Genomic DNA, 60948 nt, shown 5'->3' on the forward strand with positions numbered 1-60948 from the left:
AATTTACATTAATATTTCATTCTTTTGAAAATTGCCAACTAAGGAGGTACCCTGCAGTCACATTTAAAAAATTATCAAAAAGCTAAAAGGACAATGAGTAAATGAATCACCTGGCCAAGAAGCAAAGGAGAATAGGACACAACACATTAAGAGTAATTCTGCCTTAAGGCATTATCAAACACCAAAAGATAGCTTGAGACAGCTGCTCTTTTGACAAAATATGGATGGTCTAAAACCTTCCAACAATGGTGACCCTGGTAAACCATGTTTTTAGGCTGGTGCTTAGAAGTAAAGGCAAACCAAAATAAGTCAAGATAAAAGCCAAGGCTGACAAAGTTGCCAATGAATTAGATACTATAGAAATAAACCTTAATATTTTTTAAAAAAAAACATTTTTAGTCATAGATGGACACAATTCCTTTATTTTATTTGTTTATTATTTTATTTTACGGGACTGAGGATCGAACCCAGTGCCTCACACGTGCTAGGCAAGCGCTCTACCACTGAGCCACAATTAAAAAACAAAAAACAAAAAACAGAAATTCTAGAACCTAAAGTTACAAAAATAATTGCAAAATTAATATCTCAATAGGTAAAACATTAACATCACAGAAGAGAGAACCAGTAATCTAGCAAACATATCAAAATGCAGGCTACCAAAAAGAAGCATAGGGAGACAAAGGAATGGGGCAGGTTAGAAAATAGCCAATCATAATAACTAGTGTTTATGGTCTCAGTACTCAGGAGGCTGAGTGGAGGAGCATTTGACCAAGAAGGGCAACATATCCAGGCTCTGTGCCCCCAACCCCCACAAAAAAAGAAAAAAAAAAAAAAGGATTAGAGAAACAGGAAAAAAAAACAATATTTAATTAGATTTATAGAAAGGGAGGGCAGAAACAATATTTGAAGAGGTAATAACTGAGAATTTTCTTTTTTTTTTTGTTTTACACAGCATCATATACATATTATTTGTTTTGCAGAATATAGTTACTCTCATACTCTTTTGTTCCATGACATGAAAGGGAAATTTCTTCAGTGGTTCCATAACGTCTAATTCTAGTTAACATTAAATTAACATTACAGCTTTTTCTTCTAGAAACTAAAGTGATTCCTTTATTATTTTTTTTAATATTTATTTTTAAGTTGTAGTTGGACACAATACCTTTATTTCACTTATTTATTTTTGTGTGGCGCTGAGGATGGAACCTAGGGCCTCGCACATGTGAGTGCTCTACCAGTAAGTCACAACCCCAGCCCCTGATTCCTTTATTTTAAGAGGATAAAATTAGAAAAGATGGCCAAGATTTTTCCAAAACTCTTGAATTATGTCAATCCATATATTCAAAATCTTTGGTGAATCCAAAGCATCATAAAAAACACAATTAACTTTCAAACACAATTGTGAAAGAGTAGAAAACCGAAGTCTAAGAGAAAAAAAATCTTAAAAGCATCCAGAAAAAAAGGACTAACTGCCTTTCAAGAAACAGTAGACCCACTGACAGCTGAGCTTTCATAGGCAACAATGGAAGCCAGAAACTTGGAATGATTTTTGTGTACTGAAGGAACATAAACTGCTTCTATTGCCACATTTCCTCTTATTCTATTGTTTTCCTCTTTCACTAATAAAGGACTCCTGTGATCACTTTGTTCTCACCAGGCAATCAAGGATAATCTCTCTGTCTCAGAATCCTTAACTTAATCATATCTGTAAAGTCTCTTTTGCCTTGTAAGGTAACATGTACACAGGTTCTAGGGATCAGGACATGAACCTCTACGGTGGGCCATTATTCTGCCTATAACACACCAATCTAAAAAAATTGCTGTCATTCAGTGACTCTTTTCTTCTCTAATGCCCCATGGAGGAAAGCAAATTAGTATTTCCAATAAGCAGAGGAGGGATACTTTGCATAGTATCTCATTTAATCTACCATCAACCTTAGACTTCAGTGAGGTAGACATTACCCAATATTAAAGATTCTGAGATAGAAGATAAAAGTAATTTGCTTGAGGTCATCTAGCTGGTTAAATGTCTGATTAGAAATTTGTACTCTGATTACCAGATTGGTTTCCATGACAGCAACCAAGCTTTTCCCACTATAGCAAATACAGATGTTGCTTGGCTTATTGTAGAATTTCTGATCAGTCTGTCTCTGAGGAAACACTCAAATGTGTGGGGTGCTGATTTGGTACCAGGAATTGAACCCAGGGGCACTTTACCATTGAGTCAAATTCCCAGCCCTTTTTATTTTTTTATTTTGAGACAGGATCTCACTAAGTTGCTTTGGGCCTCGCTAAATTGCTGAGACTGGCCTTCAATTTGCAATCCTTTTGTCTCAACCTCCCTGGCATTTAGCACTAGAGCTACCCTCCACCCCCATGTGTGGGGTTTTAAAAGACTGAATAATAAAGAAAAAATGTTTGGGATGATAGGTGGAGGTTCCAACTGGAGAGAGATCTTTGAATAAAATACTGGTGGCAAAAAGCTCTTACCTTGGGCTGGGATCATGACTCTTTGGTAGAGGGCTTGCCTAGCAGGTGTGAGACTCTGGGTTTGATCCTAAGTACCACATAAAATAAATGAATAAATAAAAGGTATAGTATCCATCTACTAAATATAGTAGATGGATTTTATATATATATATATATATATATATATATATATATATATGTATTTTTTTTTCTTTTTTAAAGGGATGGGGATATAGCTAAATTGGTAGAGTGCTGACCTTGCATATACGAGGCCCTAGGCTCAATCCCCAGCACCACAAACAAAACAAAACAAAACAAAGCAAAACAACAACAACAACAAAAAAAACTCTTTATTTCTTCTGTGACCCTGGTCTAATCAGTTAGGTTCCCTTAGGCCTCAGTCCTCGCAAACGGTAAGTTTGGACCTAAAGGTTCTCCTTTGACTTGGATATTCCATGAGTCTAAGAAAAAAAGCCCTTGGCCTCAAGATAACCTCTACCTTGTGTAGGCTCTAAAATGAAGTTAGAAGCATCTGAACTATGCCAGAGAAGACCTACTGCAGATCTAAGGAGGAAAAAAATGAAAGTAATTGGAGGTGGGGGTGGGGGAGAAGAGATGGAAGATGCTGATGACTATGACAGACGGTAAGAGAAGGAAACATAAAAAGTATGCAAATAACTCAAAATAACCACCAACGGGTATCTAGCGCTTATGATGCAAATAAAACTGCTGTTCTGAAGATGCAGGAATAAGGCATTGTTCTTGGTCTCGAGGCTCTCACAGAATGCCGGGGATTGCTCTTTCTATTTAACCGTGGACATATAACCCTCATCTCTAGAACCTTTGGTTGTGAGAAATGTAAGAAAATGTGAAAACGAAAATATTTTTGTAAATGTTTATGTGCTAGAGGCAACGTGACCAGTCTCTAGAAACAAACGGGACCCACTGGTAAGCTGGATGCGCTGGATGCGCTAGTAGGACAAGGAAATTGCCCCCCGCTGCTCCGCCCACCGGCTTAGACCAGACACAAAAGAAACCGGCTCGGAGCTCGGAGGCTCAGCCCTCCCCATCAGCCTCGGAGCAGCAGGGCTGCAGAGCCCCGGCTGCCCGGGCTCCCGCCCCCGCCCCCGTCCCTCGGGCCTCGGAAGTGACGCAGCGCGCCCCGCCCCCGCCGCTAGATCCGCTGCTGCTGCCGCGGCGGGCGGACCTGCAGGAGGCGGCGGCAGCGGCGGCGGCCGAGGCCGAGGGGAAGATGGCGGACGGTGTGGACCACATAGACATTTACGCGGATGTGGGCGAAGAATTCAACCAGGTACGTGAGGCCCTGGGTCCCCGCCGCCGCCGCGGGCGGCACTGCGGCCTGGACGCCGGCTTGGGCCCGCCGCGGACCGCGAGCCGGTGCGGCTGCAGACCGTGCGCCCTTGCCGCCTCTGGGCCGCGCCGCTCGACCCCGGCGCGGCGCCCCTCGCCCTCCGTTCTACCGCGTCGTTTCGCGGGCTGCGGGGCCTGGAGCGCGGATGCGGGCCGCGGTGCAGCCGCCGCCGGCCCCTCCCTCGCCGCCGCCTCACTCCCCATTGTTGGTGGCGGCCGGCGAGCGCTTCCCGCCGCGCTAGGCCGCGTGTGCGGGGCGGGGAGAACGGGCCGCCGCGCCCCCTCCCCCGCCGCGGCTTGTGAAGAAACCCCGGTGGGGCGCGCGCCCGCTGCCGCCTCTAGCCCTGCCCTGCCGCCCGGGCTCCGATTTCTCCCGTCGCTCCATTTTGTCTGCCTGTCCGCGCACGGTCGCCTCATGGAAGGCCGCGTTCACAGCCCTTTGTATCCCGCGCGCCCAGTCCCCGGGGCTCCTGCTCGCGTTTGCGACAGGTTTCGGCGTGGCGCCTTCTTCCTTCTCACCTCTCCCTGTGTGAAGGCGGCTTTAGGGGTGGGCACTTCTGCAACAAGTCGTCTGACTTAGGGCGCAGAGATGATATTTAAAAGTCAGTATGCAGGCCTTGCTCATCAATCGAAAGCTTTGCAGTGCCTTGAAGGCCCTGTCGTTCTTGGCTTTTGACATGAAAATACCTGTGAAGATAACTGGCTTGGGCCAAAAGGAAGACTCGGAAGCGCGGTGGTTGGATAGAACAAAAAGATGGTAGCCCATCTACAGATCAGAGTGATTAAAACGAAGAACGAACGTCCATCCGAAATTTCTTACGGTGTATTTGAAAAATAGAGTTGTGACCTTATATTTGAAAGCAAAGTGTTTCACCCCCGAGGGTTCAGCTTAACGTTTTTGAAAGTCTGGAGAAAGTGAGAATGCAAGGTTTTCTCGTTGTCTCAGGCCATGGTTTGCCTAGAATTAGCTGTGGAGCTGAGATGTCTGAGGATGTGCATCCTTGCAAAAGCTTGTTACTGGAGTGGTGACGTTTTAGCCCTTTTACCTGCTGTTAACATCTTTACCGCATTTTATGTAGTAACATTTTAGAAAATCAAATCGTGCCTAACCGCAGTGCACTTAAAAGCTTTTATTTTATTTTATTTTATTTTATTTTATTTTCCAGGTCCGTGGGAGAAGCTTAATACAATTCCGTTGGTTTATGTGCCTCCCCCCCCCCCCCGCAATAAGTCCTATTTGTAATTAGGGGCTCAAGATTTTTTAAAATATGAAAACTCAGAAATCCTTACTGTTGTATTTTTTAGGAGTGACTTTGTGCCTCTGGTTTAAATATTAAAAAAGCAATTACCATAAGTTTTAAATATTTACTACTACTCAGTTAAAGACTGGATATGTTTAAATGTAAACCATTGTAATAAAATGTTAAGCTTGAAAATCTGTTTCTGTGCTTGTATTTTGAATACCCAATATTGTGTCAAAATTGGAAAGTTTCCTTGATGCTACACAGATTTTAATGCTTTTAAGATCACAGACCTCTAGGAAATTTCCTTTATTTGTGAGTATTAACATTACATCCTAAAGATGACCTTAACTTCAAGGAAAGGAAGAATTAAGTGTTCAGGACTGTCTGCATTAGCCTTTCTTACAAGAGTACAGTGCTTCACCTTTCAATGCACCCAATTTTAGTAGTTGAGCCTTGTTTAGTACCTCTTCATGGAATATTTTTAGGCTTTTGCATACTTAATTTGGGAGGGACATTTCCCATTCAGATAAAACTTGAAGAATGATACTCTCTTATCTCTGTGCAGTAACTAGTGCTAGACAAGAGGTTAAAAAAGATGAAGATTTGTGGACCCAATGAAGAACTACTATGTAGGCTTTTTAAAATGTAATTTTTCATTGATTTGTACCTACAGCATTATATTTAACACATAGTTATAACTTGACTAGTGAACTCTTTATGTGTTTGAATAGATTAATGGGGAGATTAAATAGAAGTGTGTTGTTATTTTGCATATAATTGACTTAAGTAATCTGCTTGCTCCACTAATTCCTGAACCAAAAATGTCTACAAGAGGATTGATTGCTGGTCTTTTTCAAGATTACTATCATTGAGATATTTTTTGAAGTCCTATCAGAATTAGAGGCAACCACAAAATTATTTTATTTAGTCTGTACTCTTATTAGCTGATCACCTTTTTTCTCCTAGCTGCTGTAGTAACCTGTGACTTGTATTTGAGCTGAGTAAAATCTTTTATAGTACCATTAGCCAGTCTTTACTTGTTTTGGCTTCTAAACTGCTTTAAATTTTTTTTTTTTTTTTTTTTTTTTTTAAATCTTTGGTTTCCAGTGTGAGCTACAGTTTTAGTTGGATTTGTATACTTGGAAATTCTGTGAGGTCATGTATTTTCCATTTTGCACTATTTTAAGTGGTCATGTTTTTGTTTTTTGTTTTGGTATTTCACTCATTTCAAAAAGACATTCAACAGTCTTTAGAAGAAACTAATTTGGAGATGGAGTGAGAAAAAGTCAGTGAAACTATACAGTAGAATTCTTTTCTTAATTTAAGAATGGAGAATCAAGGGGACAAGACACAGGAACTGACTATTATTCATGGGTGCCCTTTAATTCTTAAATCGAAAGGTTTTGGATGCCATCAAATTGGGAATAGTTGCATTAATGGAAGAAGAATTTGAATCACTTCTGACTCTATCTACATTACTTGAATTTAGAATTGAGCAGAAAAATGTTTTGTTCTATATTCTATCAGTTTACTTTGAACTGGGATTTGTATTACAGTGTAATAACTAGTCTAATATTTAGTAATTTCAGGTGTTTTTTTGCTAAAGCTAAATAATAATTTTAAATATTCAGTTGTTCAGAATAACATTTCTTTCTTTGTTTCTTTTGGGTACCTGGGATTAAACTCATGGGCACTTGACCACTGAGCCACATCCTCCGCCCTATTTTTTCTTTCTTTCCCTGAGTTGCTTAGTGCCTAGCTTTTGCTGAAGCTGTCTTTGAACTGGGAACCTCCTGCCTCAGCCCTATTATATGTGTCAACAAAGGTTACAAAGTTTAGATAGTCTCTGCACTCCCAGTGGATGGAGTAAAATAATTACATAATTACAATATAGGTCCTATATTGTAGTTACCCCTTTTTTTATGTAAGTACCTATAGAATTTTCAGCTATGAGGAGGAATCAAGAAAAAGTCTATGAACTTTGAGGAAAATTAAGACAAGTTGTATGTCCCCTACCTAAATGCTAAAGAAGCATTTCAGTTTGGAGTTTTTCAGGTTTAATAGTTGAGCATCATTAATCTGAAATTGGAAATGCTCCAAAATCTAAAATTTCTTGAGGCATGTGTTGGTGCTCAATTTGGTTTTAAATTTGGGGATTAGGGATATTCAACTTTGTGCCTTGATGTAGTATGTATTTTTCTTGTTTAGGACGTCAAAAGATCTTAATGTAGAATATAATTTCTCATCTGTCAGGCTGTGGGTCACTGATAGCAATACTAATTTAGTAATCTGACCTCCCAACTGTAAGATAAAAGTATACAGACTTGGTGGTTTTTTAAAAAATACACACACACACACACACACACACACATTCTTTAGGCGTTAAGGACCTAGACATCCTCACAAGCTACTTTTAGTTCATGAGTGATTTTGCTTTGTATTTAGTTATGTTTTTACCCTAGCCAGTAATGGGAAATACTTTTATTGGGCAAATATCAGTGAAACATTTCTGATAAATTTACTTATGTTTAATAGAAAATGGTTTTAAGATAAGTCTATAATGTCCAGAATGAGGTATATTAGAGATTGATTCAGAAACATGAATAGAAATGTTTACGGGAGTTAGAACTCTACTTTGGTTTTACTATGATCATGCTTAATTCAACTGTCTGTGAATTGCACACTTTTTGGGTTATATGGCATATTTTTAGTATCAAGTTGGCTTCCTTAGTATTAGTTGAGCTTTTCACAGGGGTTACAAACTAATTTTAATATTAGAACATAATCCAAAAGTGATAATTTTTTAAAAAATATAGCCCTCTAGTGGGTTCCACATTCATGGATTCAACCAACCATAGATCTAAAATATTTTGGATAAAATTTGCATCTGTACTGAATATGTACAGACATTTTTCTTGATATTATTCCCTGAATAGTATGTCAACTATTTACATAGTGTTTACATTTTATTAGATATCAGAAGTAAACCTAGAGAAGATTTAAAATGTGAAAGCATGTGTATAATTTATATGCAAAAAAACCCCATATATACATGGGACTTAAGCCTCTGCAAAGTTTGGTATTTCCAAGTGGGTTGGTTGCAGGGTTGGGGGCGATACGTTGGAAACAATCACCTGCTGATAATGGGCATGACTGTTATTTACTACTGGATTTTGTGTGCAAGTAGTTTTCTTCCGTGGTGTAGAATACATTTTGTAATTCTCCTCCTTTTATAGTTTCCTAAATGGAAATGACTTTAAAAGTCCATTACTTTTTTTATTTCATAGTAGAAGGACTTTAAATTAAAACAAGTGGCCCTTGCTGTGTGTTACTGATTAGTGTCCTATAATTCACAAAAGATATTAACCATGATTTTAGGACCCCTAAAACCATTGTTAAAACCCATCAGGGAGAATGAAGAATACTTTGATAGCCCAAGATAATCCCAATAATGGAATACAGTATATATATAATTTAAAATTTTATAGGGAATAACTAGGGAAAAACTGCCAAAATACAGCTCTTTGAAGGGAGGGAGAATGGGGCTAATGAAAAAACAATTGTGAAATATTATTTTAAGGAAATTAGTAGGATGTTGGTCATTCTTCTATCTACCATATATTTGTTTTTTCTGACATGGAAACAGCAATTTTGTATCATGTAGGACAAAATCTTGAGAGGATACCTTGCCTTTAGAATGATTGTAGTAATTTAGATTGGTAGAGAATGAAAAAAATTACTTATTGAAAATTTTCAACAAGTCCTAAGTACTGTTGCTTACTAGGAGTTATATACCCCTTTACTAGTGATTTGCTTGCTCCTATGAAAAGTGGATAAGATTGGGGAACTTTGGGTATTTAAAATAATTAGAGGGATTATATTGAAATTTTCTCGTATTTGAATGCCATTAAAATTAAAATAATTGAAAAGACCCTTCACATAGAACTTGACACTGTTGAGTACTTAGAAACATTTGTTTTTTAGTTTGTTCAGTATATTTCAGAGTTTGCTTTCTTTATAGATGACCAGTGATATTTTGCATAATTTCAGAGTATGCATATTTTCTCACTTGATTGAATTGGGAGTAAAGTGGATGTGCTATATATTTTATAATGTAAAAGATAAGTATGATATAATGAAGCTGAAAAGATTATTGATACAACAAAAGAATATTGCTTTGAGTTGAATTTTTAGAGATGTTGGCAAATGTATTCAGTTTCATTAATATTTTTTTCACCAAGTCGAAGTGTATACCATTGGGGTTAGGAGTACAGGCTGTGGCCCTGGAACAGAGGTGAAGCTAACTAGTCAACATGGAGATTAAATCCCAGGACCATGGTCTCATTTAGAATCATACTTCAACCATTTGGAAGCAGTCCAACTACCAGACAAAGTGCCTAATTCTATATTGGTAGAATCATATCAATATGGAAAATTGGTTGATGTCAACATAGGAATTCATGGACTTGCAGAAAATAGTAAGTGATTATAATGTACCAGGTTAGTGTAGCTGCAATCAATGTTGTAAATTAATATCTATTTGTGTAAACATTTTCATAGATTTCCAACTAATGAAAAATACAATGTCTTTTTGTGTAAGTGGAAGTATAAATTTAAATATTAGTCTTATTATTAATAACATTGCATTCTTTTTTACTCTCCCTCAGACCATATATTGTGATTAGTCTCTGCTGAGGAGGATGGAAACACAGCTCCCTTTGAATAATAAAAATAACTCTACTTGATGTACAGAACTGGATTGCAAGAGAGTTTAAAGTGCCCACTGTCTCTTGTGGGAAGCTTTTTAGTATTTTTAAGTGTATGGAACCACTGCTGCAGCCACACCACCTGAATGAAGCTTCAGCAACACTGAAACTTCATAACAAAACACTCCTTTTTTTCTAGTTTTAACTGTCACTGCACTTTGAATATGTTAAATTAACAAAAACTAATTTCTTAGAGATATTTTGGTATTGCTGTGTAATAAAGTAATGGCATCATTTAGTGATTTGTGGTCTTAGTTTCTGCCTGTTGCTAAAGATGGCTTTAGTCACTTAATATTTTGAACCCCTTATTAAATAAGTCTTAAACTCTAGCTCATAACAAATAAAATTGGTATGTAAAAGATTCTCTAGTAAACTGGATAGCTCATTATTTATGAAGATTACCTGAAGATGACATTAGAAATTTGAGGTCCCTTGGGTTATGGTATTTACGCTTCTGGGGTTTTTGGTTTTGTTTTTCTTTTTCTTTTTCTTTGTTTTTAAAGAAAACTTATTCTAACTCAGAACAAAACAATAGCCATGTTCCCTTGTGGTCCACAGTAATATCTAACTATTCTGTTTGCCATCATGTAACAAATGCTTTCTCTAGGTCATTTATTCATGTAGTTATCCCTAAAACTATTAGTTCTTCCTTATATGCCATTTGTATGACAATTCCTTAATAAATTGTATAAATGGGTAGATTATACGAATGATGTCCGAACTTTTAGTTGTCTTATATTTGTCTTTTCTTTTTACTTCAAATGTTCTATCTCATAAGAATAAAATAGTTTATACTGATTTTAAATACGTAGTCTTGGAAAGGGAGGAAGATAAAAATGGAGATTTTTCTCTGCTACAGGGTTAGTGAAGGTTGTGGCCCAGTAATCATTACTAACAGCAATTAAATGGTGTTGCGTGTTCTGCTGAATCCTACACTGCATTTTCTTTTTGTGCTTATTTACAAATTAAGTATTTTCTTACATTTTTCTCTGGGTTGCATATCTATTTCTTTTTTGTTTTTCTTCTTCCTTGCTTATCATTGACACCCCTAGCATTGCTTTAGTTCTGCTGGTGACAATCATTGTCAGAGTTTTACTAAATCTTTATTCTAGTAAATATTTTTCTCTTGCTAATTTACTTGACTAGATATTTAAAAAGTCAGGTAAGCACTAGCTCTTTGTTGACTTAAAATAAGATACTAATTTGAATTGTTTGACCTATATTTCATTGTTTTTCTAGATAATTTATTATGGCATTTTAAATCATGTACCTACCCACATTTCTATGACCTTTTCCTATCAACTGACTGTTCTTTTTCTAAAACTCTTAGTAACTTTCTCAGGGTTGGGAAACAAGGTCTGAATGCTATAGAAAATTAGTTATGTTCTTCTGTGTTCAAATATTAAGAACTTAAAATAGCTTTGGGTTTTGTTATAGTCTTATGCCAAATATTCTTTTAAAACTTGTCTACTAATATTCGTGTATTGTTATTTAAGAAACACTTCATCCAAGGAAGGTTTTTAGTTATAGTCACCATTCAAGAATACATGTGTTGCATAAAGTAAGAAAAGACTTGTGGTGATCTTTGGGACTTTTTTTTAACTTCCATCATGTTTTTAAAATAAAAAGAGTTGAATGAATTTGTGTTCAAGTCTGTTTAGTATTCTGACCATTGTATAATCTGGAGCATTATTTCTATACTCAGGAAGCGGAATATGGTGGGCATGATCAGATAGATTTATATGATGATGTCATCTCTCCATCTGCAAATAATGGAGATGCCCCAGAAGACCGGGATTACATGGATACTCTCCCTCCAACTGTTGGTGATGATGTTGGCAAAGGAGCAGCACCAAATGTTGTCTATACCTATACTGGAAAGAGAATTGCATTGTATATTGGAAATCTAACATGGGTAAGTAAAGTTAACATATGAACTGAGTTATTAGTCATTAATTGTAAACTGCTCTAATGGTTAGTTTTTGTCCCAGAATTTTTCCCCCCCTTTGGTACCAGGGATTAAACCCTGTGGTGCCCCCTTCCCAGCCCTTTTTATTTTTAATTTTGAGACAGGTCCCACTAAGTTGCTGAGGCTGGTTTTGAACTTGTATCTCCCTGCCTCGGCCTCCTGAGTTGCTATGGTTACAGGCGTGCACCATTGAGCCCATTTTGTTTCTTTATGTTTGCTTATGCAATAAGAAGGGTAAAAACACTTATCTTTAAAAAGTCATTGATTTAATTCTTCCTAGTTTTGAATTTTTTAGTCCTTCATTTTGTCTTGGGTGGACATACCAATTAATTATAGTTAAATTTTTTTTGTCTTTAATTATGCTTTATATGTTACTACTCCTACCTGACTTAGGGTGTTCCAATTAAAAAAAATGTTTGCATAGGGTCTCAAACCTAGGATTCATCAATGTAGAAAGAGACATATATTACCACTCCTGATTTTAAAATATTGTTAATTTCCCAATTCATATTACAGACTGTTGATTTGAAATCTGAATGTCCAATGTCTCTATTTGTTTATTTATTGGTGTTAAACCTGAAATACCCATAAAAGTAATCCAGGTAGAATTTTTCCACTTAAGCTATTATATAAATTTGAAAGTTTAAAAATAATGTACTATAAGTCAAATTGAAACACTGCACTCTTCAACTTCCTTAATAAAAATGTTTTATTAATATTTACTACTTCTTTAATAAAAATATATTTTTAGTAAGAATGTCTTTAATTTTTACTGAACAGTCTTTTCAAACTAAGTGACTGATTTTGCACCACTTAGTTTGCCAGTCCAAGCAATCTTTGCAGGGTTGAAAATAACAGCATAGTTAAGAGCGTGGTTGCTAAGTAAAAATTTGAATCTTGGTTCCACCGTCTTGATTTTGTGACTTTGGGCAAGCTTTTTACCTTTTCTATTGCGTCAAATGTAAAAAAATGGAAATGATGGGATTTACCTGTGTTTTAAGAGTTAACCACCTGTCTATTTCCTTTATTTTTTCTCTACTATAAAACATTTTATTTGTTTATTATCTTTTCCCACTAGATTGTTACCTCTATGAGAGCAGAAATTTTGTTTCGTATCCAGCCCTAGAATGGTGCTGGCATATAGGTGGTACATAGATACGTAGAAGGTACTCATACATATTAGTTTATTTTCGGGAGGTTTTTTTTTAATATTTATTTTTTAGTTATAGTTGGTCACAATACCTTTTTCACTTATTTATTTTTATGTGGTGCTGAGGATTGAACCCAGGGCCTCATGTGTGCAAGGCAAGCGCTCTACCGCTGAGCCACAACTCCAGCCCACTTTTCTCCAGTTTATATTCAAACACAAGATGAAATTTATTTCACAAAATATTTTCCTTTAAGGGAGGAAGTGACAAGTGAAATTGGTTTTATTGAAAACTTAAAATCAGAATAGTTTAAAGCTGAAAGAGGTTAGGTTTCCAGATTCTTTTGTGGAGCTGAAATCTAGTAATTAGATTTCTATTGAGTGTGAATTTTCTCTTGTTTAACTTGAGTTTACCTTTAAAACCTAAATTCAAGAAATAAAAATCCTGGGTATGTCTTAATAGTTAATAAGTGGAAAATATCTTGCAGTGGACAACAGATGAAGACTTAACGGAAGCAGTTCATTCTTTGGGAGTAAATGATATTTTGGAGATAAAATTTTTTGAAAATCGAGCAAATGGCCAATCGAAGGGGTAAGAATTTTGTGTTGTTTTTATAATAAAATTTAAGTTAGCTTTTGATTGCAATGTTTGTTAGTTTTCCTTAAGGTTAATGCTAATTACATGTGCATAAGACACATGATTACATTGGAAGGAGGATCTTTGATAAAGATTCATACTCATTTCATATACCTTGTTATTTAGCAAACTAAAAAAATGGGCAAGATAAGGCTTACTTTCAAATATTCCTGAGTTTTCTTCATCTATGGTTGAAATAACAATTTTAAGAAGCATTGCTCTTCCTGTGGATTAAGAGATGAAAGCCTGGTGCAGTGGCGCATGTTTATAATCTTGGTGACTCAGGAAGCTGTGACAGGAGGATTGTTAAATTCCGGGGCAAGCTCAGCAATTTAGTTATAGTTGGTCACAATACCTTTATTTCACTTATTTATTTTTATGTGGTGCTGAGGATTGAACCCAGGGTCTCATGCATGCAAGGCAAGCGTAGTCCTTATTTTTTAGATCATCTAAAAAATAAGGACTACAGATGTAGCTAAGAAGTAAAGCACCCTTGGGATTCATTCCCCAAAACTACTAAAAGAGAGAGAGGGCTGGAGTTGTGGCTCAGCGGTAGAGCGCTCACCTAGCATGTGTGGGGCCCTGGGTTCAATCCTCAGCACCATATAAAAATAAATAAATAAAATAAAGGTGTTGTGTCCAACTACAACTAAAAAATAAATATTTAAAAAAAGAGATGAGATGAAAACGAACAATTAGAAAATGATCTAATCTGGATATTTTGCTTTCTTTTCTTTTCGGAGGAGGTACTGGGGATTGAACTCAGGGGCACTTGACCACCGAGCCACACCTCCAGCCCTGTTTTGTATTTTATTTAGAAACAGGGTCTCACTGATTATATTAGTGCCTCGCCTTTACCAGGGCTGGCTTTGAACTTGCAGTCCTCCTGCCACAGCCTCCCAAGCCACTGGGATTATAGGCATGCGCCACTGCGCCCAGCTATTAATACCAAACTGTACAAATGATATAGGATCATTGTAGGAATATTGGAAACGCCAAGCATCCAAAAGTAAGAAAACACTGCAATCTCACCATATACAGATAATTGTATTTTAGTGAATATACTTTCAGGTTTTTTCCTAAAGCAACAGTTTCTAAATTCACGTATTTTATAACTTGTTTGATGTAAAGAGTAGAACAAATATTTAGCAATAAATACACATCTTGACATTCTTATTCTTAGTTACTTTGGATTTTGGATTTTTTTTTTTTTTTTAAGGATAAATTTTTAGACACAGAATGATAAAGAATATGCTGGGGTTTTTGTTGTTGTTTAGTTCTCTAAAAAGGTTGTACTAGTTTATAATAAATTAAGAATATCTTCAAAATTTGCAGTCTGATCACCATCCTTATCTCCTGTTCCAAGGCACTATCATCTCTCTCTTGAACTTTTGCAGTTGTTTCCAAACTGGTGTCCCTGCTATCACTCTATGTCCTATACTGCAGATGATAAAAGTTTTTTAGCTTTAAATAATGTTAGACCGACATCAATATTTTTCTACTCAGAATCCAGACGGCTTCCTGTCTCATACTTGTTACCTTGCTATATCTATAGTGCTCTGTGATCTATTGCTGTTTTCCTACATGTCAGTCTTGTGTTTCTTGGCCATAAGAACTCTCTACATAACTCTCTACATAAGACCCTTAGCTGTTCACCCCACCCCACTGGTCCCCCCACTTTTTTGTGGTGCTAGGGTTTGAACCCAGAGCCTTGGGCATACAAGGCAATCACTCTACCAAGTGAGCTATTTATCCCCAGTCCTGTTTACTTTTCTTGACCTGGGTTTCCCCCCAAATACCACATGGCTCACTCTTTTATTTCATTCTAGACTCAGACTTTTTAGTAAGAATTCTCTTTCTTGGCCACCCTGTACAAAACAGTAACTTTCTTAACCTGTCTCTATCTCCTTTATTTTTTCTCTACTATAAAACATTTTATTTACTTGTTTATTAACTTGTCTTTTCCCACTAGATTGTAAGCTCCATGAGAACAGAAATTTTGTTTTATTCACTGTTGTGTATCCAGCTAGAATGGTGCTGGCATATAGAAGATGGTGCTCAATGTGTAATTGTTAAATGAATTATTTTGCTTTTGTTTTTAATTTTTAATGGTGGGGATTGAACCCAGGATCTGGCACATGTTAAGCCCATACTCTGCTACTGGACTGTACCCTCAGTCCCAATTAAGTTGTTTCTAAATATTGTGACCCAAGATAATATTAGATCAGCAACAGAATTTTTTGGCTAGAATAAGGGATCTCGTTAAGAATAAGAACCATGGGGCTGAGTATGTGGCTCAAGCGGTAGCGCGCTCCCCTGGCATGCGTGCGGCCCGGGTTCGATCCTCAGCACCACATACAAAACAAAGATGTTGTATCCGCCGATAACTAAAAAATAAAATTAAAAAATTCTCTCTCTCTCTCTCTCTCTCTCCTCTCTCACTCTCTCTTTAAAAAAAAAAAAAAAAAAAAAGAATAAGAACCATATTGAAAATTAGGGCTGTAAGCTCCTAAAATCCTTACCCCAGTAATCTCGAATTTCTATATTTGAAATTGCTAATCATTTAGGGTTTTAAAAATTATTTTTATTGTTGAAATATAATTTACACAACATAAAATATATTTCTATAAGGTGTATAATTCAGTGGCTTTTTGTTTTTGTTTTGTGTTTTTAGCATATTTACAAAATTGAGCAATCATGGCTACTATCTAATTTCAGAAACCCTATGCCTATTGTTAGTCACTCCCTAATTTCTTTCCCCCTCTTTGCTTACAACCGCTAATGTACTTTCTATATCTGGATTTGCCTGTCTTGGCTATTTCATGTAAGTTAAATCATAAAATATGCAGTTTTGTGTATCTAGCTTTTTTTCACTTAGAATGATGTTTTCAAGATTTATCCATGTCATTGCAGGTATTAGCTTTTCTTTTTATGGCCGAATAATGTCCCATTATGTGGATGTAGCACTTTTTTAAAATTTGTTTTTAATATATTGATAATGGGAATTGAACCCAGGGGTGCTTTTGTCACTGAGCTCCATCCCCAGCCCTTTTTTTTTTGGAGACAGGTCTTGCTAAGTTGCTGAGAGCCTCAGCCTCCCAAGTCTCTGGGATTATGGGTTTATACCACTGCAATATAGCACTTAAAAAAACAACAATAAAACTCCTTGATGAACAATTGGGTTGTTTCCACTTTGTGTTCTTACTGAAAACATCCCTTTGAATATTTGTTTACCAGTTTTGTGTAAATATATCTTTTCATTCTGTTGGATTTATATCTAGGAGTAGCAATGTTGGGTTATATGGCAGCTCTATATTTAATGATTTGAGTAGCCACTAGATTGTTTGCCAAAGTGGTTGCATGATTTTATATGCCATCATCAATGCACAAGGATTCTAGTTTCTTCATATTCTCACTAGCATTTGTTAAACATCTTTTTATTATATTCATACTAGTGAGTATGAAATGGTATTTCATCATTGTTTGATTTGCTGAACATATTTCATGGCAGTAAAAAGTGAAAATAACATAAATGCCTATGAACTGATATGGATTTTTTTTAAAAAGTTATATGTCTATAATATATTAGTCATAAAAAATGAAGTGCTCATACTACAACATAGATGAACCTTGAAAATATTAAGGTTGGGGCTGGGGCTGTAGCTCTGTGACAGTGCTTGCCTAGCACTTGCAAGACACTGGGTTCGATCCTTAGCACCACATAAAAAAAGGAAATAAAATAAAGGCATTCTGCCATCTACAATTACAAAACAATTTTTGAAAAAAAAAGTATTAATGCTAAATAAAAGAAGCTGGTCATAAAAGAAGACACATTGTATAATATCATTTATATGAAATTTCAGAATATGTAAATTCACACATACAGAAAGTGGAATTGTGGTTCCCTAGAATTGAGGGATGGGAGGAAATGAGAGTGATGGCTAATGGGGTATGGAGTTTCATTTGGAGGGTAATGAAAATAGTCCACAATTGACTATGATGATGGTGGTAAAACTCAAACTGAAAGCCACTGAAATGTACATTTTAAGTGAGTGAGTTCTGTATTAAATAGGTATGAAAGTGTAGTGTAAACTTGTGTAACTTTAAGAAATATTCTCAGGATTGTGTTTTGGTTTTACATAAAAGTAAGTTCAGACCACTTTCTTTTTAATAACATTATCATTATTTATTCCTCCTTACTTTTATACCTCTACCCCTTTAAACATCTTTTAGATTTGCCCTCGTTGGTGTTGGATCTGAGGCATCTTCAAAAAAGTTAATGGATCTGTTGCCTAAGAGAGAACTTCATGGTCAGAATCCTGTTGTAACTCCCTGCAATAAACAGTTCCTGAGTCAATTTGAAATGCAGTCCAGGAAAAGTAAGCAATCTCTTAGGTCTTTTTTTAAAGATGTGTATTTTAACCATTGTTTCTACCATTTGTTAGGTGTTATATACTTAGTCTTAATATTTAGTTCTTTGAAGACTTGTTTTTATAAAGTTCATGCTTTGAATTGATTTAATTACTGGTTTTGACTGTGTATCCACATACTGGACCCCTACTTACATTCCATTTTTCGCCTGATGTCAGACTCAATACTACATGATAGTGTGTAAGAAGTTTTTTGTTTTTTTTTTGTCCCATGTGGTGCTGGGGATTGAACCTAGTGCCTCACGCATGCTAGGCAAGCACTGTACCACTGAGCCACAACCCCAGCCCTAGTGTGTAAGTTCTATAGGGCTGCCATGCCTGTCCTGTCATTCTCGTGTTAGAGAAAGGAAGAAACTATATCCTAATCCTTAGACTCAAGAAAAGATACATATATATATATATATATATATATATATATATATATATATGTATGTTATGGTTATATGTTATGTTAGGATTGGTGAGAGACCACTTATTACCAGAAAGTATTTATCAAGTTTGCTTTTTGGCACCAAGACCTTTTTTCATCAAAGTGAATATAGAAAAGATTTGTCATTTACACACTTAGCTAATGTTAACATTTAAATAGATAACACGTATGAACATGTAATTAACAGAAATTCAAGTGGTTGTTTCTCTTTTAATGTTTTAGCACTTATCTGAAGAATACATTATCAAATTTAAATGAATCTGTGCTACTGAAATTAAGATTTCTGTTGAAGAATTTCGGTCTTGGCTGCTGCAGAGTACTGGTATTTTGAAAGAAACTCATTTACTCAGTGAAAATAACATTTAAATATGGACATTTCAAGACTTCAAAAGAACTTAAATAGATGTGAATGTTTCTCTAACCAATACTTCTCAAGTAACTTGCACAGGCCTAAGACATCTGCAAGTTAATATGTAGTATAGTATAAGTGAACTTTGAAATAGAATAGTTTGTAATGTAAATGGTTACATTTCAGAGAAATGTATAATAAGTGCTATTTATGAGTATTTGGATGTTTGCAGCTACACAATCGGGACAGATGTCTGGGGAAGGTAAAGCTGGTCCTCCAGGAGGCAGTTCACGAGCAGCATTTCCACAAGGTGGTAGAGGACGGGGCCGTTTTCCAGGGGCTGTTCCCGGTGGGGACAGATTTCCTGGGCCAGCAGGACCAGGAGGGCCACCCCCACCTTTTCCAGGTAAAACTTTTATTAAATTACCATGGATAAAACGTATCTACCTTAATACCTCTTTTCCTTTTCTCTCTTTTTCAAGTAATGCATTATTAATGTGACTTACTCTCCTTGTTATGCTATTTTTGGAATCCAGGAAATTTGATCAAGCATCTTGTTAAAGGAACTCGGCCTTTGTTCCTGGAAACTAGGATTCCATGGCATATGGGGCACAGCATAGAGGAAATACCCATTTTTGGCCTAAAAGGTCTTTATTTTTCTCCAAACTTGCTTGACTTATATATAGAATATTTACATCCGTCTTATTTTCTTACCTCTTAAAAAATCCTTTCAAGACCATTTTTCCTTGTTTCACTTTCTAGCTTGGCATCAGAGTAGAATATAAGGTGGGTGATTTCACTGTAAGAAGTGTATATACACTGAAAGATGGAAAATAACTCTAAGCACTGTAATCTTTTTAAAGCTTTTGTTTTAGTAATTTTTCTTAAGCATAAAGTAAGCTAGTTATAAATGTAAGAATATTCTTCATCTTTGTAGTTATTAGTGTAGTGTTTATGATATGGGTTTTATTTAAAAAGAAAGAATCTTGGTTTATAAGTTGTACTTTAAAAGTAAATTTTGTCATATAAAAGTTAAAATGCCTTTATTATTGAAATGTTTTTTTCTCTCTCCTTTATTCTATAGCTGGACAGACTCCACCACGTCCGCCCTTAGGTCCTCCAGGCCCACCTGGCCCACCTGGCCCTCCACCTCCTGGTCAGGTTCTGCCTCCTCCTCTAGCTGGGCCTCCTAATCGAGGAGATCGCCCTCCTCCACCAGTTCTTTTTCCTGGACAACCTTTTGGTCAGCCTCCATTGGGTCCACTTCCTCCTGGGCCTCCACCTCCAGTTCCAGGTTATGGCCCCCCTCCTGGGCCACCACCTCCACAACAGGGACCACCTCCACCTCCAGGCCCCTTTCCACCTCGCCCACCTGGTCCACTTGGGCCACCCCTTACACTTGCTCCTCCTCCGCATCTTCCGGGACCACCTCCAGGTGCCCCGCCGCCAGCTCCACATGTGAATCCGGCTTTCTTTCCTCCACCAACTAACAGTGGCATGCCTACATCAGATAGTAGAGGTCCACCACCAACAGACCCATATGGCCGACCTCCACCATATGATAGGGGTGACTATGGCCCTCCTGGAAGGTAAGTTTGTATATAGCAGTTAAAGTATTTGATTAATGATAAGAACAGTGATTCTGTGAAATCTATTCTATTATATAAAATGTAAATATATCATTTTTGCCCTCCAGAGAGATGAGGATTCTAAGTCCTTTATTTCACCTGAAAGACACTAGTATAAGATAATTTTGCTTAGACTTGTTCTTTGTGTAGGAAAAATAACATCTTCCATATGGACAAGTGACTATTATCTTTCACGCACATGTTAAAAACTGCTAATGTGAATTGGCTTACACTGTTTTGACTAACTAGAATCTATTAAATAGCAATTTATGATTTTTTTTTTCTTTTATAGGGAAATGGATACTGCAAGAACACCATTGAGTGAAGCTGAGTTTGAAGAAATCATGAATAGAAATAGGGCAATCTCAAGCAGTGCTATTTCAAGAGCTGTGTCTGATGCCAGTGCTGGTTTGTATATTTCTCCCAGTATTCGTATTTCTTATTTATGTTATTAAGAATTATCTAAAAATTTAAGTGCAGTCTTAAAAATTTATAGTCTTTTTATATTCTGATGTCGTTAGCTATCTATTTTAAAAGCATTGAAAGAAGCTGTATGTCACAATGTAGTGGAAAGACCCCTAATTTTATTAGATTTAGATATAAATTCTAACCTTCACTGTTAATGTTTTAGGGACCTATGACAACTCATTTTTTTCTCATATTTGCAAAATAACTTGTTTCACAGAGCTGTAACAATAAATTGTGTTGATTTCATGAACGTAAAAGCCTGTTGCAAATTTTGAAGCACACAGAAAAAGATATTATCGTTTAAAAGCACTTAATTTGGTAAAATGCTTTATCACTTTTATCCCCAAGTGCTTTAATGGCATTTTGAAAACAAAATTTGTTTGACATCAATTGTTTTCCTTTCCCTTATAGGTGATTATGGGAGTGCTATTGAGACATTGGTAACTGCAATTTCCTTAATTAAACAATCCAAAGTATCTGCGGATGATCGTTGCAAAGTTCTTATTAGCTCTTTGCAAGATTGCCTTCATGGAATTGAATCCAAGTCATATGGTTCTGGATCAAGGTAAAACTTTCCTGTCCCATGTCTTTTTAAAGTTGCTAGTTAGCAAAAGGAGAAAGTACTACTGTGTTTGGGACTTTAAAGTATGACTTGGATTTTACTTACTTTTTACTCAGCCAGAGTGAATTTTTTAACTATATCAAATCAGGTATTTGCTTAAAATCCTTTAGAAGGCTTTTATTTAAAATAAATTTGTAAGCATTGAAGCACTATATGGCTCCTGTTCACTCTGTAAAAATTGAGGCGCTATATGATGTAGTCTCTTTTTAGCCTTGTTTTGTACCTCTCCCCTTAGTGACTATTCTCTAGCCAAATTGGAATCCCTTCTTTGGGACACATCAAATATTTGACCATCTCTCTGATTGTGTATTTGATATTCCTTCTGTTGAGAACCCTTTTCCCGTCTATATCTTTGGGTCCGTATTCCTTCACATCTCAACTTAAGGGGAGGCCTTTTATCCCAGGTTAGTCCGTCATATCGTTCTGTTTCTTTCATTGTACTTACTGTAACCTTTTCTTGTTTGTTATTCCCCCTTTTTTCTGACTACAACACATAATGAATGAAGAGAAGGGCCTTAGCTATTCTGTTTACTATAGTATAGTGTTTCTCATGTCTGAACATTGCCTGGTATGGAATAAATGTTTTTGAATGAGGGAGTTATGATTAATCTTTTCTTTAATAGACAATAGTTCCTTTTGAATTAGGCAATCTTGAATACTGTAAATTTTTGACAAGTGGACTTTATCTGGAGATAGTCTTCGTTAAGGAAAGGAATTTGTCTTTGGCATGGCCTCCAAATTTATTATTATCTTTCTGACTCAGTGTAAGGATCTTTATATCCAAACAGAAATTTCATAACTAAAGGCCATATCATGCATTTTCTTTGTTTTAATACAAAGTAAGAACTTGCACTTTGATCAAGGCTTAGCACCTAATAATGTTTAAATCTAGCTGTTTGTTTCAGAAATGCATGATAAAAAGTATTCTTATTCAAACTAATAGATGGTGGTTATTTATTTTTTTAGCAGTATTGGGAGTTGAACCCAGGGTGCTCTACCACTGAGCTGTCTTCTCCCTTTTTTATTTATTTTGCAATAGGGCTTCTCGCTAAGTTGCCCAGGCTGGCCCTGCACTTGAGACCCCCCTGTGTCAGTCTCCCAATAATTAGCTGGGATTACAGGCATGTACCAACCTGCTCAGCCAACAATTATTATTTTCTTATTTTAAATTTTGAAGATCTAATGGTCTTTTTAGGCTTTATACTCTGGTTAAAAGTCTGGGTTTTTTGTGGACTTTTTTTGTCATTGTTTTTAAAGGCAGCTCATGAAAGTATTTCTACTTACAATATACAGTGTAAATAGTATACCAATTCTTTCTACAAGTCCTTATTGTGAGCTTCTCCTCTGCCTTCCCTCCTCCTCCAGATAAACACAGGAAAGTTTCTTGCTGGGCGTGGTCACGCACGCTATAATCCCAGCAGTTTGGGAGGCTGAGGCAGGAGGATTGTGAGTTCAAACCCAGCCTCAGCAAAAGTGAGGTGCTAACCTAAGTGAGACCCTTTCTCTAAATAAAATACAAAATAGGGCTGGGGATGTGGCTCAGTGGTCAGGTGCCCCTGAGTTCAATTCCTGGTACCAAAAAAACTAAAGTTTCTTAATGAGGTATAGTACTCCTGCTAAGTCATATTTTGGCTAGCTAAAAATGTAAAATTGTTATTTATATACATTGATCTCTTGGCATCTGTGGGAGGTTGTGTCAGGACCCCTGAAAATACCAGAATCTGTAGTTGCTTGGATTCCTTACATAAAATGGAATATTTATATATGCCCCACACTCATCCTTTCTTGTACTTTTTTCCCCTCTCTCCTACCGTTTACTCCTGTGTACTTTAAAAAACATCCTTACTTTACTTCCAATATACAATACAGTGTAAATCCTGGGGAAATAGTTGTGTTATATTGTATTGTTTAGGGGATAGTGACAAGAAAAAGTCTGTGTTCAATACAGCTGCAATTTTTTTATTGGATATGGAAAACCAACTATATAGGTTTAAGAATGTGTTCGTAGGTGGTATTCTTTATGTTTTTAAGCCCCACCGTATATTAAGTCATTTTGTAAATTTTTTATCTAAATAATTATATTCAAGATGTTCTTTAACTTGAAACATAAGTGCTTTGGTATTTTCTGTCCTTTACCAGTTTGCTTATTCCGTAATTGCTGTGTGTTTTAAGCTACTAATACAGGTGTGATATATTCTGTAATTTGGCTTCACAATTTTTTGGTGAATAGTTTTAGAAATTAAATTTTGGTTCATATTTATTCATGAGTTAGTAAATTATTGACAGGTCAGTATAGTAAGTCTAAACTATGTTTACAAAGAATTTTTTGCCTTAGAATTTTTTTTAAACACCAAATATAGTAGTTCCCCACTTACCCACAAAGAATATTTTTCAAGACCCCAGTGTATGACTGAAACTCCAGATTGTAATGAACTCTATGATAATGTCTTTTCTGTCTTTTTTAATTAATTTTTTAATTTATGTATGACAGTGGAATACATTACAATTCATGTCACATATATAGAGCACAAGTTTTTCATATCTTGTTGTATACAAAGTATATTCACATCAATTCATGTCTTCATACATGTACTTTGGATAATGACGACCATCACATTCCACCATCATTTCTAACACCGTAGCCCCTCCTTTCCCTTCCCACCCCTCTTCCCTATCTAGACTTTGTCTATTCCTCTCATGCTCCCACTCCCTACCCCACTTTGAATCAGCCTCCTTATATCAGATAAAACATTCGGCATTTGGGTTTTTGGGATTGGTTAACTTAGCATTATCTTCTCTAACTCCATTCACCTGCAGGATGCCATGATTTTATTCTCTCTTATTGCTGAGTAATATTTCATCATGTTTCTTTTCTGTCTTAATTAAGCACACACCAAACACTGTGTGTGTGTGTGTGTGTAACTTTTGCATTTTGAGATGTGATACTAAAACACAAATACCTTCACAATTTCACAGGCTCTTACTGTGGAGCTTAGCAATCTCAGCATAATTTTTCTTTCCTTATTAAGTCAGTAACTTCCACCTTTTCACTTAACCATATCTGAATTTCACTTGGAGCTATTATTAAATAAAATAAAAGTTGCTTAATTAACTCAGTGCTGTAATACCATGACACTTGGTGTGATAACTTAAGATAGCTACTAAATGGACAGGTAGTATGTACAGTCTTCATGTTCTGCAGAAGGGGATGATTCACATCCCAGGTAGGATTTAGCAGGACAATGTGAGATTTCATCATACACTTCAGAATGGTGTGCAGTTTAAAACTGTAATCCTGACTGTGGTTGACTGTGGGTAACTAAAACCACAGAAAGTGGAACCACATATAAGGGTTGGGGGAGGACAACTGTACTATATTTTTCAGTTACGGAGAGCATTAATCCAGTAATTTCTTTTAGAAGACGTGAACGATCAAGAGAGAGGGACCACAGTAGATCACGAGAAAAGAGTCGGCGTCATAAATCCCGTAGTAGAGATCGCCATGATGATTATTATAGAGAGAGAAGCAGAGAACGAGAGAGACACCGGGATCGTGATCGAGACCGAGACCGAGAACGTGACCGAGAGCGAGAGTATCGTCATCGTTAGAAGGTGGGTATTCCTTGTTCCCGTTACATTTAGCATGTGCATTATTAACAGTCATTATAACTCCAAGGCTATTGTTTATACAGTATATATCTACATATAAATGGTCCAAGTACTTGTTCTGAATTTAAAATTCTGGAAACATCTGAGAAAACAGGTAAGTGATCACAGGTAAAAATTTTGACTTTTGTCCTTGAATGTTGTATTAATTGTTTTTAGATTTCAGATCACTAATGGTATTAAAGCAAGAAAAATAATCAAGAGGACTCATTGTGTACTTCTAAAATCTAAAAATCGGGATTTTTGTAATCACATACATAGTTTGCATGTGATTTAAAGTATTAAAAATATCTACCAGGGAGTCATTTCAGATATAAATATTATGTGCTTGGATTTTTAAAAATAAGATTTCTGTACTTCCTTGAACTAACTTCATTTGTCCCTAAAACTTTTAAAGAAAATCTAACACTATAATAATTTATAAAAGGATGTTTTCTCGTCATGGAAAGAGCTTTTTTCTTTAATATTTTTTTTTTAAAGACACTTTTCCTGGCATCTGGTTTTTGTTTTTAAAAGAAAAACATTATCCTTTAATTTGCAAAGAAGATAAAAAAGTTATTTAATTAAAATGGGGTTTAGGGTACATACACCAAAGTTTTTAATTGTGTCATGCCATACATCCCAGGTTAGAATAATCTTATAATAATTTCCTTTGATGTTTCATTCATAAACCATAATCATTGTCTTTTTTTCTGTATTTTAAACTATTTCTTGTACATTTTTCATAAAGTGAGAATTGTCTGTTTATGCTTCATTTTCACATGTAATTTTATTTTTATATTTGTGAATAGCATTTTATCCATGTGAAGAGTGTGGGGAGGTCACTATAAGTCTTGTGCTTAAGACATGAAGGTTATTCTGTAAACAAGATATTTTTTCTTCATATGTTGGTGGCATATACAAATTAAATTAGGCTTAAAACAAACCCCTTATAAGTAAACAAGTGCAATTCATGGGAAACTTATTGAAAATTCAGCAATGGTAATTGTTAGTATTTAAATTGTAATAGGCATATATCAGAGATTTTTATCAAGTGTATGTAATTCTGTAACAGAAGAGAAATTTCTTTAACACATATATTAGCAAACAGATCATTTTTGAATAATACTTATAGGAAATAAGTATTTAAAATATTTTTATGGAACACAGATAAGCTATTACACTGTTTGCAAATTTAGGGACTTTTAAAATGAGAAGGCCCATTTTAATACTTTTTTTCCTTGCATTTTGAATATGCAGCTTGGATATTTTGCAAAATTTTATTTTTTTATATAGTTCTATGTATTGTATTACAAAATTTAACATGCCATTCTCAAAGCATTTCTTTAATATGAAACAAAACATCTTTTATTTTTAAACTAAGTTTATTGAAATTGATGTTTGTTTTGGATGTGAAAATTGAATGTTGTGCCTTGTAAATCTAAATAATAAATTTGAAAGATGTAGCTCCCCCCCCCCACACACACAAGTTGAATACCTCTTATCCTGTCCTATGAAAAATTCTTATTGTCTAGCAGTTGATTAAGGTGAATTGTTGCCAGGGTATAATTTGTAATGTTTAACTGTATTATCCTTTTCACTTATAGAAAGGTTTAAATTCTACAACTTGAATCTTTTTTTTTTTTTTTTTTTCCATAAGACTTTATAAGTTGCCACCAGTTTTCTGGTTACCAAAGGCATGATAATGAAACTTGAGAACATTTTCAAAACTGGATGTGCCCATCAAAGGGGTCTCTAAACCAGTTTATACCCAAAGTTAATTAGGGATAGTTTTCATACTGGTTTTAGTAAAGCTAGTGAAGTCAAGCAAGTAAATTCCTCCTGAAAAGTCCATTGATTTTTAAATACTTTAAATTTATATTTCAGTAATGAGTGCACCAAAACAGATCATGATTTGAGTTTCATAACATTCAAACATTAACTATGAATTCCTAACGTGAAAACTATTGTTGACATTTTTCTTAATCCCTGATGTACCATGCCAGAATTCCCATGTTGTTTGTACATTAATCAGAATTGAGTTGTAATATTGTAATGCTTCAGTTGCTTCATCCAAGCAAAACTTTACATAAGCATTTCCATTGCAAAAAATAATTCTGTTATTCTGGATTATTGTACCTTTGCTATACCAAACATTATTTATTATGGAAGTAGACATGAATAAAGGGAATGGGGACTGAGATTATATTCAAGTGAAAAACTTCTTTAAAAAAGATTTACAAATTTCGTTACTATTATAAGGTCTATTGTGACCTGTTTAGAAGTTTTTAAATATGAGTCCTTTTGAGCTTTCATGTAAATCTTAAATGGAATAAAATGAATAAAGTGACTTGAAAGCTAAAGTGAATGTCAGTAGTAAGTCTGTATACAAATAAGTAATAATGTAATCTATTATTAAAGAGATGATGAATGGCTAAATGGGCAAGTTCTTAATTTGACTGGAAACAGTGATGTTGGCAAGCTGTTAATGTCTGTCCCATCTTGGTTTTTTTGTGTTTGAACTGTTGGGTAATGTTAATTACATTCTCATTTTTAAAATGTATTAGTTTTTCTAAAAGCATTTAATATTAAGTTTGAGTAGATAATATTTCAATGAGGAAAATATCAATATTGTAAATTTCAGTATGTAAATTGTGTTTCATATTCTGTAATTTTTGCCTCTATTCTCAGACCACTCTGAGCAAAATAAAAGTGATTTAAGATTGTACACTTATTACAAAAATAACTTTACATTCATTAGTTACTTTATTTTAGGTTTTATTCCTTATTACTTGTTTGAAACAGGCCTACTCATCAAATTTCTGTTTGTAATTCAGTTTTTGCATGCTGAGGAGTAATGAAAGCAAATTGTATTTTTAAATTTTCTTTATTTCACTTTCCTGCTCTCTAAGTTATGAGGTTTTATATATTCTCAAATAATTATCCATTTCCTTGATAAGAGTTTTTAACATTTGTGTATCAGGTCTAGATTAGTAACTATACTTTTCCTTGACTATGAGATTACTTCTACCACAAATAACATGTCTTTAGATTTTATTACTGCACAGGAAGTAGGGTGCTTTGCATTGCTTATTCTGCTTATTATAGTTTTGTTGATAATTGGGGGAAAAAGAAAAAGCCAAAAGAATAAAAAGTTCTTATGTTAAGGTGTTTTAATCTGCTTAGAAATTAGTGTTAAATTGAGCCATTTGTGAAAATTACATTCTCTTGGTTGCCTGATGAATGATAACTGGTTGTAATAAGATGTAAAAATTATTTCTGAAATTCTTAGGTCATCTGAGATCTGCCTAAATATTTCCCAGCCCTGTGTTTCCTTGTGCCTTCTCAAATAGCTTAACTGCTCTGCTTCATTTGGATATGCTAGCTATAATTTCGTTAGTTCTAATTTCTCTTGCTTTTAGTGTTATTTGAAAAACCTGTCTGACTACACAGCTATCTTACTCAAAGTGACAAGAGAGGCCAGGAAGTGATCCCTTTTATGGATGTATAGTGTGTTTTGCTCACTGTGGTTTAAGAATTTACTTTTGTTTATAAATGAATAATGTTCCTTGTTAAAAAAAAAAAATTCAATGCCAATGTGAGTCACCTTGCTCTCACCCTCATCTTAGTGTGAAATTTACTACCATTGTTTTAGTTTGTAAATTAGATTGTTTTGAATAAATAATGTGTTGAATGACTAGTTAGCATTGTTTTAAAGAAAACTGATAACCAATTGGGGTAAGGATGCCACTGATGCTATCCAAATTTATGAATTTGCCGTCCGTGGTAGCATGTTTTAACTCACAGTGAATTCTAAATAACAACCAGCTTGTTTGGAAATGTCTATTTTGTGAATCTTTGGAACAAAGCTGATTTTTCTTTGTGATGGGGTTTATTTCTAATATTCAGTAAGTTACCTAGAGCATATGTGTTGTATATGTGTTTAATTATAGAGTAGTAAATATGTTATAGTTGAAATGAGGTAAGTACCATGTCCAGAGGTAGAAAGGTAAAAATAGGAGAAGTGGTAGCAAGGAACTTTTTGTAAACATCTACAATAAACAGAATGGTTTTTGTATGATGTTCTAGTCACTATAAGAAGAAACTAAGTATCTGTTAACACGTATTTAAACACTTTTCTTGCCCACCTCAGATCTTTTTAATTAAATATATTAACATGGAAACCTGTAAAAGTGCTCTAACAAATATACCTTAGAGCATTTTACTTAACAGTTGAATTTACCGTGAGTTTAATATACTAATGCTAACAAATTTGCTTAGATAAGTTTCTAACAGAAACACTCATAATTTGAGTTGTTAATAATGGGTTGATTTTATATTATCTGAAAATGCAGGTACTTCTCTGTGTATTAAGATTTTACTTAGTGGTCACTTTAGTCTGTAGAGTGGTAGATTACATTTGTCTTTTTTAGCTAAAGCAATTAATTGTGTGGCTTTGACAATGCAGATTTGACCAGATACTATTCTGAAAACATGGGCATTGAATGTATTTTTCACTTTGAAGCTTCTTTTTGATATCTTTGTTTATGTAGATGTTTACTTAGATATTTGAGACTATAATATGAAATTGGATTATTGGAAATGGGTTATGTTGCCTTCAAATTTGCCTCCTTTTGAGATTGTAAAATTTGTATTTCCAAGTGGATAAATGTAAAAGTGTTTAGGAATAGAAACAAATACTTAAATTATCCCCCAAATTTTATGTGCATATGGTGAAAATTAGAAATTTATTAATAGTAAAGACTTAAAGTATAATCATGCAAAAGATGAGTGCATTAATTTTGGATAAAAATGTGTATTGTAACTTAAACGGATTCTCTATATTAAAAGTAATAAAATTTCCATTTGGAGTAATACTGATTGATATAAAATTGCAGTACATGCCTCCTCCTCCCACTTCTGAGTGAATCTAGAGGTACTCTACCACTGAGCTACATCCCCTTCCCTTTTTATTTTTCACTCTTGAGATAGGGTTTCACCAAGTTGCCCAGGCTGGCCTTATACTACACCTATCATAGAAGGGTTGAATATTTTTGTTTTGCTCACTATGATTTCAAAATATTTTTTCCTGTTAATGACCTGCTGTGGGCTTATTTTTATTGTTGTTTTTCTTCTTCATCCTTTTCAGCAAAATTAAAAAAAAAAAAATAGGGAGGCTGGGTTTGTGGCTCAGTGGCAAAGCACTTGCTTAGCCTGTGTGAGGCACTGGGTTCAATTCTCAGTACTGCATATAAATAAATAAAATAAAGGTCCATTGACAACTAAAAAAAATTAAAATAGGGAGATTGTATACTTTTGCAGTAAGATTTATGAATTTCCTAATAATACTTTTTTTTTTTAATATACTTTGCAGGGCTGGGGGTGTTGCTCATTGGTAAGGTGCATGCTTAGCATGCATGAGGTCTTGGGTTCAATCTCCACCCCATCCCGCGCCCCCAATACTTTACAAGTAATAAAAATAAAACTTTTGATAGTAGACATTATATATTTTTTTCTATGAAATAATTCCACTAAATAAGCTTCATCAGCATAAGATGAAGGAACATTAAAATGGTAACATTGGAAATGACTTACATGTATATAAAAAAATATAGGCATATAGACACTATTTAGGAGAAAAAGACCACAGTTACAACATCTGGTTTTTCCTTTAGTTTTAAAATAAGTTGTTATTGCTGGGCAGTATGAATACATACATATGTGTGTTGATGTTCTTAAGATACTTCCTAGTTAGGGGGAGAAAGAACATAAAAGATAAAGACATAAAGATAAATTTATAGTTGTGACAGAAATTAATTGTAGAGCAAAAGTATTTTAAAATTACTTAGTACTGAACATTGTGCCCTTTGAACGCTTAAATCACTTAAAAACTTCGTTGTTTCTGGGAACACTTCCAAATTAAATGAATGTTTCTTTTGTGAACTCTACATGCAGTTTGCTTACATATGTATTCTTGAGACTTTGGTTTATCAATTTTATTGTTTTTTTTTTTTTTCTTTATGTGGGTTTACAATGAAGTTTATCATTGTAGATTCCGACTCCTATTTAGCTTATTTTTGGTTAGTTTATGCTTCTATATTAGATATTTCGAAATAGGTGAAATAGAGTGAAAGCAAAGTAAATGTGTCAAGTTTGTATTATGTCTAAAAGATTTGTATGTGGATGTCATATTTATTTAATGTCCATATTGAACTATTTATAAATTTTGTAACATGGAACACCATTTGATTTATATTATAACAATTACAGAAGTTCCTGTATGCTGTCAAATAGTTGATTTGTAAAATTTATTGCATTTTATATCCAGTTTAGCATTGTTAAATGAATTAATATAGAATTGATATGTGGGTGAATGAAATCTACATTAAAATCATCCAAACATTTTTCCATTTATTTTTGTAGTATACGTATTTTAGAAAATGACTTATGACTGTTTTCCATCATCATAGAAACAGTAGCTGCTATATTTTAATTTGTCTTAGTCATTAAATTTCAAAGGCAATAATATCTAAGAAGAATGTAATTAATGTCTCATTTTTTAATTATCAAATAAATTGGGAGCATTTCTCCACCACATAGGCGGCTACTGTTTCATTTAATTCTTATTTTGTGCTAGAATACATAACAGTGAAGTAGATGCACGACTTGTGTATGTATAGTTAAGCCAGCATTTTTCTGTGTATGATGGGGAATAGCAAAATCTACATCACAAATTTTGACACATTACAGCTGAAGGAAGAGGAACAACTTCCAAGACAAAACAGTCTTCATGGGGGAAAATGACGCTTGTCCAGCAGTTTGCTTCTTGTGATTGAACTGAACCTGTAAGGATTCATGGATAAACTGAACAGGAATAGATCTGAATAAAGCAAATCTGCATAAATGGTAACCAGTAGCTCTACTTTTATTTTTTATGTTGCTTAACTGTTTTATTTGAAGGAAACCTGTGTGATTTAAAAAGTTAATAGCTTTTGCAACTTTATTACTGGTTATATACATTTGGCCATTATAATGTGCAAGCAATTGGAAAAAAAAGTCAAGTATATGCTTGTTTTTATAGTAGTTTGTTCTTGTTAAAAATGTTCATATGATAATGTCTGTAAACAGCACCACTTTGATTACAATAGATGTAGTGTTGTAATAAACTGTTTAATGGGGCTGATGTGTAAAGCTGTTCAAGTTATTTGATGTTTACACCTCAGGGAAAGTCTTGTGTTCAGCAATATCTAAAGATAATGTTACTATGACAACATTTTTACTGTCCTTTAAAAAAAAAGCATTGCAATAGCGGTTTTGGATATGCATCAATCTAATCTTGCGTTCAGTGAATTAAACATAACTAATTAAGTGTCTCTTGCCCTTGATTTTGATATTAGAATAGGTGATTACATGGATATTTAATATTTCTATATTCTGCTTTTCTAGCTGTTTTTACCTAGTTAGCTTGTGACTTTGCTGAATGGTATGTAAACTTGTAAAAACTGAAATTTGACAGACACAGCAAATCCCATCGATGCATTAGGGGTCAAAGAATGTTGAGGTTTTAACATTTTAGAAAAGTCTCACACATATTTGCTACAGTAGTGCAGTTTAATTACAACACAGGTGTACTGAAACACTTAATTGTGAACTGCTAGCATTGAAGTGAGATTTTGAATTCTGATTTGATGCTATAGTGATTTACTGATTTTTATTGATGATGCTTATGGTTTAACTTTGAAGCCATAGGCAGTGTAAATACAGTCATGCAGCAGATAAATGTAGGAAGAGCCTTGGTTTTATTTTCCAGTTGGTACCAGTTTCTGAAGGATGTGAAGTTGTATTAACATAGGGTTGTTTTCTCCAGTGTGATGGGAGATTATAGATGTACCTGTCTCTACAGTTGAGAAATTCTATATATTTTTGTGCAGCCTGTTGATTTCATGCTAGAGTTAATCAAAGATTCCCCCCCCCAAAAAAAAAAAAACCTGCCTTACATGAAGGCCTACATGAAAAGCATCTGGCTTACACGTGTTCTTAATTGTAAAATTAGCAGAGACCAGATTACCAACTGGATATTTTTATGGAAAGATAATTCTGAATCACTATTTCAGAAATTTGAGTTAAAATTCTTTTTTTTTTTTAAAACTTTTTTTTTTTTTTTTTTAAGAGAGAGTGAGAGAGGGAGGGAGGGAGAGAGAATTTTTAATATTTATTTTTTAGTTATCGGCGGACACAACATCTTTGTATGTGGTGCTGAGGATCGAACCCGGGCCGCACGCATGCCAGGCGAGCGCGCTACCGCTTGAGCCACATCCCTAGCCCCAAGTTAAAATTCTTAAACAGGCTAATTTGTTTTTTTAAATATATTTTTAAGATCTGATAATCTTTGAGAGACCTTTGGATAGTACACATTGGTTTTTAAAGTATGGCCAAATTTTAGGACAATGATTAAACATATTTTGGTACCATAGCTATTACCTAATGTGCAACCATACAAGCACTCTAGAAATTTGCATTGCCTTTCTTCAGTTTTGTCTTGTCTGCTTTCAAACTACTCACAAAATTAGCTGTTTCAAATTATATTATTACTAGTTTTATATTTTGTGAGTGGAGTATTTGTGTAAGGGATCATTGGTGTTTACCAGAACTCTTTGCTCTCAAAAATGATTTTTAAAGTGTTTTATCCTGTTGAAAATGCAGTTGCCTTTTTAACATTATTTGAAAGTTGTATCAAAATCTGTTTTCTTGTTTTATGTATAGGTGTTGTAAGTTTTTGTCATTTCTTAAGCTTTTTTATGTTTTAATTACAATGCCCTAATGTGAAGAAGTTTGGACTTACATATATTACAAGGGAAATTAGTTTATAGTAAGATTAAAAGGTAAGTAAAATGTCCATGAGAATAAAATTTTCTATGAACAGTTTAAAAATGAATTCACAAAATTCTCTACTTGAAGTGAAACTGGAAGTTTTGTACTAATTTAATCCTTCATCTACCTTTTCATTTTTTTATCAGTGGAACCTTTTGATTGTTCCTTCTATATTATTCTTCTCCCTGCTTGGCTTACTTCATTACATGACTTTTGTTGCAGACAGTGTGAGTGTACTAGATTTGTTTTCTTCTATCTAGTCTACTGTTTTAAGTGTTGTCAGGAGGACTTTTGGTTTGACCAAGTAGTTTTGCAAAGTCTTTCTCCACCTGGTAACATATGAATGTATAGCAGTAAAGCTAAAAATTGCAAACCTTGTTTTATTTGTCATACCCCTTCTGTTGTTTATGAATTGATGTTATTTGAAAGCTTTTTTTTTTTATGTTAAAAACAATCCAAAGAGAGAAATCTTTACAAAGACGCCAAAAAAAAAAAAAAAGTGAGTGTCTCAGAGACCTTTTTTTTCTTAATTTATAATAACTAGTGGACATGAAAACAAAACTTGAGTTGAATTTTGAGCCATAGCATTTGTTTATGCTATGCAGTCACATTCCTTTTCAGCTAGTGGTAAAATTATGGACGAGTGATAACAGCACCCAAATGGTATTGCTTCTGAAGCAACACTTTGAATTGAATGTGTTTGCTTTTGGTTAAAGGAAATAGGTTGTGGAAAGGATATTCCAATGTGAATCTACATGTATTTATTTCATTTTGTTAGTTTTATTAAGATTTGAAATAACTTGCCATGGCTGTTGATCATAGGTTAACCAATTTAATGACCCCTTTACCGGAATATTCTTAAGCAGTTAACTACAATTTGAAGTTCACAAATTACTTGTAGCTTAAGGTATTATTTTCATTTGATTCTCCTATGGAGAATGTTGCTTTACTTTTTTACTAGTTTAAGGTCAATTCTAAAAATAAACATGGAGGTTTTAATGAATGTTGTATAATATTTTATAGTGAAGGGGAAAACTGTTGAAAGGGTAAAGACTTTATCTTTCCCTTAATGTATTTAAATGTGCCAATAACCTAACTACACACTGTTTTATATAATGACATGCTACTATAAAACTTTTCTGTTGGAGTGCTCAACATTTTGGTTTTCTAAATGGTCATTGCATTTTCTGTATCTTACAAGGTGGCTCTGATTTTGTGTTTCAAGCTTCAGCTTAATTTATTTTAAGAGGAAGTTTATGTTCTAATTCTTTATTGAGAATATAGTATTGAGATTCTCACTGTTTTATGGGTAATTGTTTTTTAAATTTTATTCATTAAGTTCATTTGCATCCCATAGTCTCTGTAAATGTTTTCCCCTGTTGTATGTACTTAAATGCACGCTTATCCATTGTACATATTAGTCATTTTTTGTGGTAATACATAAGTGGGATTTTTGTAGCAAAGCGTTCTATTTTTCTGTTCTTAAAGTGTGTGTGCGTGTGTGGTGGTTTTTTGTTTGTTTGTTTTTTTTTAACATTAACCTTCAGTTTAAACATTGTTGTACTTATTTTTTAGCAACTTGACTCTTAGAAGCCTTAGACTAGTTTTTAAATATATATTCAACCAAAAATTATAAATTTATTAAGATGTGGCCTTACATATTGCATTTTTTGTATTATAATATGAGATGTTTTATTTAGAGAAATCAAGATTCAGGATTAAAGTTTCGTCTTAAGTTGAAATGGAAAATGTGTTAAAATGTCTAGGCTTCTGGGAGGAAGTTCTTATAATCTTCTTTCTTGGCATTAGAAAGAAGCAATATGAATTTTTATGAATATTTCAAAATATTCAGGCAATTGTATTGTCAGATTGATTTAGATTTGTCTTAACCAATGTTTCTTTAAAATTTCAGGTTGTTGGCATTCACTATCTGAGTATATAGGTATATGATTTTTGTATGGGATGTATAAATAAACACTTGGTTACCTACAGATAGATTTCAATGTTTAAAGACTTCCTGCTGCATTAATTAACATTGTATGGGAGGCTTTAAAAATATTAGGTAAAATTTAATTGAAGTCATACAAATCTTGATATGGTATTTGTGGATAGTGAACACTACCAGTTTTTCATGTGGGAGTATCCTAAAACTCCACCATGGGTGTAAATGTTTTACATTAATTTCATAATTGGACAGACCCTGCATTTAGTTTAAAAAAAATTTATTTTAAAGGTGTGTTTTTTGTCACACTGTTACTGCGTAACACTTCTCAGCATTCTGTAAGTTAAATTATTTCAAAATATAATGGTAAATTCATGTTTGTTTATTTTTTTACTTTGAAAATGTAGTACTCAGGTGGTATTTAATGGGAAATGATCTTTTGAGGTAAATCATAATGTATTCTAAGGAATGCATCTATAATATTGATGACTTTAGCCTTAAAAAAAGGTCTATTATTCCTTCTTCCTCTGCATCCCATGGTGTATTAGCAAAGTAGTTTACAGCCCGGTACAGCCTTACAAAGTTGTTTTACAATTTTTAATGGAAAGTCCTTAAAAAACAAACAGACAAAAATAAAATTGTATCATATTACCAGTATCCGTGGATTACTGAATCACAGTTTGTAAATAATTTGTCTAATATCAGAAGGCCAAAGAAAGTCTTAAAATTTTAGCTATTGACTATGGTGACTTCACAATTTAAGATTTCTGTGCAAAAGGTAAGGTGATTTTTGATCAAATAGACATCTTTTTGATGTCCATGAGAACTACACTTCCATATTAGCTTCTATTAAAAAGCTTTTTCACATTTTATTAAAATGTTTGTAATTGCAATTTTGTGTTTAATGTTTATTTTTGTCTTTTCTTTTCTTTAGCATTTAGGTGACTGTTCAGCAGTTTGCTATATGGCCATTGTTGGCCTTAAACTGCACTAGTAACAAGCATGGTATTTATCTTGTATTGAAAATAAAACAAAATTTTGATAATACTTGCAGTTTGTCCTGTTTGATTTATAATTTGTTAACCATTGTATATGGCGTATTTCTGTTTGTTTTGGTTTGGTTGTGGTACCAGGGATAGAACCCAGGGGTGCTTTAGCCCTAAGCTACATCCCCATTCCTTCTCCCTTATTTTTACTTTGAGACAAAGTTTCTCACTAAGTTACTGGACTATCCTCTACCTTGTGATCCTCCTGCTTCAGCCTCTGGAATCAGGTGTGTACCACCATATCTAGCTATCATTGTGTGTAGTTTTGAGTACTATTGGGTAATATGACGGGTAACATAATTGGACTTTACATTTTGTCTTTAAGGCAGCCTTTTTGGAGGCTTTTTAAATTCTTTGCTGGCATTTTGATGCTCTTTCAAGTAGATGGTATCTGGTTAGAATTAAGATGAAGGAATTCAGTAAGTCTGTAAACTGTTTTATTTGTAAATCTACAATTCAGATTTCCCCAGTTTTAAGGGATTATTAAATTAACTAAAAATGCTTTTATATTTATTATTTATTTATTTTAGTTTTCGGTGGACACATCTTTATTTTTATGTGGTGCTGAGGATCAAACCTGGGTCTCGCCCGTGTAAGGCGAGCGCTCTACCACTGAGCCACAATCCCAGCCCCTTAAAAATGCTTTTAAACAGTGACATATTTGTTATTTCAATGAGAGAGAGAGAATACGTGCGGGGCGGGGGGGGGGTTGAATCAGGGTCCAGATGACTCACCTGCAGGCTTTAGAGTTTAGAGTATGTTGAAAATTAGTTCTGAGCAATCAAAATTATCATTTGAGAAAGGAAGTTACCATTAGTGGAGTCTCTTTCAGTGCTTACATTAAAGTTGTGGGTCAGGTTTTGTTAGGTTCTATGTTACTCTTTTTTCTCCCCCTGATAGTTTTCTATGTTGTTATTATATGTTTACATTTTAAAGAAGATGGTGTTCATTAATCCTACTTGGATTAAATTGAGATTTTGTCTGTAGCCTACAGAGGCAGGAAACATTTAACCACAATAAAAGATGGCTGAGAGCAATTTTGACCAAATGCCACCCGAAACTCCAGGAGTCAGATAAGGCCTGATATAGTATAACAAGGAGATACTAAAAAATTATTATTATTTTTAAGTTTTATAAGAATTTTTTAAATAGAGGATTGATAGTTTCCCCGGTCTTCCTAGTTTTGTTTCTCAACAAATACATGAAACAAGAATTGTTAATAGTAAGTGTTTTCCATTGCTATCCTGGGTCTTTGTCTCCCTTTTATATTTCATTAACAGTTCTTGGGTTTTTAAATGGCACATCAGTTCTGATCAGCTGTTGTCAATGCTAGATAAGTTATATACATTCCTGTCCTCCACACAGGGGCATTCTACCAACTAATCTACATTTCCAGCCATTTTCATTTTGAGACAGGGTCTTGCTAAGTTGCCCAGGCTGACCTCAAACTTGGGACTCCCCTGCCTCAGCCTCCTGGTTTGCTAGGATTGATAGGCAGGCACCAGGCACCATCATACTTTTATTTTATTTTTACATCCTTTTCAAAAGTCCATACCCCACTTACAAGAGAACTTCAGTAGATAGATTTTATTATCTTAATGTAGATCTGAATTAAGATTTGGAGAAAAGGAAGGTACCTTTCTAGGCAAAAAAAAGAGATTTGGAAAAAGACCTTTCGGCAGGAGTATGCTATTAGTAGGAATTGAAAGAATGCCAGTTGTATGAAGCAGGTGATGAAGAACATAGCCTGAGTGGAAACTCAGCAACAGGCAAGGCCTAGGGCTTGTAAGTCACATTAAAGACTGTCCTAAGAATGCTGTGGAATCCTTGGAAGTGAGTAAAGCATTTCAAATAGATTAGTTGCAGATTAAATTGGGAAGGAAGTAAATAAGGTAGTCTAATGAAATTTTTACAAGAGTCTTTAGCTACCTAGAGGTGGAATAAAAACAGGAGAAAAAAGTTGGTTGAAAGATCTAGGAGGCAAAATCAACAGGATGCTGTGAAAATTAGGCTATGAGAAGGTAAGGTGATGACTTGGAGCTTGTATAATAGTGTGCCATTCACTCAGGGGCGGGAAACACCAGAAAAACATTGGGCAGTGGTATGAATTTTGTACATTTGCATTCCAAGAAATAGTTATTAAAAGCCATAGATTCTGGAATTGAGAAGAAAGTGTAGGTTAAAGCCTTAATTTTGTAGCCTGAAATAAGGGAGTTAAAATAGAGAAGAAAATATCCCAATATGGGATGAGTCTGTAAAGGGGAATCATGAGGAGTTCATGTTTGGTGTGTGAAGCAAACTGAATGATACCAAAAACAATAGCATCAAAACAAATAGTGTCAAAAGTAGCTTTGGGAACAAAGAGGAACTTCCCTTGGAAAAGGATACAAAATATGGAAGGTTGTGGGCTTGTAGTAGGTGGTAGAAACTTTAAAAATGTTTATATTTGGTGATTTGAAATAGAAATTGAGAACATTGTTATGTGAGTATGGCTTAAGTTTGCAAGAGGTAGGATTTGGGGACTCAGTGAGTGTACTAAGCTTGAACACTCCATTTTTGTGGTAGCAGTTCAGTCAGTAACATTTTTTTCCACGAAAGGAGTTATAATAGCCATAAGATTATATAGTAGTTATAATAGCCATAAGGGTGAATAAACCTGTGGGGTAAGGAAAGTAATAATTATTTTACTAATATTACAATTTAGTGATTGTCAACCCATCTACAAAATAGAATCACCCATGCCCTCCCCTTTTGGGTCATATTGCCATTCCGCATTTCTTAAAAATTGATTTTGTACTTGCTAACTCACTAGTTTGACTACTAAAATAGGTAAGATAATGTTCTACTTTTACAAAGGCAGCTCCAAGGCACTGGCAAGAATGGGTGAGTAGAGATTAGAATAATCTTATGATGCCAGTTTTCCAGTTAAACTTTGTTCATCCTGAAACAGTACACATTTGGGAATATATTTCTTATAAATATTTGTTTTTACATATCTTGAACACCTACTCTATAAGGTGCTGTTAGATGCTTACATGTATACAAGACCTTAGAAACTTAGTGGTACCTTTTTTGTTATTTAAAAAAATGTCTGATGTAAATACTATTATTAAGAATATAAGGTAGACAGGTATAACTAACACTTATGGGGAATTTGGGCCCTACATGTAAACTCTGAATATCATTCCAGTATAGTATAGAAACTTGGGCCCTGTATATCACTTTAGTAAAGCATCTTTCATCCTAAGAATTAGCAAGCAATTTGCACAAACTGGAGCAATAAAAAGCTAGCTTTTCAGAATTAATAGCATATCTTAGTTTATTCATTATGAACACCAGTCTTTGAAATCATTTATATACAACTCAAAAATTGATCCAGGAATGCTGGCAGCCATTCTACTCCAAGTGAAGGAGCTCAAATAATTTATGAATATATGTATTTGCACACAAAGAGATTGCCTATCTACAAAGTTCCATAGCGACCCATTTTACATTGTTTTCAATAAATGATCTAAATACGTGAGTGGACACTAAAAGGAAGAGGAGCATGAATGGTCTAACCTCTTTTATTACCTTCTTAGAGTTATTTCCCCTGTTTACATACAAAGGACGGGGAACATGCCCTCTTATCAAACTCAGCCAGTCTGGTGCTTCATCAGTTAGTGGGGACAGTTAAAGCAAGGAGTCATAAGTGCAAGTTGAAATTCATTTCTTACACCTTTAATATGCTTTGTTGTTTCTTTTCCCTGATATTTAAAAAAAAAATTTTGGGCACTCTTTGGTGTTCTTATTCATTCAGTTCAGTCTTAATGTCAGTTTCCACATATATATTTTCTAATTCAGACCTTTCTTCCAAACTAGCATTTTAAATGCCAAGCTGAATTTTTTTTTAAAAGAGAGAATTTTTTAATATTCATTTTTTTAGTTTTCAGTGGACACAACATCTTTATTTTATTTTTATGTGGTGTTGAGGATCAAGCCCAGCTCCCCGAGCATGCCAGGCAAGCCCGCTACCGCTTGAGCCACATCCCCAGCCCCTAAATTCTTAAATCTTTTACCCTCTCACACCCTTAGCCCAGTGCCTTCTCCTATAGCTAACATCAGTACCTTCATTTCAGTGGCTTAGGCTCAAAACTGAAGGTTGCTCTTGATTCTTCACATCTCACATAGAAGTCTTGGACATGCCATCAGAGAATGCTTAGGACCACTTAATACTATCCCCACTGTTTTCTGCCTTTGCCACCATATACAATCTGTTCTCAGAATAGTTTTCAAGACTTTTTAATCTGCTTTAATCAGCTTTCCCCATTTTAGAGTAAAATCCCTATCAAGTTCTTCTGTACTCAGTTCATCCCAGCCACTGTGACTTTTTTTTTTTTTTTTAAACAAGCCAGGCATACTCCTCCCTCAAAGCCTTTGAAGGAGACATTTCACCTACCTGCAATGTTGTGGATATCTGCATGTGACAAGTATCTCAATGAGATTCATTTTCACCTTTCTATTGAAATATAGAACCTACTTAGTCTTCCCTTTTTTCTGCTTTATTCACTTTTCTGACCATATCTTGGGTTTTGTCCATTTGAATATAAATCTCATGAAAGCAAGGATCTTGTTAAATTTCAGTGTCTATCCGTGTGTGACATAAATACTCAGCAAATATTTCAAAAGAATGAATGCCCTTTTAGTTGTACCATATTTTACTAGCTTAAACTTACTGCAGTTTTAAGAGCTGTTAGTTTGGGGTTTTGTTTGGTGGTGCTGAAAATCAAACCCAGGGCACATGCTAGGCAAGCACTGTACAACTGAGCCACACCCTTAGTTAGCCACCTCATTTTTTTAAGTTGTAAAAAATATATCCCATTTGGGGCTGGGATTGTGGCTCAGTGGTAGAGCGCTTGCCTAGCATGTGTGAGGCACTGGGTTTGATTCTCATCACCACATAAAAATTTAAAATAGCTAATAAAAAATTTAAAAAAATACCACATTTTAGCTTCAGGTCTCACTAAGTTGCCCAGGTTGGCCTCTTTCTGATCCTCTTGCCTGAGCTTCTCAAGTAGCTGGGATTATAGGTATGTACTACCATGCTTTGCAAGTTTTTAACTGTTTTAAGTGTACAATTCAATGGTACCAAGCTTATTCATAATGATGTATAACCATCACCCCCCACCCCCCATTTCCAGAAGTAACTACCCATTTCTACTGTAGCCCCAGCCCTGGCAACCTGAATTATACTTCTCCTCAGCTTACTTACTCTAGGTGTCTCATAAATGCAACCATATAGTAATTATCTTTTGGTGTCTGGCCTATTTGACTTTGCATAAAGTTTTCAAAGTTCATGTTGTAGTATGTAATAATATCTTATTGTATATACCACTTTTGTTTATCCATTTATCAATAAGCATTTGGGTTATTCCATCTTCCGGCTGTTGTAATGCTGGTGTCAACCTGGATGTATAACTACGTTTTAAAGTCCATTCTTGATCCTTCTGGGCATATACGTAGGAGGGGAATTGCTGAATCACAATGGTGTGTCTGTGTTTTCTGGGTCCTGCAATGGATGTAATTATAAGAAACTTTTGAAGGAATCATGAAACTTTTTTTAACTAGAAGTTGTACCATTTTACATTTTGATCAGAAGTGCTTGAAGATGTCTGTTTCTCCAATATCCTCACCTCCCTTTTTGTTGTTATTGTTGTTGTTTTGTTTTATAATAACCATCTTAATTGGTATGAAATGGTATCTCATTGTCAACAGTAGTTTTCAGTGACACTTTTTTTTTTTTGAGAGAATTTTTTAATATTTATTTTTTAGTTTTCAGTGGACACAACATCTTTGTGGTGCTGAGGATCGAACCTGGGCCGCACGCATGTCAGGCAAGCGTGCTACCACTTGAGCCACATCCCCAGCCCAGTGACTCATCTTAATTGAGTCTTTCCAAAGTATTTAACTTTGTTCTCATGGAACCAATTCTCTTTGCATTCATGTTCTGTTGGTTTATATATTATATATATTGGTTTATGAGACCACAGGTATACTATTGACATAGTTTAGAAACAGATGCAGCCTACTCTATTTAATATTTATTTTATTCTATTTATTTTAGCTCAATTAGTAGGATTATGTTGGATTCCAATGCTGCATGAATGTCCATTTTATAGAGAGAATTTATGGGTAGCTTGTGTGGGGGACTTGAGGACTCTTAAATAGCAACATTTTTTTAATTAAATGGTCCAAAAAACTTGGCACTAAAAGTTTGGTCTACAAACCAGAAACATAGGTATCAGTTCTAACCTTGGAACTGGTATCAGAATTTGCAATTGAATAAGACCAGGTGATTTGTATGCACATGAAAGGTTGGCCAGTTGAGTTTTTAGACTTTTGTCTAAAACATGATATTTTGACTAATTTAACTAGTTTTTGTCTTTAGGTATTCAAATTATTTCACTAAATTTTTGGCTAGGATAAAGGGTACTACAATGGATGTAATTTTAAGAAATATTAATGCAGATCTTTTTTCCAAAAATTAATTTCTTACGGACTGCTTCATTCAAAATGTGAACACTTGAGGTTTGTGACACATTGAATTGCCCTACCTTTACCATAGCTGTAGGTAAAAATACCCGTTTTTCTGCATTTCTTAAATAGAGTAATTTTTTTAGATGTCAGTTTTGGAGATTAAAACTGATATATTAGTTTTACATATTTTGTGCTTTTTATAGTGGCTTGTTTGTGCTGCTGGGGATAGAACCTAGGTCCTTGCACATGAGAGGCAACTACTTTACCACTGAGCAATAAGCCTGAGCAATATGCCTGCCCCAGTTTTTAAATATTAGCGCTATGCTGTCATCTAGTGGTAAGTTGGTGTTAAAAAAATGAAAGTAAGTCTCAGTTTGGTATTTCCATTTTATAATAGGAAATAGTTTAGTGAATGCATTCAGGACCCAAGTTATACAACCAATAAAAGGTAACTCAAGAACTGAAAGAACCAAGAAAGATCTGAAAGGTTGTTTTCTAATCCAGAATCCCCATTACGCAAAAGCAATACACTCAAATCCTGGTGAGTATGATAATATGCTGTCTGCTGTGGTGAAATCAGCTAATCACAATCCATTTTGTGTGTGTTTGGTGTTGGGGAATGAACCCAGGGCCTTGTGCATTCGAGGCAAGCACTCTACCAAATGAACTATATCCCCAGCCCCATAATCCTTTTTTGTATTCATCCTTATATTGAAAGTATTTCTAAATTTGTTAAGATGCATATGATGAGTCATTTAAAAGGAAAGTATTCTATACATGAATACATAGGTCATTGCTTAGAGAACATGTTTAACGTTTTTGTTTGTTTGTTTATTTTTAATATTTATTTATTTCTTAGTTTTCGGCAGACACAGCATCTTTGTTTGTATGTGGTGCTGAGGATCGAACCCGGGCCGCACGCATGCCAGGCGAGCGCGCTACCGCTTGAGCCACATCCCCAGCCCCTGTTTAACGTTTTTTTTAAAAGGAATTTTTAGTGTCCTGACTTGCTGAATTGTATTTTTTTAAAAAAATATCTTTATTTATTTTTATGTGGTGCTGAGGATTGAGCCCAGGGCCTTGCACGTGCTAAGTGAGTGCCCTGCCGCTGAGCCACAACCCCAACCCCCTAAATCGTAGTCTTATAGTAGGTGCTTTCGACTGGAATTAGTTTTACATAGTTCTGTGATGCTGATTTTGGCAGAGTAGAGTACTGAGGATTTAATTCAGGGGTACTCAACCACTGAGCCACATCCCTTTTTTTTTTTTTTTTTTTTAGTTGTAGTTGGACACAATACCTTTATTTTTATATGCTGCTGAGGATGGAACCCAGGGCCTTGCACGTGCTAGGCAGGCACTCTACCACTGAGCCACAACCCCAACATCCCCCCACCCCCACCCAGCCCTATTTTGTACTTGAGATGGGGTCTTACTGAGTTGCTTAGCACCTCACATTTGTCCTCCTTCCTCAGCTTCCCAAGTCTTTGGAATTACAGCCGTGTGCCACCACATCCAGCACTGATTTTGGTTTTAACGCTAAGTGAGTAGCATTTAGGTGTCCATTCTGTGCATGTAGGATTCAGAAGAGGGATACAAAGCCAAGCAACATGCTTTCTGTCTTCTGGGATCCAGGGCATAAAATGGTTTTCACCCAATAAATACTCAAAATTATTGCATCAAGCAAAATACCTTGAGCACATAAAACAATTGGCTGTCTGAAAGAAAGGAATTAAAAAGTATTGGTCACTTTCCCACGTGCAATTTTATATAAGCATCAAAACAGTCCCATTGGAGTTCTTCATAATACCAGTAAGGTAACAAAGTTATAGTAGTAAAGCAGTGGTCCATTTTATCTTGGAGTTAGAGGAGCCATCTATAGAATGTAACAGCAGGACTAAATTTCTTAGTTGTCATCCTGCAGATAACGTGTGAAGATACCATGTGAAAGAATCTACTGATAAATTAGAATTAAAAGTTGAGCAAACTCGGTGAATGCAAAATCAATTTAGAAGCTTGATATTTCTAGTTTTAAATTTAAAAAATTGTTGGGCATGGTGTTACACGCCTGTAGTCCCAGTAAATCGGGAGGCTGAGCTAGGAGGATTGCTATTTCAAAGCCAGCCTCAACAACTTAGGCCTTAAGCAAGGGCTGGGAATGTAGGCCAGTGTTAAGCATCCAACTTCAATCCCTGGCACAAAAGTAAATTTCTCATTGTAGAAAATCTTGAACCTTTATCAAAGATATTAACATAGATCCAAATTAATGGACATTAATTGACAGGAAGAATTAGCATTGTACGTATGACAGTTCCAAGTTGACCCATAGCATCTCCTCAAATAGAGTTAAAATCCCAAAAGATGGTGTTTTTGTTATTGATGTGGCAATCTGGTTCTGTATCTTATGGAAGTTCAGAGGCAAATAAGAATGAGATGGGATAAAACTTTCCTAATGGATACCAATGACCTGTAATGAGTAAGGTAGTACAGATTTTGTGTGTGAATAGACAGATCAGGGAACATAAGGAGACAATAGAAGCTATATTATGAAAACTAGGTTTGTGATAGAATGGGAATTGCTATGGGCTACACCAGGATGGAAAAATTAAAATAGGATCTTCATGTTATATATAGATATCAATTCTAGGTTGGTTAAATATGGGCTTATTATGAGAGGCAAAGAAAATATAGGAAATAATTTATGGCTTTGGATCAGAGAGGCATTTTTTAAGACAAAAAATAATGAAGATAGGTTTGAATGCATTAAGAACTAACAATCATTGAAAGTAAAAAGAGAGGGGCTGGGGATGTGGCTCAAGCGGTAGCGCGCTCGCCTGGCATGCGTGCGGCCCGGGTTCGATCCTCAGCACCACATACAAACAAAGATGGTGTGTCCGCAAAAAAAACACTAAAAAATATATATTAAAAAAAAAAAATTCTCTCTCTCTCTCTGCTTCTATACCTCTTTCTTTAAAAAAAAAAAAAAAAAAGTAAAAAGAGAAGTCCCAAACTGAGAAGATACTTGAAATGCATATAACCAACAAAGAACTAGTATCAATAATAAATAAATTACAAATCTGTAAGAAAAAGAGAACTGGTATAAAAGTGAGCAACCAATAAGAACTAACATTTCACAGAAGAAACCGTCCATAAGTAATGAAATAAAAGTTTATTAGTAATCTGGAAAATTCATATGAAAGTCACTGGTGCCATTTTACACCTGCAAGACTAGCAAAAAGTTTTTGACTTGTTCTAAATACTGGCTGGTATATGGTACATTAGCACTGCTGGAGGAAGTGTAAGTTTGTACAACCACTTTGGAACACGAATTAGTATTTCTTTGTAGAGTAAGTATGCAGGTATTTCCTAGAGAAACTTGGATCTTTAAGCTAGGAGACATTTACAAGATTGTGAATAGGATCATTTACTTCTAATAGCAAAAAAAGAAAAATAGCTCAAATATGCACCCCTAGCCAGGCATCGAACACACTTTTAAACATAGTAACTCGCAAGGCTGAGGTGTTCACAAATTTGCGGCCAGCCTCAGCAACTCAGCAAGGCTCTCAGCAATATAGACCCTGTCTTTAAAAGGGAGTTGTAGCTTGAAGATAAGGCCCCTAGATTTGCTCTCCCGTACCCACACACATACTCCCCCCAATACGTATGTATATGCCAGTAGATTAGTAGGACATTCATAAGTGAAATACCATGTAGCCTGAAAACAACTCTAGCTACGTAAATGAGTTTTTAAATTACGTTGACTGGAAGAAAGCAAATCACTGAAGAGTTAATATGGTATTCCACTTCTGTAAAATTTTACGACAGGCAAAATTGAGACGTACATTAGAGATTCCTATGTTGGGGAAATAATAGAAAATAACGAAACGAAATTATTAACATAATTCAGCATTGTTCTGGAAGCAGAGGAATACAATTGAGATTCCATGTGGGGCTCCTTATGTCCCCTAGTTTAGCCATTGGCCACAATGTTGATGCCCATATGTTTTTACTCTGTAAATATACATTTTAATGTACATGTATGATGTATTTTACAATAGATACAATAAAAATAGTAGATACAGTTATAAATCTACCTGGATTCTAAACCATTTCCGTTACCATCATACCTAGAAAATGATCATTAAAAGTATTTCAAATGGGTACAAAGGTGCATACCTATAATTGTAGCTACTTGGGAGGCTGAGGCAGGAAGATCACAAGTTTAAGGCCAGCCTGGGCAACTCAGCAAAATCTTGTTTCAAAATTTAAAAGGCTGTGTGGGGTTGTGGTGCTGCTCAGTGGTAGAGTGCTTGGCTTGGCATGCACAAGACCCTGGGTTCAATCCTTAGCATGGGAATTTTTTTTAAAGAAATATGTTCAGATATTTCTTCAAAAGTATCCTACTTCAAATTTTTTTCTATTTGTACGTGAAATTTTGTTTTAATATGGTCATCTTGAAATGGGAGATAATCTGCTGTATCAGAGAATTGCAACATGAAAGAGATACGTATGACTTGAAAAACCTTAAAATTCCATTCTTTTGGTAAGCATAAGGAAATTATTAGAAGTTGACTGGGATTGTGGCTCAGTGGTAGAGTTCTTGCCTAGCATGTGTGAGGCACTGGGTTTGTTTCTTAGCACCACATATAAATAAATAAAGGTCCACCGACAACTAATAAGATATATATATATTTTTTTAAAGTGACCTTATTAGTCTACACACAGCACTGGGTATAGGAAGTTTCTGGTCAACCAGTGTCCCAGGTACTGGACTGAAGGTTGGGAAGAGTGCAGTTACCAGTGATGGTATTTATAGGTCCGTAACAAGGTAAGCAATCTTAAACATTTACTCACACATAATGCTACACAAAGTGCTTGATTCATTGTCTTAGATGGGATAAAAAATCAGTACAAGTAATGTATCTGAATAGGCAATAACCATTATCTTCTCTCATGCATCAGACTACTTTGGAATTTTATCCATCTTGGACCAGTATCCGTGCTTAATATCTTTGTACCCCACAGTAAAACCATCTGTGCAAAACAATTTCTGCCCTTATGGTGGTGTGGTATGATGGTTTGAAAGGAAACTTGGAAAGGTATATGCAAATAAGTTATGTAATCTAACATTTTATTATCGGTTGCTATTTGAAAAATAAGGGACGGTTGAAATAGGCATTCCAGGGAATAATTTTGCATTAATATAGGTAAAACATTATAGTGGTTTAAATTAGGGTAACTACAGTGGAGACACACAGCACAGTTAAGATTTTCTGTGTGTGTGTGTGTGTGTGTGTGTGTGTGTGTGTGTGTTTTATCAGTACTAGGAATTGAACCCAAGGATGCTGTGCCACTGACCTACATCCCCAGCCCCTTTTATTTTTTATTTTTTAAATTTGAGACAGAGTCTTTTTAAGTTACCAAGGTTGGCCAACTTTTGATCCTCCTGCCTCAGCCTCCCAAGTTGCTGGGACTACAGGTGTGCACCACTGTATCTGGCTGAGTGTTTTAAAGATAAAGCCAACTTCATTTGTTGCCAAGCAGCTGTAAAAGAAAGAAATCAAGAATATTTTCAAAGTTTCTGACAAAAAAGAAATGGAAATGCCTTTAACTGAGGTCAAGAAGACTGGGAAATGGGGTGGGAACTTTTTAAAATTTATTTTTTAGTTGTAGTTGGTCACAGTATGTTTATTTATATGTGGTGCTGAGAATCGAATCCAGGGCCTTACACGTGCTAGGTGAGTGCTCTACCAGTGATCCACAACCCCAGCCCACGAGGGGCCTTTTTTGAGAGGGTAGGAATAAAATGTTTCATGTTGAATTTGAGAAAACGATTAACCCATCAAATGGAAATATCTAGACATCTGAATATACATGTCTGAAATTCAGGGTCAATGTCAGCACTGGAGACCAATTGTGGGAAGTATGGGTGTATATATGGTATTTATGCAGTGGGACTAGATAAAGTCACTGAGAAAATGATGATGGACAAAAAGGCTAGAATCATGGGATGCTCCTGCATTTAAATAGGGAAACTAAGAATGATTCAATAAAGACTGACTGAAAGGGGATAACCTGTGAGATAAGAAAAGGGGGGAAAAAAAGAGGGCTGGAAAGAAAGATGAGATGGTAGGGAGAGAGGAAGACAGTGTCACAGAAGCCATGATACAGAGAGATTGAATAAGATGAAGCTTTGGCTTGATGGTTAGTACTACTCACTAATGGCTGAGTAGTACCTGTGGAGTGGTAAGGACAAAAAGATCATTCAAGTGAATTCAAGAAGGAATGAGAGGGGAGGAAGAAATAGTCTTTCAAAAACTGTTGTAGGACATCAGCAAGATTGTAGAACAGGAAACCATAGGCCCTCCCCAAAACAAACGAATGTCTCTGGAGAAATGCAGAAACCAGTTAAAGGTTCTTGTATTACAGGTGAGGCTGAAATCAACTAGTTGAGGCCAGGATAGGAAATTTAAGGGTGGTATCTCTTGCCAGAGTATCCCAACACAACCCCCTCTCCCTGCACAGCATGGCACAATTAGAAAAACTTCAACATGTCTTTTCCTTGGGGGAGAGAAAGGTATAGAACATATGTCAAATGTTCTTCTGTCAGAGGGATTGGTTCTGTTGTGCCTGAATCCAATCACTGATGGGTGAGGTTGGAGTTTCTGAGAACAAAGGAAATTTGAAGTACCACACATAGATGCTCGGTGGAGATCAAGTATCATGATTACCCTAGCACCAGAGGGGCCACCTTATCACAGACACCAGGAGCTTCTGAGTTGACCAGAAAACCTCTTCAATTAGAATGGTATACCCAAGCCAAGAGAGAATGCATTGTCAGAAAAGGCCTGAGATGTTTCCAAGGTCTCTAGCCAGACTGGGTTAAGAAAGTCTTCACTGTATATAACCAGACCACAGTATCTGGAAGAGGTGGCTCATTCTTCAATGCTGAAATCCAGAAAAAATTAAGAAGACATACAAAAGAGTGGAAACATGGCACATGTAAAGAAACAAATCTCCAGAAACCAACCTGAAAGAAATGGAAACCATGACTTGCCAAGGAATTCAAACATACATCATGCTTATTGAATTAAAGCTCAGACAACTAAATAAAATCAGGAAAATGATAAATAAATAAATAAGAATTTCGATAAATAAGGGCCTTAGCAATTAAAAAAAAAGAAAGAAACTGTAAAAAAGAACCAGACAAATTCTGTAACTGAAGAATACAATACCTGAATTGAAAATTCACTTTTGCTTTATTCCTCTGTTGAGGGTACTGAATGGCAATACAGGGAGTGCCTGTCAAAGCAAACTGTTTACATCATGAGCCAGGAAGCAGAGAAGACCAACTGGGATCCTATAATCCCCTTTAGGGATACACTCCCAGTGGCTTAAGGACCTCCCCAAGGCCCCATTTCTCACAGACTCTACCACCTCTCAATAGCACCACACTTGATACCAAGACTTCAACATATGGACATTCATCCAAACTACAGCAAGGTAGAAGAAAGAACCAGTGAGTGAACTCAAAGACAGGACTTTTGAAACTATCAAGGCAGAGGAGAGAAAAGATAAAAAATAAAGAGATCCTAATCTTATGGGATGCCATCAAGCAGAACAATATACATATGAGAGTTCCAGAAGGAAAAGGAAAAACAGAAACATCTTGAAAAACTAATGGTTTAAATCTGAGAGAAATAGTTCAAATAACTCTACAACTAGGATAAATCTAAGGAGACCACAGCAAGACATAATCATTAAACTCAAAAAAAAAAGTCACAAGGAGAGCATCTTGTATCAAGAGAAAGGCAACTCATTATTTACAAGAACACTTCTATTAGATTATCAGATTTTTCTGTAGAAACCTTGCAGATCAGGAGTGATACAATATAGTCAAAGAACTGGAAGAAAAAAACTGCCAACCAAGAACACTACGTCCAGCGAAACGTCTTAAAAAATGAATAAAAAATGAAGGCTTTCTCAGATACACAAAAACAGAAGTCATTACCATTAGATATGCCCACAAGTGAGGCAAAAAAGATACCAGGGGGCATTTTTAAAATATCTGGAAACAAATACACAACATTACCAAACTTACAGAAAGCAATGAAAATAATACTAAGAGGATTGTTACTCTGGCAAATGCTTACATTCAAAAAGGAGAGATTTGAAATCAACAACCTAACCTCACGCTAGGAAAGAACAAACCTAAAGTCAACAAAAGGAGTCAAGATTAGAGGAGATATGAACAAAATAGAAATACAATAGAAAAAAGTGAAACCAATTTTTTTTCCAAATAACAAAATTGATAAACTCTTAGCTAGACTAAGAAAAAAGACAACAAAAACTGGAAAAAAGAGAAGACATTACGAAAGATATCAATCACAGAATTAAGAGGGTTGTGAGACTACTGTGAACAGATATGCCAATAAATTGAATAATCTGAAAGAAATGGATAAATTCCTAGAAACAAACCACCTATAAAGGCAATCATGGAGAAGAATCTGAATAGACAAAAATAGTAAGGAGATTGAAGTAGTAATCAAAATCTTCCAACAAAGAAAAGCCCAGTACCGTGAAGTTTCACTGAGAATTGTATACATTTGAAGAATTTACAACCGTCCTCCTTTGACTCTTCTAAAGAATTTAAAAGGAGGAAACCCAAATTCATTCTGTAAGGTCAGCACTGCCCTCATATCAAAGCCAAAGACAACAGTAGAAAAAAACTATTGACTAATATCACTGACGAATATATTTGCAACAATTAGGCATATGAGGAATTTACCTCAACATAGTAAAGGTCATATATGACAACCTAACATATTTAATGTTGCAAGAATGAAATCTTCTAAGATCAGGAACAAGACAAGAATGTACACTCTCAGCACTATCAACATAGGAAGTTTTGGCTAGAGCAGTTAGACAAGAAAAAGAAAAAAGCCATCAAAATTGGAAAAGAAGTAAAATTATTTGAATACAGTATGATCTTTTATTTAGAAAACCGTAAGATTGTACAAAAATCACAACTAATAAGCAATTTTAACAAAATCACAGGATATTAAATCAATGCATATAAGTTAATTTTTTTTTCTTTTTGGTACCAGGATTAAACATAGGGAAACTTTACTATCTCCAGTCTTTTTTTTTTTTTTTTCTTTTAAGGCAGGGTCTCACTAAGTTGCTGAGGGTCCTACTAATTTACCAAAGCTGGTCTTGAACTTATAATCCTCCTGCCTCAGACTCATGAGTTGCTAGAATTAAGGTATGCACCACCTGCATGGCTCAGTTGTGTTTCTTTCCACTAACAATGCCTAATCAGAAAGGGAAATTATGAGAACAGCCATTAACCTTTGCATCAAAAAGGTTAAAATACTTAGGAGGTGAAAAACTTGAACACTATAAAACATTGCTATAGGAAATCAAAGGTACAAGGCTGGAATTGTAGTACAGTGGTAGGGTGTTTGCTTAGCTGTGTGAGGCACTGGGTAGGACTCTTATTACTTCATATAAATAAATAAAAGTCCATTGACTATTAAAATTTTTTGAAGTAAATAAACCTACATTAAAAAAATAAAAATAAAAAAAGAGCCAGGCACTCACCTATAATCCCAGTGGCTTGGGATGCTGAGACAGGAGGATCGCGGGTTCAAAGCCAACCTCAGCAACACTGAGCTGCTAAGCAACTCAGTGAGACCCTGTCTCTAAAAATACAAAATAGGGCTGGGGATGTGGCTCAGTGGCAAGTGCCCCTGAGTTCAATTCCCAGTACCAAAAATAAAAATTTTTAAAAATCAAATGTTAAAATAAATAGGAGGATATCCCATGCTCACAGCTCAACAAACAGAAGATTGTTAAACTCTCCACACTACTCAAAGCAATCTAGAGATTTAATGTAATCTTCATAAAAACCCCAATGCATTTTTTGCAGAAACAGAAAAAAAAATCTTAAAATTCATATGGAATCTTAAAGGATCCCAAATAACCAAACAGTCTTTAAAAAGGACAAAGGTCTCACACTTCCTGATTTAAGTCATATGATAAAACAATAGTAATTAAAACGGTGATATTAGCATAAAGACACACAGACTAATAGAATACCAAAAAGAGCCAGAAACAAACCCTTGCTTACATGACCAAATGATCTTCAACAAAGGTGGGTACATAGACCACATAATGGGAAAAGAACAGTCTTTAATAATGGTGTTGGGAAATCTGAATATCCACATACATGGAAAAGAATAAAGTTGTACTCTTATCTTACACTACATAGAAAAATTCAAAATGGATTAAAGACCTGTTATGATTTGGATTTGGAATGTCCCCCAAAGGCTCATGGGTTGAGGGCTTGATCCCCAATGCAGTAATGTTCAGAGGTGGGGCTCTGGGAAGTAATTGGATCATGAGGGTGATAGCCTCATCAGTGGATTAATCCATCACAGCTGAGTGGACAATTTGGGGATTCTGGAAACAGGAAGTGGGACCTAGTTGAAGGGAGTAGGTTCTTGGGGATATGTCCTTGGGAACAATATCTTGTCCTTGGCCCTTTCTCTCATTTCCTGTCTGCCTCCCCCAGCCACAAGGTAGTAGCTTGTTCTTCCACACCCCTCTACCTTAATGTTCTGCCTTACTGGCCCACTGTAATGGAGCCAGACTATCATGGACTGAAACTTCTGAAGGCATAAGCCAAAAAAGAAAAAAAAAATCTTTCTTAGGTTGTCTTCTCAGATATTTTGTCATAGTGATATGAAGGTAACTAAAACAAGACCTAATCATAAGACCTACAATTATAAAACTCTTCAAAGAAAATACGTGGAAAAAGCTTCAAGACATTGAATTTGGCAATGATTTTTTTTTTCCTAGTATAGGGATGGAACCCAGAGCCTCATGCATGGTAGGTAAGCTCTCTACCATTGAGCTGCATTTCCAGCCCTATTTATTAACCCAAGCCACAAACTTGGGTTTCTCCTAACCCCAGCCTCTCAAATAACTAGGATTACAGGTGTGCACCACGGTGCCTGGCTAAAACCCAGCCATAAGACCTAGAATTACAAAACTCCTTGAGGAAAATTTGGGAAAAGTCTCTAGGACATTGGATTTGGTCATGACTTCTTGAATATGACACCAAAAACATAGGTAACAAGGACAAAAATAGATAAATGGGATGTCAAACAAAATCTTCTGAATACCAAAGAAACAACAATGTATAAATATATGTACATTTAAGCCACATTATGTGCTGGGAAATAATGACTCCAAATGGTTGCCACAATGAGAGTTCTGTTTCCAGCAATGGTAGAATAGATGGTTTAGGCTTCGCCTCATTAAAAACAATTTGAAAACATCAGAAAGCAAGTGATGCCAGAGGAATTGTGGGGTTCAGATCTAGGAAAGGAAAAAAGAGACATGAATCTGGCTCTTAAAGCCCCCTCTTCCTGCCAGTTCTGAAAGTGGAAGCCAAGAGGTTTAGAAGCTACACAAGGTTTTTTCATAGATGCATAGGGGTGAAGGGACAAAAATAGAGAGGGCTGCTGAGAGAAGGTATACACCTCAGGTTTTTATCTGAGACCCCAATGTTGCTTTGGAATAGAGGGATTAAGAGGAACTATTAGTAATGTAAATCTCCTACCTATCTTAAACAAAAATTATCTGGGGAAGAGTACCTTCTAGAAGTCTCACACTATCTACAGTTGTTCAAGTGCAATTCTGGTACTAGAAAATGACCTGATTTACCATAAGACATGATATGGATAAATGCCAAGAGAAACAAGCATTGGAAACAGACTAAAAAGGAATCTAATAGGTTCTGAGTCAGGGGTCAGCAAACAATGACCCATAGACTAAATCCAGCCCACTGCCTGTTTTTATAAATAAAGGTTTATGGGCACACAGCTACACTGATTTGTTTATTTTTGTCAGTGGCTGCTTTGATACTCTGAATAGCAGAGTGAATAGCTGCAGTAGAAACTACATGGCTCACAAAGCCTAAAATATTCAACATCTTATCCTTTACTGAAAAACTGCTGATCCCTCAGATTTAAGTTCTGCCACAAAAGGTAACAAAACAACAAAATTTAAAAATAGAAGGAATACAACTACAAAGATAAAAGAAATTTATGGAATATTAAACAGATTCAATATAGACAACAATTGGTATTTAGAAAAGATAATTAAACCCCTAACAAGACAGACAAACTTTAAAGTAAAACTAGCCAGTATAAGGAATAAAAAGAAATTAATGAAAGTTTTACATAATTTAAAAGATAAGAGGATTTATCAAATAATTATAGTAATAAACTGGAAAATTTATAAGAAATGGACAAATTCCTAGGGCAAAAAATAATTACAAAAACTAAAGAGAAAAAATGAAGACGTGGTGCAGTGGGTGCAGGCCTATAATCCCAGCGGCTTGGAAGGCTGAAGCAAGAGGATTACAAGTTCAAAGCCAGCCTCAGCAACTTAGTAAGGTCCTAAGCACTTAGCAAGACCCTGTCTCTAAATAAAATATAAAAAGGGCTGGGAATGTTGCTCTATGGTTGAGTGCCCCTGGGTTCAATCCCTGATACACAAAAAAAAAAAAAGAAAGAAAGAAAAGAAAAGAATGAAGAACCTTCTATTAAAGGAATTTTCACACAAAAAATTATTAGGTGAGTTATTTCGAACATTTAAGAAAGAAATACCAATTTCTTAAGGGTGAAGTGGGAGTCCATTAGGAAAACTGGCCTGGAGTATGGTGTTAGGGTCTAAGCTAAGACTTGCCCACATGGGGGCAGCCTTACATAGTCTCTCAGGGCTCAAACAACAGGAGGGTGTACTTATGGAAGAGGGAACCTGGTAGAGCGAGGTCACTCAAGTCATCCCCAAGGGGAGTAGTAGCCTTGTGGATTAGCACAGCCCACCTAGAATGAGTTAGGTGTCTGTGATTGGATGCACGGGAGTCAGATGAGTAAGGAGAAGAATGAACCATTGTGGGTTGACACAGCCCACAGGAGATGAGAGATTGGTTACATATGAGGGGAGAGGGAATGGTTAAATAGGAGAGTGGAATACAGGGCTTTCACTTTCTTAACAAGGAAGTTAAAATACACATAAGGTGAAAGCTAGAGTTAATTCCATGGTTTCGTATTAGATGGATAGACATCTGAATTTTATCTACTGAGAGGGAATGATGGAATTTCATTATTAATGAAGGTATCTGCATCCAGATCTTGGCTTTTTATTTTTATTTTTTTGGTACTAGGGATTGAACCTAGGGTGTTCTACCACTAAGCTATATCCCCAGCCCTTTTATTTATTTTTAGACACGGTCTCACTAAGATGCGGAAGATGGATGGGCCATGGCCCGGCATCTCAGACGTGGACGCTCCACTGGATGGTGTGTTCCTCGCATGCCACCCCCACAGCTAGGACTTGGGGTCAGGTTTTACTGCTTCTGGCAGCGCCTGGCGCGCCAAGAACTTCTAGCAACACCTTGGTGATGAGTTGGAATCCTCATTCGAGGCTTTGCTAGTCTTGTGAGTCAGGATTATGTCAGTGGCCCCGATCAGGAAGAAATTTGAACTGTTGTTGGTCAGTGTATCCAGAAGTTTCTGGATATTGAAAGACAATTTTTTTGTCTACAAAAAAAAAAAAAAAAAAAAAAAATGCAGTTGTCTGTCTAGAAACCAGAGCAAGTTATCAGTGAAGACGTCTCAAAACTAAAGAATGAATTGCAGCGGAAAGATGTGCTGGTGCAGAAGCACTTACACAGCTGAGGCATTGGCTTCAGGGGCTGGAGGACATAAGTGTGCAGCACAAAATGCCAGCTGAAGGCCCTCAGGGCTCCTTGGCCTACCTGATGCAGACATCTTCCAATATCCCTGTGCCTGTGCCTGTGCCGCAGTCTGGCTGGGCACAAATCAGGAGCCACTGAAGCAAGAACAAACTTTATTTTTGAACTGCAAGAAAAAAACCTCACACTCTAGGGGGAATTCTCCCGAATCATAGGGGCTCCTCCAGGAACCCCCAGCCGGAAATATCTCTCCCGGAAATCCCTCCTCCTGCACTTCCCCAACCAATGGGAACTCTTGGGGAATCCCCGGAAATCCCCAGGAGAACTCCAAAATAGTGGGAGAACTCAAAAGTAGCGGCAGAGGCGGATAGTAATGCCTCGCCTGTCAATCAATACTGTTGGCAAAATGCCAGGGGCCATACAAACTCGGCTGTGGCTCTCAGCATGCCTGAGGGGAGTCTGGCCTATAAGGTGCCCTCCTACAGACAGTTTCTCCAAACTTCTCTCTATGTGGACATGGCATTTTAGAAGAACAATTTATTTGCCAGAGAATGAGTTGGTGTTAATTTTGTTTCCACCTAAAAATTTCCCCAATTTTTACTTGAGTACTTTATAGAATGCCTGTAGTTTGGCAAAGGAGGTGAGCGGTCTACCGCTGAGCCACAACCCAGCCCGCCACAGATTTTTTTCTTGGGTTTTTTTTTTTTTTTTTTTTGCTTGTTTTTAAAATTTTTGTATGACTTCATATAGGTTTATGGGGTTTTGTTTTTCTTTTTGTTTTTTTAGTTGTTAGTTTGTTATGATCTGAGGGGGAAAATAAAATTATTGGAGAATCAGGTAAGGAGTTTGGTTTTAGGCCTTTTACAATTACTACACATCCATGGTAGTAGAGAAAAATATATAAATTTACTGTCTCAAGATTTTGAACTACCTCAAGAAGAGGGATCTAATGCAACATTTGTAATGCTTCCACAGCAGTACAGAGTGCAGATATTTTGTAAATGTGTCAGAAAAAAAGGATTAAAATATGCTAGGTTAGTATAGTAATATTGCAGTAGATCCTTTAGTTGATGCTGCCTTTTGTTGGGTGAGTGTGTGTGTTGTGTGGTGTTTGCTGTTTTGAGGGAGCTATAATCGGAGTACAACCCGCTGGGGACCTTGCAGTAATGAACCAGTGTGAGTAACAGAGCAGACCCAGTCTCCCTAGCCTGACAGCTAGAGCACAAGTGAAGTACAAGGGGTCAAAGCTTGGTTTGATTCTTTTTCTTTTGAGTTTTGTTTTGTTTGCTTGTGTTTTTGTTTTACTTTTTGGAAAAAAGACAGTTTACATGGAGGAAAGTTCTTGCTCATGAATTTGATTCCAAGAGACTAGGGTCTTGGGGTGGAGGGTGACCTGCAGAGTGATCCTCGGCTACTTCACCTTCACAGAGAGCATGTAGATTCTCTGTGGGGAAGGTATTTTGCCCTCTTGTCAGAAGAGGTTTTCTGTTCTCTGCTTTATGCATCTCTTAGAGTACATCCCTTCAGCCAGTGCAAACACTCCACTGTCAGTAGGTCTGTGGTTGTGTCTTGGTTCGTTTTGTCCTCTCCAGCCCTGATGATCCCTTCCCACTGCCTCAATATCCACTCATGTTCGTGGTCTGGCCTGGATGCCACCTGGTCCATGAAGCCTTCACTCCATTCCAGGACACAGGACTTTTATTTCTTTCACAGTCTTGTGGAATATGAGGTAGGATGTGAGAATATAGAGGTATTAGATTATAGGACTAGTGAAAGGGTAATCAAAAGAAGTTGGCTGTTAGCAGGAGAAAAGAGAAAGAGAGAGGAAGAGAGAGAGGTGATCCCATGAAATGCTCCCTGTTGCCTCTACAACAGGATGCTCTCTGTTAGCACACCTAGTAAAGATACTTCTGGTGCAACTAGGCCCACAAGGACCTTGGTGACAGTTTTCCAGGTCCTGGTTATTGCCCCTAGATGGAAGTGGCCATGTGCCTAGTTGGTGGTGGCAGTCATGTCAAGGCACCTGCAGGTACCTCAATGTTGGGCTGTCAGTGTCCCAAGGTGGAAGATGCTCCAGCTAAAGATGGCAGAGGCAGAGGTAATCCAAGATGGCGGTGGAGGTGTCCTAAGATGGAAACAACCACTTTCAGAGATGGGGCTGGAAGGATGGGCTGTATGATGGCATTGGGAGGCGTGTGGTGTGTGGTGTGTGGTGTGTGGTGTGTGGTGTGTGGTGCTGCAACAGGCAGCTGCCTCCTGGCCCTGTCCAATGTCCCATAATGGAGATTACCACGTGGGGAGGGCTGAGGTGGTGGCTGCAGTTTCCCAAGATGGAGACTGGATAATGGAGCCACATGTTAGTGAATAGGGAACCTCAGTGTGGTGGTGTTCCTCTCCAGCACAATGGACCATAGGGTGGGTCAGGCCTCTCCAGGGCAGACTTTGTTTGCTTTTTGATAATGGAGTATTATTGGCCTCATAAATGTGTTGGGAATTATTTACTGCTCTTCTATTTTTTGGAAGAGTTTGTGAAAAGTGATATTATTTTTGGAAGGAGGGTACTAGGCATTGAACTCAGACACTCAACCACTGAACCACATCCCCAGTCCTATTTTGTATTTTATTTAGAGACAGTGACTCACTGAGTTGCTTAGCACCTTGCTGTTGATGAGGCTGGCTTTGAACCTGTGATCCTCTTGTCTTAGCCTCCCAAGCCACTGGGATTACAGGCATGCACCACTGTGCCCGGATTTTCTTCTTTTCTTATTAATTCAATTTAATGTTATTATTAAGACATTAAAATGCTCCATTACAAAACATTAATTTAAGGCAAAAGAAAGCAGTATAGAGAATAGTGGAATTAAATTGTCATGAGACACATAAAAATATAAAGCAAAAAGACAATTTAATGTTATTATTGATATAGTTAGATGTCCTACAATAAACAGCTCCCACTCCTGCTGTATAAATCTACACAAGTTGCTCGTCACCCCCCGGTTATTTTGCTGTGGCCGGACTGCGGCAGAGTGGCCCATACGTTATCAGCACCAAGCTCTAACCAACTGAGCTAACCGGCCTGGCAGATTATTTATGGTGTTTGTGTAAAAACCACTATGGTCGTTATTTAAATTAAACAAAAGGGGGAAATGTTAGAGTCTGTAAACAAGTCAAGATGGCGCCTGGCATTTTGCAGAGGGAGTGGTTTGTGAAGTAACGACAGAGAGCCATTAAGTGTGGAGATTCCTTATTGGTTGACTGCTGTATCTAGTTTATGTTAATTAAGATAAGCTGTGTGTAATGTATATATACCCCTCCGGTCCTACAATAAACAGCTCCCACTCCTGCTGTATCAATCTACACAAGTTGCTCGTCACCCCCCGGTTATTTTGCTGCAGCCGGACTGAGGCAATTTGTCTCAATTTTTTAAAGTATTTTTAGTAGTTATTCTAAGTTTTGTCATGTACATATTAGAATCAGCTTCAGATTTATATTAGCTTAATATCTGTGACATATGGAAACATTACTCCTATATAAATCTATTCTCCTTTCTCCATTTTTGTTGTATTATTTTAATGCAGGTTACATCTGTTATTATTCCAAATCTAACAATACAATTGGATTTTACAGTAT

At 35.8% G+C, this 60948-nt stretch overlaps 1 protein-coding gene and 1 pseudogene across 4 annotated transcripts; both read left to right on the forward strand.

Moving 5' to 3' along the window:
* The first annotated feature begins 3662 nt into the window (after positions 1-3662).
* On the forward strand, positions 3663-37035 carry Cpsf6 (cleavage and polyadenylation specific factor 6). 4 transcript variants are annotated; one of them, XM_076854845.1, is made up of 11 exons: positions 3663-3781; positions 11556-11765; positions 13455-13558; positions 17837-17982; positions 19045-19218; positions 19349-19459; positions 19897-20401; positions 20733-20848; positions 21320-21473; positions 24950-25142; positions 31926-37035. In XM_076854845.1, the coding sequence occupies exons 1-10, from the start codon at positions 3722-3724 to the stop codon at positions 25137-25139; spliced, it is 1770 nt and encodes a 589-aa protein (XP_076710960.1). In that variant the 5' UTR covers positions 3663-3721; the 3' UTR covers positions 25140-25142; positions 31926-37035. The 4 variants fall into 4 exon arrangements, with proteins under 4 accessions (XP_076710960.1, XP_076710961.1, XP_076710962.1 ...); XM_076854846.1 differs by having other exon boundaries at positions 24953-25142; XM_076854847.1 differs by lacking the exon at positions 19349-19459.
* Positions 37036-56884: 19849 nt separating this feature from the next.
* On the forward strand, positions 56885-57459 carry LOC143398523 (mediator of RNA polymerase II transcription subunit 28 pseudogene; annotated as a pseudogene).
* Positions 57460-60948: the final 3489 nt, after the last annotated feature.

The sequence above is a fragment of the Callospermophilus lateralis genome, chromosome 4, assembly GCF_048772815.1.
Source record: "Callospermophilus lateralis isolate mCalLat2 chromosome 4, mCalLat2.hap1, whole genome shotgun sequence".
NCBI lineage: Eukaryota > Metazoa > Chordata > Mammalia > Rodentia > Sciuridae > Callospermophilus > Callospermophilus lateralis.

Excerpts from the sequence above, each read along its gene's own strand:
- Cpsf6 (XM_076854845.1), top strand. The coding sequence starts at position 3,722 with ATGGCGGACGGTGTGGACCACATAGACATTTACGCGGATGTGGGCGAA. Across the intron at positions 11,766-13,454 it reads ATATTGGAAATCTAACATGG|TGGACAACAGATGAAGACTT; the intron begins GTAAGTAAAGTT and ends AATATCTTGCAG. Across the intron at positions 19,219-19,348 it reads GCCACCCCCACCTTTTCCAG|GAAATTTGATCAAGCATCTT; the intron begins GTAAAACTTTTA and ends TTTGGAATCCAG.